Below are 72,089 nucleotides of genomic sequence, written 5' to 3' on the forward strand. Positions count from 1 at the left end.
AAATGCCAGTATGACAAAGTCCTAATGTACTGGCATCGTCAAATGTTAAATGCCAGTATGACTGCAGTACATTAGGACTTTGTTTTTATGCAACAGATCTGATGATGGTCATGAAAGACCGAAACCGGTAATGTGTTAACAAAAAGTTTGTGATCACAGACCTAAATTAAAGGAAACTTAATAAGTAAACTGTTTCTTCTGCAACGACACAGACCATTTTGGGCCTCTACGCGTCAGGATGGGCGACAAAAATGGTGAGGGAGAAGGCAGATTCATGCCCGAGCCTGCAGTTAGACACTGGTAGTGCCGGCAGGTGTTTACTCGAGCAGCCTTACTCAGCACCCCGGCCGGCCTCAGAGCCGCACTGTGCAGAATGGACTGAAGTCCCGATCACGCCTGTGGCATCCGTTGCTCTGGGAATCAGCCGGCAACTACCGCTGTGCAGTGGCGAAGAAAGAGCGCGGCCCGCCGTGGTCTTCCGCAGTTGTGCCAGACAGCCACCCCCGCACACACACACACACACACACACACACACACACACACACACACGCACACGTGGTCGCCATGTCGGGCGCTTTGCTGGGACAGCCGACGCCAGTTGTTCGATGCGGAGTAGCAGTGCCCAGTCAACCCCTGCGGGTCTACCGGACGATGGCCGAATACGTCCAGGCGGCTAGGAGGTCGCGAGGGCACGCCTCTGCAGCCCGGCAGCAGACGGCTTTCCGTCCCTCAGAGGACAGTGGCTGGCTGAGCACCGGCTCCCTGCATCGGTCGAGTTTCCCCACGCCCCATAACCTCCACGTCATAGTTATGGTACGCCTAGTGCCGGAACTCGATGAGTTAATCAGAGGACAGGCAACCAGTCGGTCTTCATCACCTAGTGTTAGCCGCGGTTTCTCTGAAACTCAAAAGCCCGTCTTTTTCTCTGGTTCAAGACGCAGATACAATAGCGGCACAACCGATTGCTTTAAGTCCCCAACCACCATTGTTTACGCGTTTATAGCTGTTCTTCTGATGCAGTCCTAGAGTGGGAGGGATGAGTAGATTGCCACTTACTTGTCCAGTCAGCTTTTCCTAGCTCGGTCTGCCCCTAGCACTGGTTGCTAGGCTCGGTTAAATTAGCAGTGTGTATGTTTCTGAAAGCACGCAAGGGCACTGAGTTACAGAATATTGTTTCCCTCCTGGTCGCACTGTGCTGCGGCATTAGCGGTTCTGTGCACTTTGGCCTTCACCCCGCCTGTCCAGAGCGTTTTGATGTAATTTCAACACTACTGCCCAGTAGATTGCTTGATTAGGACACCAACCGCACTGGCCTCTACTGCCTGGCTGCGGCTGGAAAAATCCTTGGAACATTTACAATGTGCCGGGTGATCAAAAAGTCAGTATAAATTTGAAAACTTAATAAACCACGGAATAATCTAGATAGAGAAGTAAAAATTGACACACATGCTTGGAATGACATGGGGTTTTATTAGAACCAAAAAAAAAAAAAAAAAACACCCCATATTGCTAGACGCGTGAAAGATCTCTTGCGCGCGTCGTTTGGTTGATGATCGTGTGCTCAGCCGCCACTTTCGTCATGCTTCGCCTCCCAGGTCCCCAGACCTCAGTCCGTGCGATTATTGGCTTTGGGGTTACCTGAAGTCGCAAGTGTATCGTGATCGACCGACATCTCTATGGATGCTGAAAGACAACATCCGACACCAATGCCTCACCACAACTGCGGACATGCTTTACAGTGCTGTTCACAACATTATTCCTCGACTACAGCTATTGTTGAGGAATGATGGTGGACATATTGAGCATTTCCTGTAAATAACATCATCTTTTCCTTGTCTTACTTTGCTATGCTAATTATTGCTATTCTGATCAGATGAAGCGCCATCTGTCGGACATTTTTTGAACGTTTGTATTTTTTTGGTTCTAATAAAACCCCATGTCATTCCAAGCATGTCTGTCAATTTGTACCTCTCTATCTACATTATTCCGTGATTTATTCAGTTTTCAAATTTATACTGTCTTTTTGATCACGCAGTACATGACGAACTACTTTGGGGCGCTGCATTTCTTTCAAGCGCTGTCGCCATACCTGTTAGTAGAAAAACTGGTAAGAGCTTTCATGGAAAAATGTTTGCTTTTGGCTATGGATCTATGGTCGTACCCAGACGTGCAGTTCTTAATCAGAAGCCACTCAAATGACAGGAACATCTTTCTTCAGGACTCCAAAAATATGAAAGTCCCATGGGTAGAGAAGGGGATTGTATGGGCGAAAAATACGAAGGAATAATTTCATTCATGTTTAATTGTATGTGGGAGCATTCGCTCACAGACAAAATCTATTTCAGTAATTGATCTCCTACAAGGAAAATGACGGAAAATGAAACAAGGAAAGTAACTACTGAACTATAGCTCTAAACTGTATACTAACTGAAAGTATTACATGCTGAAATCTTGACTCGAAGCCTAATTCCAAACTGTAACAGTGAACTCAATGAAAATACAATGCCATACAGGATGGCCACCAGAAAAGTGTCTGTGTGTCAACAGATTTCAGGAGGTCTGTTTTTGCTGAGGGGAGAGGATAGTTAATATCATTACCTGTCTTGCTATTTGCAGTCCTACGTGGTTGAAAGGAACGGAACACCTCTCTCACTCCCTGCGTTCTCTCTTACTCTATAATTACCAGGTTTCTGTAACACTGGTATACTTCATGCAAGGTGGAGCTGATTCATACATCCACTCATTCACGAGGGTTTACAGAATGGAAGGTGGATTAAAAGCTATCAAAACATAATAAATAAATACATTATTTTACCCGTCCTTCCATTCCTCATCGCAGTAACAGAGTGAGATTCAGTGTCCATAACGTAGGTCATAAATCAAAATAAGATTTGCATCACCCCGGTTTCCAGAACTCCTAAACAAAGACGTTGACTGTGGATACTGTATCACAGACGCAGTCCCTTTGGTTGTTCAGAGTTGTCACTAAACCCGCCCAAAGATGTAAACAACCATGCATGAGCAGAGCCTATTAGTCGGAGGGGGTCCGACAGCCGATCAGTTACAGTCATTCCGCCAGGAAGGCGGTACACGGCTCGTGTTGTCTGTAGTTAAACCATGCCGAGACGGTCAACACCGCGGTTCGATCGCGTCCGCATTTTTACTTAGTGCCAGGAAGGGTTCTCAACAAGGGAAGTGTCCAGGCGTCTCAGAGTGAACCAAAGCGATGTTGTTCTGACATGGGGGAGAGAAAGGAACTGCCGATGATATGCCTCACTGAGGCTGTCCAGGGGCGTCAACTGCAATGGACGACCGCTACCTACGGATTATGGCTCGAAGGAACCCTAACAGCAACCCCACCACGTTCAATAATACTTTACGAGCAGCTACAGGATGTCGTGTTACGACTCAAACTGTGCGCAGTAGGCTGCATAATGCCCAACTTCACTCCAGACGTCCATGGCAAGGCCAAGCTTGGCAACCACGATACCATACAACGCTGTACAGATGGGCCCAACAACATGCCGAATGGACCGCACAGGATTGGCATTACGTTCTCTTCACCGTTGAGTGACGCATATGCTTTCAATGAGACAATCGTAGGAGTTGTGTTAGAAGGCAACCCGCTCAGGCTGAACGCCTTAGACACATTGTCCAGCGAGTGCAGCAGGGTGGAGGTTCCGTGACTGCTGTACGATACGTGAATGCCATCCTCCGACCGATAGTGCAACCATATCGGCAGCATATTGGCGAGGCATTCGTCTTCATGGACGATAGTTCGCGACACCATCGTGCACATTTTGTGAATGGCTTCCTTCAGGATAACGACAGCGCTCCATTAGAGTGCCAATACTATCGAAGATGCCTGGGATGGATTGGAAAGGGCTGTGTATGGACGGCGTGACTCAGAACCCACTAGCCGTTGAAGAGTGTTACAATCTGAACCAACTTTGCCTTGATGAACTTCTGGACAGTATGGCACGGCGAATACAGGCATGCATCAATGCAAGAGGACGTGCTACTGGGCAATCGAGGTACCGGTGTGCGCAGCAGTCTGAACCACCATCTCCGAAGGTCTCGCTGTGTGGTCGTACAACATGCAATGTGTGGTTTTCATGAGCAATAAAAAGGGCGGAAATGATGTTTATGTTGATCTCTATTCCAATTTTCTGTACAGGTTCCGGAACTCTCGAACGGAGGTGACACAAAACCTTTTTGATGTGTGTATAACTTATTTGGAGATGCCACACAGAAGAATGTATGAAGTGGAACTGAGAGTGCTGTTCTATCACACCTGGCCTAAGGAGTAAGTCTGAGGTGGGATGTGTTTTCGTTTGAAAGGCACGCACACGTATATTTATTCTTTTTCTGTTTATATTCAGGTACGCGGAAAAGGCCTTAGGCTCATGGCACTCGAATGAGGTGTAACGCATTTATCTTGAGTATAATAAGTTGTGAAATTACATACAGTCAAACTTCATGTGTACACATAGAATTAGTGAAACACATAAGAATACACACTCTGTACAAATTAAAATGAACTACAAACTTCAATAAGTGTTACTCATGTGAATCAAGAAAAAAAAATTTAACGTGGAAACATATGCTTATAATACCTTCAACAGAAATTGTGACAAGATAACCACAAGATATTTATTGATAAAACCCCCAACAAACAAAGAACTTGTTTTGCCAAGAGAAACGATGTTATTGTGTCAGAAAAGGCAATGATAATAAGGACTACTTAAATTTATCTTGTAGTTAATTTTTAAGAAACACACATCCACAATTGTAAGTAGATGGACAAAGGGATAGTCTATGCTATCACAGGTCTGTGTGCTGTATCGAGTGGAATGATCGATTTTCCCGCCACCAGAGATGCTTAGCGAGTCAAATGCTATGCTGCGCCACAAGAGAGCAGATGGCATGGGCACTTGATGGACGCAAGCGCCATTGCGGCTGTGGTGGGGACAGGCTGGCGGTACGTCCTCAGAGCTTCGCCTGGGGCAGGTGGGGGCAGCGGCTGAGGTTTCCATAACGGTGCGCTGGGCTTGAAGCCGTCGGAACAGATAAGTTCCTGGATTGACAGAAAGAAGGCAGTTGTCGGCAGAACCAAGTCCAAGGGTTAAAGAAACGGGTGTGCAGGACGTTCACCAGACGGGGTGCGAAACGATGACCAGCATGTGGCAGCGCTGCAATGTGGACAACAACCTTGCGGGCTAGTTGCCATCTTCCCCGGATGGACATCTTGGTTTTTATTAGTCATCAATGACTGGTTTGATGCGGCCCGTCACGAACTCCTTTCCTGTGCAAACCTTTTCACCTCACTGTGCGAACCTTTTCATCTCAGAGTAGCACTTACAACCTACGTCCTCTATTATTTGCTAGATGTATTCCAATCTCTGTCTGGCTCTACAGCTGCCTCTAGAACCATGGAGGTTATTCCCTGGTGTCTTAACAGGTGAACTACCATTTTCTCCCTTCTTTATATCAGTGCTTTCCATATATTTCTTTCCTCGCCGATTGTGCAGAGAACCTCGTCATTCCTTACCTTATCAGTCCTCCTGATTTTCAGCTTCCTTCTAAAGCACCACGTCTCAAATGCTTCTACTCTCTGCTGCTCTGGCTCTTCCACAGTCCATGTCTCACTACCACACAATCCTGTGCTCCAAACGCACAGTCACAGACATTTCTCCCCCAAATTAGGACCTATGTTTGCCACTAGTAAACTTCTCTGGGACATGAATTCACTTTTTGTCAGTGCTAGTCTGCTTTTGATGTCCTCCTTGCTCCGTTCGTCATAGGTTATTACGCTGCGTAGGTAGCAAAAGCATAGGGAATCAAGTATCAGAATCAAAATTTAAAAGAGCTTTTGAAAACTTAAGATCAAATGAGGCAGAAAGGATAGATAACATTACATTGGAATTTCCAAAATAATTGGGGAAGTGGCAACAAAACGACTATTCACGTTGGTGTCGAATGTATGAGTCTGGCGATATACCATCAAACTTTCGGAAAAATACCATTCACGCAATTCTAAAGACTGCAAGAGCTGACAAGTTCGAGAGTTACCGCACAGTCAGCTTAACAGCTCGTGCACCCAAGATGCTGACAAGAATAATATACAGAAGAACAGAAAAGAAAATTAAGGCTGTGTTTGATAACGGTCAGTTTGGCTTTAGGAAAGGTAAAGGCACGGGGGAGGCAATTCTGACGTTGTGGTTGATAATGGAAGCAAGAATCAAGACACGTTCTTGGTCTTCGACTGTTATTATTCCCTCTTGGCTCTTGTACGTGTTGTACTCGTATATTACCCGTCTCCCGCTATAATTCACCCCTATTTTCCTCAGAATTTCGAACAACTTGCACCACTGTACATTTTCGAACGCTTTTTCCAAGTCGACAAATCATAAGAACATATTTTGATTTTTCTTTAGCCTTGCTTCCATTATCTACCACAACGTCAGAACTTACTGTCTGATGCATTTATCTTTCCTGAAGCCAAAGTTATCATGTAACAGGTCGTCAATTTTCTTTTCCATTCTTCAATATACTATTCTTGTCAGCAACTTGGATGTGGGAGCTGTTAAGATGATTGCGCGATAATTGTCACACTTCCCGGCTCTTGAAATCTTGGGAAGTGTGTAGATGATGTTTTTCCGGAAATCTGGTAGTACATCCCAGTCTCATACATTCTGCACAACATGAATAGTAGTTTTGTTGCTCTTTGCCAAACGATTTTAGAAATTTCGATGGAATGTTATCTATCTCTTCTTTCTTATTTGACTTTATGTCTTATAGAGCTCTTTTAAATTTTGATTCTAGTACTGGATCCTCTGCCTCTTCCCTATCGACTACTATTTCTTCTTTTGCCACCTCATCATGCAAGTCTTCCCCCTCGTAGAGGCCTTCCACGTACACGGAAAGCTGTCCGCTCTCTGCTCTGCATTCAACAGTGCAGGTCCCGTTGCATTGTTAATGTTACAGTCGTTGCTTTTAATTCTAGTGGAGGTAAACGCACGGCTTCGATGCTGCAAAAGGCATGCTACATGAGTGCTTTCGCCACTGGTGGTGGGATCCTTGTGGCATTGTGATTCAGTAGGTGCACCGTGTTAGTCTGTGGGTGCCGTCCCTCTGTCCGTTTGTATTTTTGCCTGTGGCAGTGGTCACGTCGATGTGAGGCAGAGCAGGTGTGGCGAGTGTGATTAGGTGTATTATTAAATTGGAACTATTTATCGCCATGAGGCTAAATTAGCTGGTTATTCCAGAGGTCTTAAATGTTTATTGTGACTGAGCTTGTGGCTCACTCTTCCTGCATTAAGGTTTCATTGTTATTACTTTTATATGAAAGAACTGTTACAAATGTTACCGTTTAAGAAGTTATTCAGACAAAAACGTGGGTAGCTTGATTGTGTTGTGAGCAGGTGGTAATAGTACATCAAGGTGTCGTTAGACTCTGGTTAAGGATAAGTATTCTTTGGCATAGTACGTTTTACAGTTATTGTTGATGGTTATGGTCTAGCGCCAGACATTCCGAACTGTGACGTTGTTGCCCAATGTCCGTTATAGAACAAGATTGCATTTGTTCTGGATTTGAATTTATTGTTGTTGTTATAAAGAGATTCATGATATTGGTTAATTCAGCCCTTTTTTCGGGCTACAAAGATATATCTTTTATTTTAAGTGGTTTTCTATTCTTTTATTTAAGCTTGGACGATTAGTAAAACAGTTCTTAAAATGAGCCCCACTTCTGCACACCTCTCGTCTGAACCCTACACCCCACTCTCCATAAATCCCTCATTACAACTGTTACACAAATGACGAATTCTTTAGTATAATTAACTCTATTAAGAGTTACTACTGAAAGAGAAGAACACAAAACATAAAAAACAGAAATAATCAGTTAATTCTGTCAGTTACGTAATCACTTTATGAAATGTGAAACACGCATGTGACAGGACAAAAGGGGAGTGTTCGTAGGCCATCGTGTAGGAGCACATCCTTCTAAAAGTTACGGGAAGATCAGGTGCTGGGGGAACAAAGTCATACTGAGTGTGCCCTTTTGAGTGCATGAAAAGGTTTTTTTGTCACCGACAGCGCCCACCTATAGTTCCAAACGACACCGGAGGACGTAGCACTTTAGTCTCCCTCGCTTGAGTGTTGTGGGTTACAATCAGCTTCACATGATTCACGTCCAGGGCTTATAGATTGCTGGCACGTATTCAAAAATGTTTGTTTATTTTCACAATATGCGATTTGCTGAGCGTGTTCCTTGTAAGACTCTTGAGAAAGATGGTTTGCATTGCTCGTGGTGATCGATCATCAGACGTCGCATACTGTTGCAAGCCTCATTTAACTTCAGCAGCCTGACACGTCACGTTTGTGTGATGTGAACCCCTGACCTATTGTCCTTTGTATGTCATAGCACGCTATTGGTTGCTCGTCGTCCTTCTTGTCACGGTAGTAATTCGCTGCTGCTGAAGAGAATTTGAAAGGGGGCATTAGGAAACGAGCGACTGAAACGGAGAAAAAGAATACATTAGAAGACGAACAGGTAGCTTTGAGAGATGACTAGTGAAGACAGCAGATGATCAAATATGTAAAAGGACTATCGCTAGCAAAAATACTTGAATATCACGGAAGATATTGAATTTAATTGATGAAAGGAAAGAGTATAGGTGTCTAAAAAATGAAATTGAAAGGAAAAACAAACATGCGAAGGAGGAATGGCTAGAGGAAAAATAAAAGTCTATAGAAGCATGTGTGACTGTGGGAAAGATAAATATCGCCTATAGGAAAATTAAAAAAGAGAAGCAGTTCTATGCATATTGAGACCTTAGATGGAGAAACAGAACCAATCAAAGGAAGGAAAGCTCAGATGGAAGGAATATGTGTACAAATGAAAAGAACTTGAAGGCTACATTATAGAAACTGAAGTGAATTAGATGCAAATGAGATAGAATATACGATACTGGAAGATCTCTGTCGAAGCAAGGCCCCTGGAGTAGACGAGATTCCCTCGAAACTACTGATATGCTTGGCAGACCCAGCTATGACAAAACTATTCCGCCTGGTGCGCCAGATGTGTGAGACTGGAGAAATACCCTCCGACTTCATGAAAAATTTAATAAACACAATTCCAAAGTAATCAGATGCTTACAGGACTGACAAAATACTGATCTGAATTATTTACAGAAGACTGGAAAAATGATACATATCCGACCTTGGGGGGGATTAGTTTGGTTTCCAGAGAACTGTAGGAACACACGAGGCAATACTGACCCTACGACTTATTTTAGAAGCTAGGTTAAAGAAAGGAAAATCTACATTTATAACCTTTGTAGATTTGGAGGAAGCTTTTGATGATGTTGACTGGAACACACTTTTACATTCTCAAGGTAAAAGATGTAAAATACATGGATCTTAAGGTTATATACATTTTTTAAAGAAACCGGACAGCAGTTATAAGATTCAAATGGTATGATAGGAGAGCAGTGATTGAGAAGGGAGTGAGGCAGGGTTGTAGCCTATTCCCAACGCTATTCAGTGAGTGTACTGAGCTAGCAGTATAGGAAATGAAAGGAAAATTTGAAGTACGAACTAAAGTTGATCAGAAGATATGAAAACTTTAAGGTTTGTCAATGACATCCTTATTCTGTCAGAAAGAGCAAAGGACTTGGAAGAACACCTGGACGGAGTGGACAGTGTCTTGAGAGAAGGATATAAGATGAACATCAACAAAAGCAACATGTGGATGAGGGAATATATTTGAATTAAATCATATGATGCTGAGGGACATAGATTAAGAAACGACACACTTAAAGTAATAGAAGTGTTTTGCCCTTTGGGCAGCAAAATAACTGATGATGGCCTAAGTAGAGAGTATATAATATGCAGACTGGCAACGGCAAGGAAAGCGCTTCTAACGGACAGATATTTGTTAACATCGAACATAAACTCAGATGTTAGAAAGTTCGTTTAAGGTATTTGGCTGGAATGTAGCCACGTATGGAAGTAAAACGGGGACGATAAATGATTTAGACAAAACAATTTAGATAAAAAGAGAATTGATGCTTTCGAAATGTGGCGCTACAGAAGACGGGTAGCTCATGTAGCTAACGAGTAGGTACTGAACAGGAAAAAATAAATTTGTGGCACAAGTTGACTAGTAGTACAATGTGTCCTCCGTCATGCACTGGACGGTGGTTTGAGTATTTTCACTAAAGTGACGAAAGTCATGGGGTAGCGATATGCACATATACAGATAGCGGTAGTATCGTGTATAAAAAGTATAAGAAGGCTCTGCCATGGCGGAGCTGTAACTTGTACTCAGGTGGTACTTGTGAAATGCTTTCCCACGTGGTTATGGTTGGACGACTGGAGTTAACACACTTCGAATGCAGAATAGTAGTTGGAGCTAGACGCATGGGAAATTCCATTTCGGAAACCCTTAGGGAATTAAACATTCTGAGGTCCAAAGTGTCAAGAGTGTGTCGAGAATACCAAATTCCAGGCGTTGCCTCTCACCAAGGACAGGGCAGTGACTAACGGCTTTCACTTAACGACCGAGAGCAGCGTCGTTTGCATAGAGTTGTCAGTGCTAACAGACGAACGCCAATGTAAGAAATAACCGCAAAAATCAATGTGGGACGTACGATAAACATACACATTAGGACAGTGTGGCGAAATGTAACGTTAACGGGCTGTGATAGCATGATATCGCATGCAGCACCTCTCTTGGGCTAGAGACAATATCTGTTGGAACTTAGACGACTGGAAAACAGTGGCCTGGTCAGATGTGTCCCGATTTCAATTGGTAAGAGCTGATGGTAGGGTTCGAGTGTGAGGCAGACTTCACGAAGCCATGGACCTAAGATGTCACCGTGGAAGCTGGTGGTGGGTGCATAATGGTGGGGGCTGTGTTCACGTGCAACTGAACCGATCACTGTCTCCAAGTAGCCGAACTCTGAGACCATTAACAGCAGTTCATGTACTTCTCGTTCCAAAACAACATTGGAGTTTTTATGTGTGAAAATGTGTCATGTTACTGTGCCTCAGCTGTCCGCAGTTGTTTTCTAGGACAGTCTGGACAATTGAAGCGGATGATTTGGCCAACCAGATCACCAGAGGTGAATCCCATCGAACATATATGGGACATAGTCGAGAGGCCAGTTCGTGCATACATTTTGCAAGGGCAATATTTTCGCAATTATGGACGGCTATAGAGGCAGCATGGTTCAGTATTTCTCCAGGGGACTTCCAATGACTTGTTGAGTCCATGCCACGTCTGGTTGCTGCACTACGCCGAGCAAAAGGAAGTCCGGCACGATATAATGAGGTATCCCATGACTTTCGTCGCCTCATTGTATGTAGATACAGATATTGGGTGCAATAGTCATTCGGAGATGAAGGGGCTTCCATAGGATAGAGTAGGTTTCAGACCTACACGTTCAGACTAGAAACCACAACAACAAATGTGTGATGGCAGAACCAAATCCATATTAGTATATTATGAAGCTGCGAGAAATAAGATCATATAGAATAAATAATCATTGGGGGAAGTGGCAACAAAACGACCATTCACGTTGGTGTGCAGAATATATGAGACTGGCGATATACCATCTGACTTTCGGAAAAGCATCATCCACACAATTCCGAAGACGGCAAGAGCTGACAAGTGCGAGAATTATCGCACAATCAGCTTAACAGCTCATGCATCGAAGCTGCTTACAAGAATAATATACAGAAGAATGGAAAAGAAAATTGACAATGCGCTAGGTGACGATCAGTTTGGCTTTAGGAAAAGTAAAGGGACGAGAGAGGCAATTCTGACGTTACGGCTAATAATGGAAGCAAGGCTAAAGAAAAATCAAGACACTTTCATAGGATTTGTCGACCTGGAAAAAGCGATCGACAATATAAAATGGTGCAAGCTGTTCGAGATTCTGAAAAAAGTAGGGGTAAGCTATAGGGAGAGACGGGTCATATACAATATGTACAACAACCAAGAGGGAATAATAAGAGTGGACGATCAAGAACGAAGTGCTCGTATTAAGAAGGGTGTAAGACAAGGCAGTAGCCTTTCACCCCTACTCTTCAGCCTGTACATCGAGGAAGCAATGATGGAAATAATAGAAAGGTTCAGGAGTGGAATTAAAATAGAAGGTGAAAGGATATCAATGATACGATTCGCTGTTGACATTTCTATCCTGAGTGAAAGTGAAGAAGAATTAAATGATCTGCTGAACGGAATGAACAGTCTAATGAGTACACAGTATGGTTTGAGAGTAAATCGGAGAAAGACGAAGGTAATGAGAGGTAGTAGAAATGAGAACAGTGAGAAACTTAACATCAGGATTGATGGTCACGAAGTCAATGAAGTTAAGGAATTCTGCTACCTAGGCAGTAAAATTACCAATGACGGACGGAGCAAGGAGGACATCAAAAGCAGACTCGCTATGGCAAAAAAGGCATTTCTGGCCAAGAGAAGTCTACTAATATCAAATATCGGCCTTTATTTGAGCAAGAAATTTCTGAGGATGTACGTCTGGAGTACAGCGTTGTATGGTAGTGAAACATGGACTGTGGGAAAACCGGAACAGAAGAGAATTGAAGCATTTGAGATGTGGTGCTACAGACGAATGTTGAAAATTAGGTGGACTGATAAGGTAAGGAATGAGGAGGTTCTACACAGAATCGGAGAGGAAAGGAATATGTGGAAAACACTGATAAGGAGAAGGGACAGGATGATAGGACATCTGCTAAGACATGAGGGAATGACTTCCATGGTACTAGAGGGAGCGGTAGAGGGCAAAAACTGTAGAGGAAGACAGAGATTGGAATACGTCAAGCAAATAATTGAGGACGTAGGTTGCAACCGCCGCAGCCGCAGTGGTCCACAACCCCACGACGACTATCGCAGTCTATCTCACCCCTCCGACGCCCCACAACGAACCGAGGGTTATTGTGCGGTTCGGCCCCCGGTGGGCCCCCCAAGGAACGTCTCACACCAGACGAGTGTAATCCCTATGTTGGTGTGGTAGAATAATGGTGGTGTACACGTACGTGGAGAACTTGTTTGCGCAGCAATCGCCGACAGTGTAACTGAGGCGGAATAAGGGGAACCAGCCCGCTTTCGCCGAGGCAGATGGAAAACCGCCTAAAAACCATCCGTAGACTGGCCGGTTCACCGGACCTCGACACAAATCCGCCGGGCGGATTCGTGCCGGGGACCAGGCGCTCCTTCCCACTCCGGAAAGCCGTGCGTTAGACCACACGGCCAACCGGGCGGGCTATAAATACCTCACTCACAAATTGGAAGTTAGTACGGTCGGTGGAGCAGTCTATTACTCTGAGATTTATTCCTCCTCACTACCATTATGACTAAACCGAAAGCTGGAATGTGATATGAGTTGTTCACTGTTATTAATGTATCGGTTAGTCACTTGAGAGCCTTGGTACCACACAGATTTTATTAAATCTGGTGCGAAGCGGGCCAACGTGCACCTAAAGTTTGTTACATGTAGGAAGTACCACAGACCACGGCCTTTATATTTCTCGAACATGTTTGGCTGTCAAAGATAGTCCTGCTCTCACACTCTCGATACTGAACACTGCAAGCAATCTTGGAAAGCAACAAATTAACCAGGTAATATTGTAATGAAAAAGGGTGTTGCAGTAAATAAGAACACGGACCTACCGTGATAAATAAAATATAATTCCGAGGCGCAGCGACCTCCAATATGGCCCATATTACAACTGCTATTACACTAATGTTTGGCACCGGTAGCTAATCGGAGAACACACTAATGACAGAGTATCAGGCTAACGCCTTCCCTTACGCGCCTTATGATGACACATCTCTCATTTATGTTCATAAATTGTCCTCACAATGAATCAGGTTCTATCCTTCAGAACAATGTAAATATGTTAGCCCTTTCTAGAACAATCTGTCTTCTCTTAACGTACACAGAATTTAGATACCGGTTTCATTTCAATTTAATCAATTAATTTTGCACTCATACATAGCACTTCTAATGATGCAACTGCAACACTCATTTGACTGAAAATTATTACAACACACAATAAATTTAGATTCATTTACCTGTACTCGATTCTATGGCCATCTTGTGTCCAGTAAAACCTTGAAGAATTAACACCAGCTCCGACACATGCAAGAAACGCCTTACCCATGACGATGGACTGCGTCTTGATTGCGATACGCGCTTCTACCATTGTTCTAAAGTTCTTCACAGTTCCAATGAGACTTTGTATCACACAATCAAAATCACTGCTTCGTGTGCACTTTTATTGGTGTATTACATTGCGGAATAACATGTCGTTACTCAACTGCTGGTCCCGACACCCGGAGCAGTGCTTGGAAGTCATTTGTGCTGTAAAAGTATTTACTGACCGAATAAAGTTAGCATTTCATCGAAGTGGTCAGAAGCGGATCTGTCCATCACGAAGGACCCAGAATGACTCTCCAGAGCGAAAGCGCCAGCGCCAGATCTAGAGCTCCCCTCCACTTTATTCGTATCTCCGCGCTGATGAGTAATCACGTCGTTTATAAAATTATAAACTACAGAAATGAAAGAAAATAGCATGCAAGAGAGGAGATCGTTTTCTTAAGCCCTGTCCTCAATTATGTACTTTAGATTACATTTAAAATATATCTTTCTTAACCTGAAGGGTTAACAACGAGTGGGACTATTTTCTCTCGACGCCGATATCTCGAAATATCGCCATCAAAGTTGTACAGGAGGGGGTTCCCCTCAGCATTCACAATCCCGCGCGCTTTGTGATACCGGAACGATACTACTGCGCTGAAATTGTTCTGGAAGGTACTAGAAACCTATCATTTTCCCACGCAGCTGGCGCTCCCATCTACATCCGTTGCGCGTTCCCGCTTGAGATGACTCAGAGCCTTCTATACCGATCGTTCGACGTGTGCCTGCCCACTGCCTTCTGCATACTCTCATAACGAAAATACTCACATCGCGTTATGGGTGGCGTGAATTACTTTGGTTTAAATTTGGGCGAACCCCTTACGTTATTATTATTCTTAAAATTACTATTGAAGGCTTTAAATAAAATTGCAAAATAGAGTGGGTATATTTACACTGCATAATAAAATTCTCATTTTTCTGAGAGTGGCTGGCCACACTCATAGGACCTTAGTTAATTGTTTGGCTAAGCTTTATGGAGCAGGTGAATCTCTTCCAAGGACAAACTGTCAGATGAAAGTGAATATTCGTTTTAAATATTTTACATTTCTTTTTCTTCAAAATCCGATAATTTTGATTTTACCCGCTTTTGACCAACTGCCAATCCGCACACATGTCTGTCACCTCATACAAATATTTGTTGAAGCGGTAGGTTCAGATATTCACTGGAACGATCACTAAGGCGTAGTTGAAGGTAAAGCAGATGCCAGTCTACAGTTCATTGGTAGGACAGTGGGGAACTGCTTATTGCCTACAAAAGAGTTTGCATTGAAGACACTTCTAGTGCCCCAGACACTGGGAGAAGGATAGCATGAACCTCACGAGAACTAGCTTAGAATATGTATCGAATTACTGGTTCATAATCTTCCCAGTCGTCTTTCAATGAAGAAACTAGGAATATTCTTCAGTCTGCTGCGTATATCTTACACACAGATAAATTTTATGAAGTAACAGTTATCACAGAGGTCTAAAATACCATTTTTCCCGCCTTCTGTCTTCGATCGCAACAGGAAGAAACTTTTGTGTTAGCAGAAGAGGCAACACCGTGTTACGAGTGGAGGCCGAAATGCACGCGTTTTAGCTCACGCAGGCTGGCGTGAGGAGGGAAGAACTATACTGACGTGAGGTCTGGAACATCACAAGGAATTAGAATTCAGAAAGCGGACATAATTAGTTTGATACTTAACTTTAATCCATTAATGATGAACGTCGCTCTTGACGGTACATGATTCACAATATTATCTGTTCAGAATACATTCTTGAAGATAGTTCTTATAGTAACTGGATATGGCGCCTTGCTATGTCGTAGCAAATGACGTAGCTGAGCGTATGTAGTCAGTGAACCATCGCTAGCAAAGTCGGCTGTACAACTGGGGCGAGTGCTAGGGAGTCTCTCTAGACTAGACCTGCCGTGTGGCGGCGCTCGGTCTGCAATCACTGATAGTGGCGACACGCGGGTCCGACGTATACTAACGGACCGCGGCCGATTTAAACGCTTCCACCTAGCAAGTGTGGTGTCTGGCGGTGATACCACAGAAACCTTAACGTATGCTACAATAAAAAGCACCCCCTGCCACTCACTGCAGTTATTTATCATTTGCTCATTTAAAGCTACCCACACTTCCCTGGCAGAAACATCAATGTATATCGCATTTTATTTAATGTGGGGTCGTTTGATTTGCTCTGTGCGGGGTGGGCGGGGGGGGAGGGGGGGCGGGGTGGGGGAGGGGGGGTCGTACCCCACAATAACCCTGGGTTCGGTGTGGGGCGGCGGAGGGCTGAAGTGGACTGCAGTAGTCGTCGTGGGGTTGCGGACCACTGCGGCGGGAACGGAGCCTCTCCGTCGTTTCCAGGTCCCCAGTTAACATACAATACAACTACGTAGATGTGCAAAGGCACTGCACTGGATAGACATGTATGTATCCAGGAGAACAATACGTGATAGGAGAGGTCTTCCATGGTATAAAGTCTCGGTAAAGAAACTGAGACTAATCCATTATAGGTATAAAACAAAGCACAGTGCTATTGACAGAGAGATACTGAGTAAAATGCGTTTGGCAGTCAAGTAAGCAATGCGTGAAGCATTAAGATACTACCGTAACAGAATATTGTCGGAAGATTTATCACAAAACTCAAAGAAATTCTGGTCGTATGTAGAGGCCGTTAGTGCCACCAAAGTTAGTGTCCACTCACACATGGACAAGGCGAGAACTACAACTAGCAAAGAAAAAAAATTCAGAAATGTTTAACTCTGTTTTCAAATGTTCTTTTAAAAAAGAAAACTCTGGAGTACTGCCTCAATTTAATTCTCGTACCACAGAAAACATGAGTGCAATAGATAGCGTCAGTAGCGTTGAAAAACAGCTGAAATCGTTAAAACTGAACAAAGCCCCACGGCTCGATGGAATTCCTATCAGATTCTACACAAATTTCCGGCTGAGTTAGCTCCTCTGTTAACTACAATCTTCCGTAGTTCTACCGAACAAAAACCAGTCACCAGTAGCTGAAGAAAGTACAGATCACGCCTGTCTAGAAGAAGGGTAGCAGAAGTAATTCATAAAACTACCGACCAGTATCCTTGACATCCATTTGTTGCAGAATCTTAGAACTTATTCTGAGCTCAAACATAATTAGATACCTGGAACGAAGTACCTCCTCCATGCCAACCAGCACGGATTTCGAAAACACTGATCATGTGAAACCCAACTCGCATTCTTCTCATGTGACATCCTGAGAGCCCTGTATCAAGGCAGTCAGGTATGGGGAATGTTTCTCGATTTCCGAAAAGCAGTTGACACAGCACCAAATTTACGCTTATTATCAAAAGTACAGTCGTATGGGGTAACTGACGAAATTTGTGATTGGATAGGGAATTTGTTGCTAGGGAGGAATCAGCATGTTACCTTGAATGGAGAGTCGTCGCCCCATGTAAAAATAAGTTTGTGTGTGCCTCAGGCACGTGTGTTGGGGCCCTTGCTGCTCATGCTGTACATGGATGACCTTGCGGACAGTATTAATAGTAACCTGAGACTTTTTGCAGATGACGCAGCTATCTATAACGAAGTGGTGTCTGATAAAAACTGCATAAATTTTATGTGAGACCTTGACAATAGTTCGAAGTGTTGCAGAAACTGGCAACTTGCTTTAAACGTTCAAAAATGTAAAATATTGCGCCTCGCAAAGCAAGAAAACGTAATATTCTATATATATATATATATATATATATATATATATATATATATCAGGGAATCGCATGTGGAATTTTTAAACTGGTACAATGTCTGGGCGGAACTCTTAGTAGGGACTGGAATTGGAACGATCAAGCCGGCCGCTGGTGACCGAGCGGTTCTAGGTGCTCCAGCCTGGAACCGCGCGACCGCTACGGTCACTGGTTCGAATCCTGCCTCGGGCATGGATGTGACTGATGTCCTTAGGTTGGTTAGGTTTAAGTAGTTCTAAGTTCTAGGGGACTGATGACCTGAGATGTTAAGTCCCATAGTGCTCAGAGCCATTTGAACCGTTTTGGAAGGATTATATAGGCTGAGTCGTGGGTAAAGCAGGTGGTAGACTTCGGGTAGAATACTGGGGAGGTGCGATCAGTCTACAAAGGAGAGTGCTTACAAATCATTCGTACGACCCATTCTAGAATACTGCTCAGGAGATATTGAACGTGTACAAAGAAGGGCAGCACGTAAACTATCCCGAGAAAGTATACTAACGAAGTTTAAAGAACTGGCTTTAAATTATGACTGTAGGAATATATAACTCTCTCCTATAGGAGTCGTGACTACATGATTAGATTAATAACAGCAAGCAAATTCATACGATCATTCTTTCCGCGTTGCGTACGTTGTACGTGGATGGAGTGGGGAAAATCCCTGATAACTGGTACACTGGGACGCACCCTCAGCCGTACACTTGACAGTGGTTCTCAGCGTGTGGATGTAGATGTAGAATAGCGGGAGAGGTGCATGAAACCGGTCTTAGGAGTGATGGCCAGTATTCCGTCGATACTTGGAACAACATAGATATATTAAAAATTGAAATGCGAAGTGGGTATGTTCGACAATATTACTATTAATTATTACTGTTATTGTTATTTTAGAACATCAATACTGCGTATTTCAGTTGTCAATATGACAGTAGAGCGCCTCGACTTACACCAAGGAATGCTTCGGTGACTTAGTCCTAGTTGCGAAAAAGTGAAGGTCAGCTTTGCCCCTTTGACTGCAACTCAACTTGTTGGCGATCTGTAACTGGAATGTTCCTTCAACCGACAACTTCCTTTGAATGTGGTCTTTTTACTGATAGCGATTTTAAGAATTCCCACGCGTCTTCCACTGATACAACGTTAATGCAACTGGCACACGACTTAGTGCCTTAGGAACCTGGCAGGACTAGCTCCGTACTGGAGATGGTGTTGCAGTAAGACAGCTGTGCCTGAAGCGGCTTCATTGCTAATGTTACATGCAAACAACTGGGCTGATAATATAAATTGTATATTTTAGTTGATAGAAAATGATCTGACTTCTTAGAACATAGCCCGAGAGAAACTGCTTACGAGAGAAGAAACTCCTCATCCCCCCCCCCCTTCACGCCACAGATTTAGCAGTAAGGTGGCCTAGTGCATAGCCCGTGAGAAACTGCACACAAATCAAGGAGGAAAACAGGCAGAAGGTGTACTGAACTGTGAAAAAAGAAGCAAAACAGAAAGAGTGAACGGTCCAAGCTCAAAATGCGCATAACTGAGCACATTCACTTTGCTGGTTACGGTGGTGGAATTCGAAGTGGGAGATACGTGTTCAAGTGTCGCCGGTACCCGTAAACTTTGTTTTGCACTAAACTGTGAACTGCCCGTCATGTTATTGACGTGTCTGTTCGCTGTATTCAGATTTAGGTCCGTGTCTTGGTGTAACGTCCGTTTGCCACAGCAGGGTGTAAGAAAGGGACTTCCAGACGTACTTACCCCCTATCTGTTCTACACAAGTGCCACATATTATAACTCTTGCGCGGCTGTACTCCAGACGAATACCTTCAGAGAATCCTTCATAACAATTAAGTAAATATTTGATGTTAACAAATTTCTTTTCTTCAACAACGCATTTCTTATCATTGCCAGTCTGCTTTTTATATCCTGTCTACTTCATCCCTCATCATTTACTTTAGTGCCGAAACAGCAAAACTCATATACTACTTTTAATTCCTCATTTGCAAATGTTACTCCGTCAGGCGACTGCGTCCCATTATTCTTGTTTAGCTTTCGTTGATGTTCATCTTATAGCCTCGTTTCAACTATCCATTTCGTTCAGCTGCTTTGTATGCCTCTAACCACAATTAACTTTTCGTCTCTTTTAACTGCCTAAGTACTTTCTTTTGTCTCACGTCCTTTCAATCTTTTAACCATCATCAGAATAGTCGGCATATGAACTTGCACTACTTTGATGGTTATTAGCTTTGTATTGATTTTGGCCACGATAATGTGTTTACTATTATGTCCATAGTAACTTACCCGTATTCCTATTTTCTTATTAATTTTTAGACCTTCTTCTTCATTACCGCTATTTCAGTTTATATTGACTGCCATGTACTCACAATACCATAAGTTCTGTTCTTCGTGGAACCGCACTAAATTCCGCTTTAACTAGCTGTAATCTATTCAGTTTCCTTTTCAAATTCTCTAACTTACCAACACGATTAAATATTTTACCATTCCACGCCCCTACCTGTTGAAGGCAAGTTTGGTTTTCCCTGATGACAACACGCCCCTGAGGAGTCCCCGCCCAGAGATCCCTAAGGGGTACTGTCCTGCCTCTGCAGTATTTTACCAGGTGGGTGTCGTCATAATTAAACTACACGACAAAGCTCCATATACTCGTGAAATATAAAGGTTATAGTTTGCCTGGGTTTCAGCAGTTCGCATTACCAGCACAGGAAGACCGTTTTCTCTTATGTTACAACGCCAGATCAGACAGGCCTTCGATATGGTTGTACCTGCTGCACGAATATATGTATCGTTCAGGCACACATGCTACCCCGCAGCGGCTAGGTCCATGGCTCAAATTTTCTCTCTGTTCGTTCAATGTGTCGTAAAGTATGGCTTTGTGTTCCCGCACTAAAGCTAAGTTTCGAATATTTATCTTTTGCACAGACTTCATGATTGTTTAGAAGCCCAATCACAATCTGGAGAACGTGATGATCCAGATACGTTACAATTGTGCACGACTGATCTTGTAATACAAGGATGGAACTTGCGTTCCATTTTGGAGTTTCTGAATTTTGAATCCCTTTGTTGTATATATATACACACCAACTTATTTGTTGTTTTCATTTCTGTAAAGGTCGATATGCCATGTCGTGTGCTCTATAGAAGGAGTAAAGACACGTCAGTGAGGGGACTAAAGTAAATAATTTTGTGAGAAAAAAAAATTGGGCACAACACGCACCTCCTCACCCTTCGCAGTCCAACGACGCCCTAGCTGCAAAACTATCCTCGTTGCTGTACATCTTGAGCTTGCACCTTTCACTGTTTCTATTTTCCTCTTTTTTATCAGCTCATTACACACCATCTTCCTGTATTCAAGCTTGATCTGTGTCCAGTTTTTGACGGGCTGTCCACTGGGCCATCTTACGACTAAATCTGACCGGGGGGGGGGGGGGGGGGGTGGCAGCAGTCAGGCCCCGTCAAAACATCAAGCGAACGCACGGTTTGGCAGATAGCTTAAATACATAAAAAAGTTAAAAATGGTGGCTCTTTCCGTACGTAGTGAAAGAGGAATAACTGGAAGGAAGAAGACATACAATAATTGTTTTGCAAAACTTTAATTAATTTTTTTTTGGCTCATTCGTAATTGGATCGAGACCATACAATGAATTACAGTAATGAATATTAAATAGAGATCAATTAAGTTTACGTATAGGTAATATATGTTTCATACAAGCTCTCGGCGCTTGAGCATGGCTTTTTTGTTATATGTCCGTTCATGTATTTTTAACAGTGTTTCTTCTTCCTGTGTTTTCACTAAAATCGGACTTCGTTCACCCGAAGACGACGGTGGATCGAGCTGGACGACTTTTTGCTTAAAAGTACGGAACCTTTTGCCATGCCAGGTCACCAAACAATCTTACAATGACTAAAGAAACAAAATAAAACATACATAGGTTAGTAATAACTATATTCTGAAATAAGAAAACAATTTAAAATTACTAAACTTTTATTTTGACTTGAATATGCAATTACGAGTGCCATTTGGTTTGCAACTCGTGAATAAAATAATGAAATACCGTAGTATTAATGTCGGTGCGCCGCGCGGACTGGCCGAATGGTTTGAGGAGCCATGTCACGGATTGCGCAGCCCCTCCTGCCGGAAGTTCGAGTCCTCCCTCGGGCATGGATGTGTTTGTTGTTCTTAGCATAAGCTAGTTTAAGAAGTGTGTAAGTCTAGGGACTGATGATCTCAGTAGTTTGGTCCACTTAGGAGTTCACACACATGAACATCTGAATAGCGGTGCGCCTAAATACGTCTGATCTGGACAAGACCCAGAAAACAAAAGATGCCTCTTCCTCTTTCCCCAATAATGTGACGATCAAAAATCTTCTAATGTTTCCAGCGGCTGCATACATTTATACAGCCGTGAACTACAGGGTGTTACAAAAAGGTACGGCCAAACTTTCAGGAAACATTCCTCACACACAAATAAGGAAAAGATGTTATGTGGACATGTGTCCGGAAACGCTTAATGTCCATGTTAGAGCTCATTTTAGTTTCGTCAGTATGTACTGTACTTCCTTGATTCCCGCCAGTTGGCCCAATTGAAGGAAGGTAATACTGACTTCGGTGCTTGTGTTGACATGCGACTCATTGCTCTACAGTACTAGCATCAAGCACATCAATACGTTGCATCAACAGGTTAGTAGTGTTCATCACGAACGTGGTTTTGCAGTCAATGCAATGTTTACAAATGCGGAGTTAGCAGATGCCCATTTGATGTATGGATTAGCACGGGGCAATAGCCGTGGCGCTGCACGTTTGTGTCTAGACAGATTTCCAGAACGAAGGTGTCCCGACAGGAAGACGTTCGAAGCAATTGATCGGCGTCTTAGGGAGCACGGAACATTCCAGCCTATGACTCGCGAGTAGGGAAGACCTAGAACGACGAGGACACGTGCAATGGACGAGGCAATTCTTCGTGCAGTTGACGATAACCCTAATGTCAGAGCCAGAGAAGTTGCTGCTGTACAAGGTAACGTTGACCGCGTCACTGTATGGAGAGTGCTACGGGAAAACCAGTTGCTTCAGTACCATGTACAGCGTGTGCAGGCACTATCAGCAGCTGATTGGCCTCCACGGGTACACTTCTGCGAACGGTTCATCCAACAATGTGTCAATCCTCATTTCAGTGCAAATGTTCTCTTTACGGATGAGGCTTCATTCCACCGTGATCAAATTGTAAATTTTCTCAATCAACATGTATGGCCTGACGAGAATCCGCACGCAATTATGCAGTCATGTCATCAACACAGATTTTCTGTGATCGTTTGGGCAGGCATTGTTGGTGATGTCTCGATTGGGCCCCATGTTCTTCCACCTACGCTCGATGGAGCACGTTATCATGATTTCATACGGGATACTCTACCTGTGCTGCTAGAACATGTTCCTTTGCAAGTAAGACACAACGTGTGATTCATGCACGATGGAGCTGCTGCACCTTTTAGTCGAAGTATTCGTACGCTTCTCAACAACAGATTCGGTGACCGATGGATCTGTAGAGGCGGACCAATTCCGTGGCCTCCACGCTCTCCTGACCTCAACCCTATTGACTTTCATTTATGGGGGCATTTGAAAGCTCTTGTCTATGCAGCCCCGGTACCAAATGTAGAGACTCTTCGTGCTCGTATTGTGGACGGCTGTGACAGAATACGCCATTCTCCAGGGCTGCATCAGCGCATCAGGGATTCCATGCGACGGAGGGTGGATGCATGTATCATCGCTAACGGAGGACATTTTGAACATTTCCTGTAACAAAGTGTTTGAAGTCGCGCTGGTACGTTCTGTTGCTGTGTGTTTCCATTCCATGATTAATGTGATTTGAAGAGAAGTAATAAAATGAGCTTCACAATAAAGGATGGCAGCCAAAAACAGTTGCAGGATAGAATTTTTTTATTAAAATTCTTGACCAAGGTTTCGGTACATATAAATATACCTTCATCAGAAGTACATTTCCTGAATAGAAAGACACATTCATTAGAAAAGCCATATCAACGAAAGTGAGAAACAGAAGCTTAAATAACGGTGAAATTGCTAAAGTAATACAGGCACACAATCTTTAGTACTTACTAAAATTACATCATGCACTGGAGAATAATGAAACAATTATGCCAAAAGGCGTCGTCAGTAATTAAAATATCATCTCCATTTGTACGACATGTGTAATGGGTACAGGATCAAAGCGAACAGTTTAACAATGTTACTTCGCCTATGAACTGTTGAGACACGAGTGTGAAGGCACTAAGGTAGATTGTTTCGCCGAGAGAGGGCACTTGCATGTGCCAGACTCGCGCATATTACAATCCATAAATACATACATAAGCGCATCAAAATTATTAAAGGTTGTGTTAATTCAAACTTTGTCTTAATAAATAAAGCGTATCACGCCAATTAAAGACATTTATGTAAACTATAAATATAGAACCAAATTTATCTGTGTCCTAGTGTCAAACGGATAAAGCTTGCGCTTGGAACATCTAACGAGAGAGGGCACTACTGTAATGTGCGAGAGTCTCGCGTAATGTAGGCAGTGAAATACATACTAGCGAAACAACCAAAATGTTATAATAAAACGAAACCATCTGTCTGTATGAATAAAACATAGTAGTCATTTAACCACACATACACATTGAAATTCATAATTAACAAACATCACAATATGTAGATCCCAACAAGATAGGAAAAGCGCATTTCACCGGCATCAACAAGCAAGAAAATAACTCCTAGTCAGCCAGACTATATTACATTAAGGCAATGAGGGGTTTGAAACTGTCTAAAAAATTTTTGTTTCGAAGCTGCACCTGTTCATTAAGAACAAAACCATCTTTTAGAGACAGATGCTTGAAAATCTCTAATTCTTCGAGCAAGTCTAGTTTGTCACCTTTATCAGCTTCATGAAGCAGCTCTACGTCGTCCAGTTCTCTTGGCGTGTGCTGTAAGAGCCGTAGATGTTCAGCAAACGTGGAATTATATACGTTTTCCCCATTTTTACCTAACTTGTGCTCTTTATACCTAACTTTAATGGGTCTACCTGTCTGCCCTATGTAATAGTTTGGGCAGTCGTTACAAGTAATTTTGTATACACCGGACTTAGTGCTGAGTTCTTCTCGTGCTCCAATATTATGAATTACTCTACGTTTGAGGCTATTATTTACGGAAAAAGCAACTCTATAACCGTATTGTTTCTGTAAAAGTCTTTTAATCTTATATGAAACGTTCCCTAAAAATGGAATAGAAATAAAGTTATTACTCTCATAGTTCTTTGCCCTGTTATCTCCTAAAGTAGAAAATTTTACAGCTGTTTTTTTCTTAGCAATTTGGTCAATTAATTTAGGGTCGTATCCATTGTTAGTGGCTATTGATTTTAATAAAAATATTTCATTTTCAAAACAATTCTGTGCTAAAGGTGTGCTCACAGCGCGATGAACTGCAGAATGAAAAAAGGCGATCTTGTGAGTTTGAGGATGACAGGAATCTGCTGGAATAATATTATCAGAAAAAGTTTCTTTACGGAAAATGTCGAAGCTAATGGTGTTACCCGATAACTTAAGTTTCAAATCAAGAAAATTGAGTTCTCTCTCGTTATTTTGTATCTCTTTTGTAAATTTCATTTTCTCGTGGAAACTGTTGAAAACATGAAACAGTTGTTGTAGATCTTGGTCACAACCTTGAAATAGTATGAGTATATCATCAACATAACGAGCATAAAAAGAAATCTTATTGGCTAACGTAGGGTTGTTTTTGAAGAAATTTTCTTCTAGTGCATTCATAAAGATGTCAGCAAAGATGCCAGCTAACGGGCAACCCATGGCTAAGCCGAATGGTTGCTCATACATTTTACCATTAAACTGAAAGTAATTGTAATCTAGTACAACCTGCAGTAGTGACATAAGTTCCGACAACTGTAGCTCACTTAAAGTTTTATGTTGTCGAATGTTACCTTCAATAATCTTAAGAGTGATATCCACTGGAACATTGGTGTATAAACTTACGACGTCAAAAGAAACCAAACGAGACGAAGAAGTGATCTCTATTGATTTTAGCTTGTTTATTACCTCAGCACTATTTTTAACAGAGTAATTGTTTTCAAAAACAAAGGCTTCTTTAATTTTAGTGTGTAAAAATCTCGCTAATTTGTGATGTGGGCTCTTTATTCCATTAACAATGGGACGAACTGGGTGTTGACTTTTGTGTACCTTAAACTGACTTCTAAGCGTAGGTGCTCTAGGGTTCATGTTAATTAAGGTTTTCTTTTGAAACTCTTTCATAAGATGTTTACTTCTCCTTAACGTATCTCTAATTTGCTTTTGTAACGTAGGGGTATGATCTTGTTCAATTTCAAATATACCATTTTCTTCGAAAAAAGCCAAAGTTTTAGCAATGTATTCACTTTTATAGGCTACAACAAGCGAATTTCCTTTGTCTGATTTAGTGATCAGAGCCTCATTATTTTTTAATTTACGGTTAATACTAGTAATAATGTTACCACTTCTCTGTTTTAAATCACTGTTTTTTACCGACTTGACCTCTCTTTCTATAATTGCGCTACATTCATGAGCTATCCTATTTTGTTGGGATTTTTCAGTTTTTACGGAGTCAAGACCAACTTTAAGGTCAACAATAAAATTATCTATCACTTTAGGATCGTTAATATCAGGCATGAAATTGTATTTAAAACCTCTCGCTAGCATGGCGCTTTCTTGAGGGGTAAAGCTTATAGAAGTTTTGTTTAGTACTCTGTCGAAAAATTGGTGTTCGCAATTGACAGTTCTTTTTGCATGAACAACATTAGATTTTGGGGTAACATTTTCCAGTTTATGAAGTTTAAAATCATGTCTACACTGAATTTCAACCTTACGATTGTGTAACCACTCATTAACACTATGCCAAACACTGTCTATGTGAAAGTTAAAATAATCTTTAAAAGTTCTAGTAATATAGAGATAGAAAGAGTAAGCTTCTTCATTTAGTTTATCTTTCTTCTTATAAAGGTCACTGATTCTGTCACTCATAATTTGTTTCACCAGTTTAGCTTTAGTAGATGGAAACTTCTTACACTGTTTCACGTTGATAAAAGCCTTCACATAATTCGGTGTCAAATGGCGTCTCTCACACTGTTTAGTGAAGTCAATAGCCATACCTGTTTTCAGGATTTTAAATGAGATGTCCATGTATTTTGAAACAGCCTTTGAAACCTGGGCAGGTACATATTTCAAGATTTTAAACATGGCTGCAAATTACTGACGACGCCTTTTGGCATAATTGTTTCATTATTCTCCAGTGCATAATGTAATTTTAGTAAGTACTAAAGATTGTGTGCCTGTATTACTTTAGCAATTTCACCGTTATTTAAGCTTCTGTTTCTCACTTTCGTTGATATGGCTTTTCTAATGAATGTGTCTTTCTATTCAGGAAATGTACTTCTGATGAAGGTATATTTATATGTACCGAAACCTTGGTCAAGAATTTTAATAAAAAAATTCTAGCCTGCAACTGTTTTTGGCTGCCATCCTTTATTGTGAAGAATTTTAACAGTTGCTGCTGCAGCCATGTTTAAAATCTTGAAATAAAATGAGCTCTAACGTGGAAAGTAAGCGTTTCCGGACACATGTCCACATAACATATTTCCTTTCTTTGTGTGTGAGGAATGTTTCCTGGAAGTTTGGCCGTACCTTTTTTTAACACCCTGTATATCTATGGCTGAGATTTTCTTTTATTTCATGACTTATTGCTTATAATTACGCATTCTGCTAAGAAAAGCTCAGCATGGAAATGTGCCTTTAAAAAACCCACTTTGAAAACTTCAAGCAACGAGTCCGGGGATATCCTGTCAGCTCCTAGACGCCAGTCCCACTGTAAATAATACAAAAAATTACGCTATTTAAAGGTGCTGGCGAGACTTTTGTACGTAACTCCGCGTGACGCGCCCCGCCTCGTTCCGGCCAACGAGCGGAGTCTGTGTGCCGTGCTGTGTTGTGCCGCGGTGTGGTGTGGTGTGGGTGGCTGACCAGCCGCCTCCAGGAGTTCGTTGCGCTGTCCTTGGAGTGCCCCCGTGGCGCGCACCGAGTGTCCTTCCTGTTATCAGCCGGCACCCGGCTCCCTCCCGACCTTGTCATGCGTAACGAGGCCACAAATAAAACACCGCACCAGCCGTTAGCTGCCACGATTCTCCGTTAATCCAGATCTAAGCTCACAGTCGAGCTGCTGACTCTGACACTGTTCACCACAAGATTCTACTAAGTAAGCTAGAACCATTGGGAGTAAGAGGCTTAGCTAATAACTGATTTCTGTTATACTTAGGAAATAGGGCACAAAGATAATATCTTGTCGTTAAACACTTAACAGAATACATTAAAATAAGAATTCCTCAGGGTCACATATGAGGACCAATACTGTTGGTGATATGCATGAATGAGTTTCAAAATAGTATTAATCATGGTGAAAAATTGTCTTTAGTGACGAGTGCAGTATTAAAGTCACTGCAAAAACGAGAGAACTCCTTACGGAGAATCTAAACGAAACCCTGAAGAAGGCTTATAACTGGTCAGTTGCAACAAAGTGGCGTTTAACATACAGAAAACAAATTCGATGAATTTCAGTTTGAAGAGGAAAAATGACACTGTTAAATTAAGTGTAAAAGATAAATCTGTAAACTGTGAAATAAACACATAATATCTAGGAACGAATATCGGTTCTTAGTTCAAGTGGTGTGAACACACAAAGATACTGGAAAACTGAATGTCATCACCATGTTACGTCCTTAGAGTCCTGTCATCAGTGTCTAACAGCCACTGTCTTTCATTTACATACTATTCATATGTACTCTCGGTTCTTAGCTATGGAATTCTTTCCTGAGGAACAAATGCACAAAATATGAACCACGTTTTCAAACGAAAGAAACGTGCCATGAGAATAACAACCAAAAGTAATAGTCTAGCTCACGGTAAAGATTTGTTTAAAACAATTATTATTTTAACCACACCATGTAAGTATATTTCTCGATCAGTTGTGCAAATCAAAAATAACATTGATAATTACTTCACATACAACTCTGTCCATGAACATGGAATAAGAGCTAGACTGAACAAACATTTGCTGCTAAAGAACAAACATGTAATTCAGGATTCCCTACCAAGGAATAAAACTGTACAGTAAATTGCCTAAAGACATTAAACAGATAGCTAAAACGAACTGATGTAAGGAGGCAGTTGAAAATACGTTATAAGCAATGCATTCTACACAGTGGAGAATTAATTAGAGAATGCAGAGTAGAAGTTTGGTAAAGAATGTAACAGAAATACATAGTAATAATCATTAGAAAACATCTGTCATCTCACATAACACTTTCAACACGTTCTTCCCTTTATTGTCTTTTATTTATTTATTTATTTTTTCTTGTCTTTAAAATCTTACCTTCAACACCATGCACTGTATAATACTAACACTTTATCCTCCTCCTGATTTCAACATCTCACTCATTGTAAATGGATGGTGACTCAGTTTCTCAGGCAAGCAAGTGGGAAGATGCGGTACATGAAATAGAAACGAAAAGTCTTTACTACGGTCCTGGCGTTAGCTGATAGTGTGTGTAGCGTTTCGTTATCAAATAAAGTGTATAAAGTGAGTAGTGTGTCTAACGCGTGCAATGACTGGAAGTGAGTAGTGAATGAACAGTATAGCACTAACCTTCTAAATTATTAAATATATCTTTCCAAACTACTGTACACAAGGGATAAACAATAAGATAGCTGGAATGAGATTTTCACTCTGCAGCGGTGTGTGCGCTGATATGAAACTTCCTGGCAGATTAAAACTGTGTGCCCGACCGAGACTCGAACTCGGGACCTTTGCCTTTCGCGGGCAAGTGCTCTACCATCTCAGCTACCGAAGCACGAGTGAAAATCTCATTCTGGAAACATCCCCCAGGCTGTGGCTAAGCCATGTCTCCGCGATATCCTTTCTTTCAGGAGTGCTAGTTCTGCAAGGTTCGGAGGAGATCTTCTGTAAAGTTTGGAAGGTAGGAGACGAGATACTGGCAGATGTAAAGCTGTGAGTACCGGGCGTGAGTCGTGCTTCGGTAGCTCAGTTGGTAGAGCACTTGCCCGCGAAAGGCAAAGGTCTCGAGTTCGAGTCTCGGTCGGGCACACAGTTTTAATCTGCCAGGAAGTTTCAATCAGCGCACACTCCGCTGCAGAGTGAAAATCTCATTCTGGAAACATCCCCCAGGCTGTGGCTAAGCCATGTCTCCGCAATATCCTTTCTTTCAGGAGTGCTAGTTCTGCAAGGTTCGCAGGAGAGCTTCTGTAAAGTTTGGAAGGTAGGAGACGAGATACTGGCAGAAGTAAAGCTGTGAGACCGGGCGTGAGTCGTGCTTCGGTAGCTCAGATGGTAGAGCACTTGACCGCGAAAGGCAAAGGTCCCGAGTTCGAGTCTCGGTCGGGCACACAGTTTTAATCTGCCAGGAAGTTTCAATAGAAGAGCTCTGTTTCAAAAAGACTGGCCATATATATTATTCGGAAGGGTAGAGCCTCCAGTCCTCATCCTGATTTAGGTTCAACTGGTTCAAATGGCTCTGAGCACTATAGGACTTAACATCTGAGGTCATCAGTCACTTAGAACGACTGAAACATAACTAACCTAAGGACATCACTCACATCCATGCCCGAGGCAGGATTCGAACTTGCGACCGTAGCTGTCGCGCGGTTCCAGACTGAAACGCCCAGAACCACTCGGCCACAGCGCCCGGCCCTGATTTAGGTTTTCTCTAAATTACTTCAGGTAAATTCCAGGAGGGTTTCAAGTTGTCAAATTAGACCTCTACGCTAAGTACGCAAATTTCCGTATTCAGAGTGGTTCTGTAATTATGTTACAGACTTTCGGCGATGGTGGAGAAGTTAATGTATCAACACGAAGTACGGGACTGTGGTCTGGAAACAACCGAGTTGAAAATTATAATGGAAAATCGTGCTGGTACCTCTGGCAGCGGAATACATGTACTGGCACTAGTCAGACTAAGGCTGTAGAGTAGGCAACTTCCAGAGATGGCAGTACCGTCCAAAACAAGAAAAACAGTCTAGTAAACATGAGCTCCAAGATGTATACCTTAAGAACTATGAGCACTTGTTCATGTTGGATACTGTGAAACGCATGTCTTCTAGCGCAAGCTCTTTGGTTTACACATTTCTAGAGGAGGTAGTATGAACACAAGCAAAAAACGAAGTCCAATAAATATAGGCTCTGAAATGCATACCTTAAGAGCTATGAGCACTTGTTCATCTCCGGTACTATGAAACACTTCTACCGAACAAGTGCCCGTAGCTTAAGGGGTGCATTTCAGAATCCATGTTTGTCAGACATTTTTATGTTGTGTTAGTCCATACTACCACCACTGAAATTTGTCACCCTACAGTTAGCAACTACAGTACCGGTACATGTCAGAGCTATCAGAATGATTTTCGCTTGTAACTTTTGACTCGGTCGTCTCTAGACCAGGGTCCTTTACCTCAAATAGATACATCGCTGAAAGTTTGGAACATCATCACGAAATCACCCTGTATGTGAAATGCGCTTTTTTTTTGTTTTTAAATTGCACTGTCATGACTTGTCCAATATCCGCATAAAAGTGATCAACGGAGATATATATATACAAGGTGAGTCACCTAACGTTACCGCTGGATGTATTTCGCAAACCACATCAAATACTGACGAATCGATTCCACAGACCGCACGTGAGGAGAGGGGCTAGTGTAATTGGTTAATACAAACCATAAAATATGCACGGAAGTATGTTTTTTAACACAAACCTACGTTTTTTTAAATGGAACCCCGTTTGTTTTGTTAGCACATCTGAACATATAAACAAATACGTAACCAGTGCCGTTTGTTGCATTGTATAATGTTAATTAAATCCGGAGATATTGTAACCTAAAGTTGACGCTTGAGTACCACTCCTCCGCTGTTCGATCATGTATATCGGAGAGCACCGAATTACGTAGGGATCCAAAGGGAACGGTGATGGACCTTAGGTACAGAAGAGACTGGAACAGCACATTACGTCCACATGCTAACACCTTTTTATTGGTCTTTTTCAATGACGCACATGTACATTACCATGAGGGGTGAGGTACACGTACACACGTGGTTTCCGTTTTCAATTACGGAGTGGAATAGAGTGTGTCCCGACATATCAGGCCAATAGATGTTCAATGTGGTGGCCATCATTTGCTGCACACAATTGCAATCTCTGGCGTAATGAATGTCGTACACGCCGCAGTACATCTGGTGTAATGTCGCCTCAGGCTGCCACAATACGTTGTTTCATATTCTCTGGGGTTGTAGGCACATCACGGTACACATTCTCCTTTAACGTACCCCACAGAAAGAAGTCCAAAGGTGTAAGATCAGGGGAACGGGCTGGCCAATTTATGCGTCCTCCACGTCCTATGAAACTCCCGCCGAACGTGTACCTCACCCCTCATGGTAATGTACATGTGCGTCAGTGAAAAAGACCAATAAAAAGGTGTTAGCATGTGGACGTAATGTGCTGTTCCAGTCTCTTCTGTACCTAAGGTCCATCACCGTTCCCTTTGGATCCCTACGTAATTCGGTGCTCTCCGATACACACGATCGAACAGCGGAGGAGTGGTACTGAAGCGTCAACTTTAGGTTACTATATATCCGGATGTAATTAACATTTTATAATGCAACAAACAGCACTGATTACGTATTTGTTTATACGTTCAGATGTGCTAACAAAACTAACGGGGTTCCATTTAAAAAAACGTAGGTTTGTGTTAAAAAACATACTTCCGTGCATTTTTTTATGGTTTATATTAACCAATTACACTAGCCCCTCTCCTCACGTTCGGTCTGTGGAATCGATTCGTCAGTATTTGATGCGGTTTACGAAATATATCCAGCGGTAATGTTAGGTGACTCACCCTATATATATATATATATATATATATATCTCCGCCTTCGGCCGCAGAGCTGACACCAACCACGCAGCCGTATCCCCCTGGCCATCATCGCTCGCACTCCGGCACGCTTGTACCAGCAGACTTTGCCAACCTTACAGCCACACATTCTCCGTATGCAGTCACAAAGAAACTTGAAGCACCTTAACCCCTCTCTCTCATGTTTTTCAGTCATCTGACTGGACTTACTCGGCGCCTCCAACTATTTTTACTTCGTACTAATCTTTTCATCCCTACGTTGTTAAATAGCCAACATTCTCTACAATCTTTTGTGTGTATCTTAATTTCTAGCCTTGTCTGCCTGTAATATCGTCTTGTGGACAGCTCCTTACAGTGCCAGGTCAGCTGTTCGAAGTACAGAGCTTGAACAAAAATATGAAACCTTCGTGAGAAATGAATGCCTGAACACAAATTCAGATGGCAACTAAGCCCTTAGGTTGCTTTTGTATTTAACCACGAGTGGCACCTGTGCAACGTCCTCGATTAGTTACAAGTGTCAACCGTGGCCACAACAGCGTGCTATGCAGATGTGTTTCATGTCGGAGCTCACTCCATTGGAACGTGGGCGAAGTGTTGGTGCTCGTGTGCTCGGTGGATCCGTGACCAAGGTAGCCGACGTGTTTGGTGTTTCAAGAACCACCATACCGAAGATTTATACCGCATACGGGAAAAACGAAAAACCATCATCCCCTAAGTCAAACGCGGACGAAAGTGTTTGTTGACAGATCGTGGTATACGGTTATTGAACAAGACTGTGACGTAAAGTAAGAAGTGGAAAGCTGCAACAGTCACTGTAGAACTGAATGTCGCATTCGCGAACCCTGTCACTGCCAGAACAACCCGAAGGGAGCTCCGTTAGCAGGGAACTGCACGGCGAGCTGGAGTTCAAAAACCAGTCACGAGTGGTGAAAATGCTCGGAAAAGGAAAACGTAGTGGCGAACCAATAAAACATAAAACTTGAGCTAATGGAGTAATCCAAGGAAGCCACTTGGTCGGATGAGTCTTGTCTCACAGTGTTTCCAACTTCTGGCCGAGTTTACGTCACAAGAGTGAAACATGTCGGCAGTTCGGAGATGATTTGGGCAGCCACGTCGTGGTGTTCCATGAGCCCCACGGTTACGTCGCAGGGTCGCATTATTGACGAGGATAACGTGACAATTTTGGCTGATCATATCGATCCCATGGTACAATGTTTCTACCGCAGTGGTCATGGTGTTATTATTCTCGTGTCCGAAACATACATAAAAGACAGTTTATACAATTGCCGACAGATCAACACAGTTTATATAATCCTTCACCAAAATTCGGCCACTTCCGGTGCATTTTCCGTTGCCTGGTGAAGGTCATCTTCTGTGCACGTGGCTGGACAGAGCCGACACTGAAGCGTGTGTTGGACAGTCTGTTCTTCCTCACAGTCACACAGGGTTTTCTTTTCTTCATTTTATCCACGTTATGCCAGATTAGGCCAGCATCTGGTCAATTCTTATCATGAGGAGGAGGTTAATATTCTGAAAATCTTTTCCAGCGAGTTTCAGCAGTCCACAGTTGCAGCCTAGCTTCTTCATCGGTGGTTGTTACTTTCCTCGGTGTTCTGAGAAAACTTTTCCTTGACATTAGTGGTTGTGGGCAGGGTGGTCATCCATGCATGGGATGCGTTTTTCCTGCTCCAGTTTCGTTCTTTGCATGTTTGCTGATATTCCTCTTCGAATAGATGGTGATGTAATTCCTGCAAGGTGGTTAAGCTATTCGGCTGGCGTTGACTTCAAGCAGCCTGCTACAATGTTGCGTGCGTCGTTTAGGGCAATAGCCACTTGTCTGGCATTCTACACCTACATCTACATATATACTCCGCTAGCCACCAAGCTGTGTGTGGCGGAGGGCACAATTCGCGCCAAAGTTGTGGTGTCACCGTCAGACACTACACTTGCTAGGTGGTAGCCTTTAAATCGGCCGCGGTCCATTAGTATACGTCGGACCCGCATGTCGCCACTGTCAGTGATAGCAGACCGAGCGCCACCACACGGCAGGTCTAGAGAGACGTCCTGGCACTCGCCCGAGTTGTACAGCCGACTTAGCCAGAGATGGATCACTGACAATTACGCTCTCATTTGCCGAGACGATAGTTAGCATAGCCTTCAGCTACGTCATTTGCTACGACCTAGCAAGGCGCCATTCATCCTTTGCTATGTATCTAATGAAGCATGTACAGTAATGAGAGATGTTCACCAATTGTGGATTAAAGTTAAGTATTCTACCAGCTACCTCCTGTTTTGCTAGTCTTATTTCTCTGACCTGTTCCAAACCTCACGACAGTTTGCGTGAGCTTTAACAGCGTGCATTTCGGCCTCCTCAAGTAACACGGTGTTGGCTCTTATGCCAACACCTCATTGGCGACGAGTATTTAGGGTTTGTCTTGCGTTTGCTCTACTTTACTTGTGTCATGGCTTCGCCACAATCTCCAGATGTACTGTCAGAATTTTATCGCTCGCAGAATCAGCAGACACAGGCCTTATTGGATGCCCTTGGACAGCTCGTCCAGGGTCAACGTGCGATGCAAAACGATGCGGCCGCCGCCGCTTCACCGCTACCACAGCCACAACACGCAGTTGCACCACCTTTTCGTCCGTTTGAAGCGGCACTGGAAAGCTGGACGGAGTGGTCACGCCAATTTGGATTCCATCTCGCCGCCTACAGAATTCAAGGTAACGAACGGCAGCCTCACTTATTGGCGTGCGTAGGCGTCCAGACGTACCGAGTGATAGTGAAATTATTTCCCCGACGCGACGTAGCAACTCTGTCCTACGAAGAAATTTTGTCAGCATTAGATGCATATTTCAAGGAATCAGTCAATGTAATTGCAAAAAGGTATACGTTCTTTCGTACAAAACGTATGGCCGGTCAAACTAATCGGGAGTGGGTTGCAACTTTGCAAGGCCTTACTAGGGATTGTGCATTTGAGTGTGAATGTGGACTCCCTTATTCAGATACTATGGTGCATGATGCAATTGCACAGAACGTTTCTGATGTTCGTATACAGGAGCAAATTTTGAAACTAGTCAATCCCTCCCTTCAACAAGTGATGGACATATTGGATAGGCAAGACACACTTGACTTTGCTCAGGAATCATGTGCAACTTCGCCAGCTGTGTGTCACATTAACCGGCCCACCAGGCGCGCTGCACGGAACGGTAAACAGCCCTTGCGCCCGTCCGCGCAGCCGCATGTGCCGCGCCAGCACGCGAATGCAGTGCTAAAATGATGTCCGCAGTGTGCAACTAGACATTCGCGTGAGAATTGCCCGTCACGCCAAGCTATTTGCTTTTTCTGTCATAAAAAAGGACATGTTCAAAGTGTTTGCCAGAAAAAGCTCTGATCGGACATTCACAACCATTCCAGGCACTTTGCTTCACGCTGGAATCGAACCAAGAATACTTAGGCTCGTGAACCTTCGCCCATGGACATTCATGTAGTTAATTCCACTCCGCCCAGTGCCACTCTCTCTAACAGTGACTGTGTTTGTCCCACAAAAAGTGTGTGTCGACATCGACGGAAATCACGTCAAGTCGCAAGTGATTCTGTATCAGAGCCAGTTCACGTTGCACGAGACAGTCGCTCTTGTCGTCAGCAGGACAATAAACTTTTTGTAGATTTGGACATTAATGGCACGGTCATACCATTCCAGCTTGATACCGGAGCTGCAGTTTCATTGATCAATAAAGACACATACAAACAGCTGGCACACCTCCGGTGCATGCCACAAATGTTGAGTTAAATAGTTATTCCGGTCAGGATATCCCTGTGTTAGGACAGTGCAGCCTTCTTGCAACATACAAGGGACAAACAAAACTTCTGTCATTTTACATTCTTCGTTCTTCTTCTGCAGTGAACTTGTTTGGTTTAGATTTATTTCAGTTGTTTAACTTGTCTATAGTCAATCAGGTCCTATCAGTGAACCAGACTGTGCCTTCAGCCAGTGTTTCTCGTCTATGTGAAGAATTTGCAGACATTTTTGCACCAGGCCTGGGTTGCGGTAAGAACTATAAATCACATTTGGAACTGAAAGTCAACGCGCAACCGAAATTTTTCCGAGCGCGCAATGTTCCCCACGCATTGCGTGATGAGGTCGCAAGAACATTACACGATTTGGAATCAGAAGGTGTGATTGAACGTGTGCAGGTTTCTCTCTGGGCATCACCCTTAGTAATTTTGCCAAAACCTTCCGGTAAATTGAGACTTTGTGTGGACTTCAAAGCTACAGTGAATCCACAACTAGTGATTGCTACTTTTCCTTTACCCCACCCGGAAGATCTTTTTGACAAACTGTGCCCGGGTAAATATTTTTCGAAGTTGGGCCTAGCAGATGCGTACTTGCAAATACCAGTGGACGACGAATCCCAGTGCGTCTTGGTGGTTAACACGCATCTTGGTTTGTATCGATTCAAAAGACTGCCATTCGGGTGTGCATCCGCCCCTGCATTGTTTCAGCAATATCTGCAAACTGTTTGTGCCTCAGTCCCTACTGCAGCAAACTATCTGGACGATATTGTAATCTCCGGAAAGACAGAAGAAGAACATTTAGCCAATCTCCGAACATTATTTCAGGTCTTGCGACAAAATGGTCTTCGCTTGCGGAAGGACAAATGTGTGTTTTTTGCTCGTGACTTACCATATTTAGGACATGTAATCAATGCCCAAGTCATACATCCCAGTCCAGAGCACCTCCGTGCCATTCAAGACTTGCCTTACTCGCAGAATTTGAAGCGGCTACAGTGTGTGCTGGGAAAAATTAATTATTACAATAAATATGTTCCACATGCCTCTTCTATTTCAGCTCCGTTGCATCGCTTACACCGTAAAGGTGTTCCGTTTGTCTGGACGACGGAATGCGAACTCGCCTTTCGCCAGTTGAAATCGGCGTTGCTTTCAAATACTTGCCTTACGCCAATCGATCCCCAGAAACCCCTTTTGTTGATGGTAGATGCATCGGATTTCGGGATCGGTGCTGTGCTTGCGCACAAGGATGGATCGCATGATCGCCCTATTGCCTTTGCGTCCAAATTGCTCTCGTCTGCGCAACGAAATTATTCACAGATAGAGAAAAAAGCTTTGGCTCTAGTATTTGGTGTTACAAAGTTTCATGATTTCTTGTATGGTCGTCCCTTTACCATCATCACAGACCACAAACCTTTGACATCGCTTTTTCATCCGAACAAGCCTGTACCTCCACGTACAGCGCAGAAATTCATTCGCTGGTCTATTTTCCTCTCGCAGTACCGCTACGACATCTTGTATCGGTCCACGGCTAAGCACGAAAACGCCGATGCGTTGTCCCGTTTGCCTGTTGCTGAGGATAGAGCATTCGATTCCTCCGAACTTGCTTGCATGTTCATTGATGCGGAAACCGATGTCGTGGTCGAATCGTTTCCGATTGATTTTCGTCGTATAGCTACGGCCACAGCTGCTGACCCTGTCCTTGCTACCGTCTTGCGTTTTGTTGCTACACCAATGGCCCTTGTCAAAGTCACGGATCGAGGATCCGTTGGTTCGCCGATTTTTTGCTCACAAGGAGAGACTTTTTGTTCGACGTGGTGTTTCGTTGTTGCGTTCTGATAATGATCAGTCAAGAGTCGTTGTCCCACGTTCGTTACAGTCCTCTGTCTTACGGCTTCTCCACCAAGGACATTGGGGTATAGTGCGAACGAAACAACTTGCTCGTCAGCACTGTACTTGGTTCGGAATCGATGCTGCGATTACGAAAATGTGCTCTTCTTGCATGGCGTGTGCCGAACAACAATCCGCACCTCCGCGGAAATTCTTTGCATGGCCGAAAGCCACTTCCCCTTGGCAACGCTTACACATCGATTTTGCTGGTCCGTTCTGGAATGCTCGATGGTTGGTTGTGGTGGATTGATTCAGTAATTTTCCTTTTGTTGTCCGGATGTCTTCCACGACGTCATCTGCCACCATCCAAGCGTTATCCGCTATCTTTTGTATTGAAGGTCTTCCACAGACTATTGTTTCCGACAATGGCCCACAATTCATGTCCGCAGAATTTCAGTCATTCTGCAAGGCCAATGGTATTCAACATCTGACATCCGCGCCGTTTTCGCCTCAGTCAAACAGTGCCGCTGAACGATTGGTCCGGACTTTCAAGTCACAGATGTTGAAGTTGAAAGAGTCTCATTCTCGGGAGGACGCGTTGTTGCTCTTTTTGTCTTCGTCTCGCTCTCAGCCCCGAGATAGCCGCTCGCCGGCTGAGTTGCTCCACGGTCGTCCTCATCGAACCTTGATGTCTTTGCTGCATCCGCCGTATCAGGTTCCTGTGCAGCGGCAGCCACCTGCTTTTGCTCCAGGCGCCGTTGTATTCTATCGCAACTATCGAGGTTCCCGGCGTTGGCTCACAGAGCGCATTCTTCGCTGCCTCGGCCGCGCGATGTATTTGGTTTTGGGGGCCTCTGGTGAGGTGCGTCGGCATCTCAATCAGCTGCGCCTCTATCGTCGCACGGGTTCTGCCGCTCCCCGTCTGCTTTCAGCGACGGTGCCGTCCGGTCAGCGCCCCGGGGACCCATCTACTGGCTCGCCTCATCCCCAGGTGTTACCGACGCTGCCTTCCATTTTGCCCCATGGCGACGCGCCGCCACCGCCGCCTGTTCTCCCGCCGGCGCCGCCAGCAGTGGACGCGTCGCTGCAGCCGCCGGCCGCCGGCCGCCTCCCTGGGTCACGCGCCGCCGATCGCTTCCCGTGACCCGTTGTCCTCCGACATGGACCTCTTGCCCGCTCCGGACCAGATGTCGTCTTCGCCCGTCGGGTACCCGACGCGATGGAGGTCGAATCTTCGGCCCCTCCTGTCTCTTTAAGGGCGCATACACCGCATGTTGGCGTGCACCCTGGACTAGGTTTTCAGGCGTTTCCTAGCTCCCCTCGGACCGAATGGCCGGGTGCGGGTGGCACAGCCTCGCCTGTTGTTAGGCTCCCCACCTCGTCGCATACGTCACCATGGGGTCCTCCCCACGGCGGGCAGAAGCCTTCTAACACAACCGTACGCCGATTTGCGGGGGAGGAATGTGGTGTCACCGCTAGACACCACACTTGCTAGGTGGTAGCCTTTAAATCGGCCGCGGTCCATTAGTATACGTCGGACCCGCGTGTCGTCACTGTCAGTGATAGCAGACCGAGCGCCACCACACGGCAGGTCTAGAGAGACGTCCTGGCACTCGCCCGAGTTGTACAGCCGACTTAGCCAGAGATGGATCACTGACAATTACGCTCTCATTTGCCGAGACGATAGTTAGCATAGCCTTCAGCTACGTCATTTGCTACGACCTAGCAAGGCGCCATTTATCCTTTGCTATGTATCTAATGAAGCATGTACAGTAACGAGAGATGTTCACCAATTGTGGATTAAAGTTAAGTATTCTACCAGTTACCTCCTGTTTTGCTAGTCTTATTTCTCTGACCTGTTCCAGACCTCACGATAGTTTGCGTGAGCTTTAACAGCGTGCATTTCGGCCTCCTCAAGTAACACGGTGTTGGCTCTTATGCCAACACCTCAAAAGTCATATTCCCCACGCCTCCGTTCCACTCGCAGGTCGCGTGAGGGAAAAACAACTGTCTGAACGCCTCAGTACGAGCTCTTATTTCCCTTATCTTTGAATGATGATGATTACGCGATTTGAAAGTTGGTGGTAATAATATATGCTGTACATCCTCGGCGAAGATTGGATTTCGGAATTTAGTGAGCGGCTCCTTCTGTTTAGCGCGTCGTCTATCTGAAAGTGTGTCCCACTTCAAGCTTTCTATGAGATTTGTAACGCTCTCGCGTTGGCTAAATGTACCAGTCACGAATCTTGCCGCTCTTCTTTGGACCTTGTCAATCTTTTCAATCAGACACAACTGGTAAGGGTCCCATACAGACGAACAATAAAACTGGACGAACCAACAAATTGTAAGCTATTGCCTTTGTTGAAGGACTGCATCGCTTCAGGATTCTACCAATAAACCGCAATCTAGAGTTCGCCTTAACCGTTACTTGTGTAATCTTATCATTCCATTTGAGATCATTTCGAATAGTCACACCCAGATACTTGACTGATGTTACCGCTTCCAAAGACTTATCATTTATTTTGTACTCGTACATTAATGGGGATTTTCGCCTTGCTATACGCAGTGGGTTACACTTACTAATACTGAGAGATAACTGACAGACATTACACCACGCATTTATTTTCTGCAAATCCTCACTGATTTGTTCACTACTTTCGTGTGATACTACTTTTCCGTAGACTACAGCATCATCGGCAAACAGTCTAAGGCCGCTGTCAATACCATCAACCAGATCGTTTATGTAAATCGTAAAAAGCAGAGGACCTATTACGCTGCCCTGGGGCACACCTGAAGTTACTCTTGTTTCTGTTGAAGTTACACCGTTCAGGACGGTATACTGCTCCTTGTCTGTTAGAAAACTTTCTAGCCAACCGCATGTGTCATTGGATAGACCGTAAGCGCGCACTTTTTGGAGCAAGCGACAGTGCGGGACTGAGTCGAACGCCTTTCGAAAGTCGAGAAATATGGCATCAACCTGGGAGCCGGTATCTAGAGCCTGTTGTGCATCATGCTCAAAGAGGGCCAGCTGTGTCTCGCATGATCGCTGTTTCCTGAAACCGTGCTGGTTTCTGCAGATGAGCTTTTCAGAGTCTAGAAAGGTAATTATGTCTGAATACAAAATATGTTCCATAATTCTACATCAAATTGATGTCAGTGAAATTGGCCGGTTATTGTATACATCCGGTTTTCTCCCCTTTTCATAGATTGCTATGACCTGGGCCTTCTTCCAGTCCTGTGGAACTTTCCGCAGTTCCAATTATCTCTGATAGATGACGGATAAGAATGGTGCTATATTTGTAGCATAGTCAACAGCATTTGTTCAGTTATACCAAACAGGACGGCCGTACTCTGCAGCGGAGTGATGCTGTATCACAAGAGGACTGGGCCGCTGTTCACACAGCCCGCAGCGTCCAATTTGGTTTGAGAGCACGAGGATGAATTTCGCATCGCCCCTGGCCACTGCAGTCAGCAGATCTGAATACTTGTTGATCCTTTGTGGTCTGTTATCCGCAGTGGTCAATATTTTGCAGGAAAACTGGTATAATATTCCGTTGATAACCACGCAGGACCTGTGTTTATCCGTGTTTTGAATTTCAGTTGTGGTTTGGGTGGTTCCATATTTTTGTCCACCCCCTGTATATAAACCGAATCCCTGAAGACGTAACACCCGTTTTATTTCCTCAACGGTTCGAGATAACTAAACGAATACCTGGCGGGGGGTGTGATTTTGCTGTCACACTATGGTGACGAAAGTCACGGCACAGGGATATGCACGTGTACCTATGGCGGTAGTATTACGTACAACAGGTATGAAGGGGCAACGCATTGGCGGACCTATCATTTGTACTCAGGTGGTTCGCGTGGAAAGATTTCCGACGTGATTATGGCCGCATGACGGGAATCACAAGACTTTCAACGCAGAATGCTGACTGAAGTATGATGCACGGGACACTGCATTTCGGAAATCGTTAGGGATTTCAACATTACCAGTTCCTCAGTGTGAATAGTGTGCCGATAAAACCAGATTTCAGACATTATCTCTCACCACGGACAACGCTGTGGTCGACGGCCTTCACTTAACGACCGACACCAGCGGCGTTTGCATAGAGTTGTCAGTGCTAACAGACAAGCAACTCTGTGTGGAATAACTGCACAATCAATGTGGGACGGACGAAGAACGTCTCCGTTGGGACAGTACGGCGAAACGTGGCGTTATTGCGGTACAGCAGCAGACGACCGACGCGAATCCCTTTGTTGACAGCACCTCTCCTCGACTCTTGAGCATATCGGTTGGATCATGGACGACTGTGAAACTGTGGCCTGGTCAGATGGGTCCCGATTTCAGTTGGTTCAGCTCATGCTAGGGTTCGAGTGTGGCGCACACCCCACGAAGCCACGGACCCATATTGCCAACACGTCACTGTCACTATGCATAATGGTGTGGGCTGTGTTTACAAGGAATGGACTGCGTCCTCTGGTCCAGCTGAACCGATCATTGACATGGAGACCATCTACAGCCATACGTGGAATAGTTCCTAAACAACGGTGCCATTTTTTAGACGCCAATGTGCAATGTCACCAGGCCACAGTTGTCTTGAAGAACATTCTTGACAACTCGAGCGAATGATTTGGCTACCCAGAACGCTCGACATGATGCCATCAGACATTTATGGGGCATAATTGAGAGCCTGCAACGGCAACACTTTCGCCATTATGGACGGCTACAGGTATAGTTAGTTAGTTGGTTAGTTCCATTGATCAATAGCGCGGTACAGTAGCCATTATGATGTGGAACGTGCCAAGTGCACAAGAAATGCACATATGAAACAAGATTTTATATATATATATATATATATATATATATATATATAATACAGAGTTAAAGATTAATATTTCTATTATTTACCCCACTCCCTTAAATGGCACAAAATGCATATACAATATTTATAGATTTATTTATTCCTATTCAAGAATTCATGTATGGTATGGGAGGAGTTGTCAAGGAGATATGATTTCAATTTATTTTTGAAGCCATTACTGCTGTCTGTCAGACATTTTATTTCATCTCGTAATTTGTTGAAAAATTTTATAGCAGCATATTTTACCCCTTTCTATGCCAAAGATAGGTTGAGTAAAGGATAGTGCAAGTCTTTCTTTCTTCTGGTTTTATAATCATGAATATCACTGTTGTTTTTAAACTGGCCCATGTTGTTGAGAACAAATTTCATTAGTGAGTAAATGTACTGTGAGGCTGTTGTAAGAATCCCCAATCTTTTAGAAAGATGCCTAGAAGATGTGCGACTATCAACCCCACACATTGGTTTAACAACTTTTTTTGGAGCAATGAATACTTTTTGTCGATGGCTCAACATTTCTGCACGGGCTTCCAGCGACTTCTTGAGTCCATGCAACGCCGAGCTGTATGACTTTTGTCATATTGTTGACACTTCCGTCAACCGACGTAAGTACGTTTTCTTAATGCATTCGAAAGTTCTTCCGAGACAAGTGCAACGGTAGCGTTCGTGTTAACACTTTTCCAAAAGTGTCCCCGAAATGTGATCAAAATGAAAGGCAAGGCGATTGTAATCGGGTACTACGATTAAACTCCCTCAAGTCGGGTTCTGATACCAGGCTCCGTCGTTATACCTAGATAAAAAGTATTTTTCTATTGAACCTGCTTTATATGAAAAAGACACAAGGACAGCTAAGACTGTTATAAAAGGAAAAATATTTTAACCAGAATGAAAAATCCTCCGGTCATAAACAGAAAAAAGGCGAACGTGTCCCTGGCAAAGTTAGGGTAGTAAAAGAAGTGAACTAGCTTTTCAACTTACAACAATATTATTAATATTATCATATGGAAAAACCATGTTCAACATTAAAACGTCCTGTCAACTCTACTCATGTGTAATCGTCTCCTCGAAACGTAGTCTCCTGTTGTAATGTTCGAATCAGTACCTTCTCTCAGAATTCCTATAAAAGTTACTCTCAAAGTAGATTCCAAATCTTACATTCCCCAAGTTAACGTTGCCCCTTTCACAGCAATTTTTAAAATTAATTTGACCGTGTATTGTGCGTCTAATGGTGACAAGTATCAGGCCATTATTTGTTATCCTGAAAAGACTCCAGTACAGAGCAACAATGCAGGTAATCAGGGATCGAACGCGTAACCTTTCGTTACAGGCCTTTTATGTGGTCAAGACTATTTATGAACGGTCTGCAGCTTAATTAAGCACGAAGTTACGTTTATTCAATTATTCTAATGTGCAACTGAGATCAGCTATTTTGCGTGGACCCTACTGTAATTATAAAAGCAGAACGAGTTTGTCACGTACAGCACAACAGCTGACTTTCATTCTTACTTTGTCATCTCCAGGGAAATTATACTACTGTATCCCAGACACATTAAGACTTCCTCAAATTCTCTGTGTAGTTAATATTTTTCAAGTACAGACAAAGAAAAATCGGCCATGAGGGGTTTCTGTAATTGAGTTTTGAAGAACAAGTTTTCGAGTTGACTGTATTTCTTGTAAATATTTACCTTATTCAGAAATAAATTGTTTTAAAAAATGTTATACAAAAATCTTTTAAAACTCACCCTATTGCAATTTATACTTAAATGTGGTTTACAGCAGTTTTGTTCAAGGTATTAACTTTCACACATAAGCAATAAAACGATCGAACCTGATAAGACAGATTGTGTTGTGGGTTGGCAGGAGAGCCAACACCGGCTACTAGAGGAAGCCGAAAGGCACGCGTTTTAGCTCACGCAGGCTGGCGTGAGGTCTGGAACAGGACAAGGAAATTAGACTTTAGCAAAAAACGTACGTAGCTGCTGGAATACTTAACTTTAATCCATTAATGGTGAACATCGCTCTTGACGGTACATTATTCATAATCTCACTAGTAACTGGTAATGGCGCCTTGCTAGGTCGTAGCAAATGACGTAACTGAAGGCTATGCTAGCTATCGTCTCGGCAAATGAGAGCGTATTTTGTCAGTGAACCATCGCTAGCAAAGTCGGTTGTACCACTGGGGCGAGTGCTAGGAAGTCTCTCTAGACCTGCCGTGTGGCGGCGCTCGGTCTGCAATCACTGATAGTGGCGACACGCGGGTCCGACGTATACTAACGGACCGCGGCCGATTTAAAGGCTACCACCTAGCAAGTGTGGTGTCTGGCTGTGACACCACAGATTGTATAGTTTATTTTATTTTTTTTTTTTTTTAAGTTACATATGAATCACGGACAATTGTGTTACAGACTTACCTGGCAGCTTCAGGGACATTTACATCAAAACATTTTGACATATTCGAGCGTTTTTACTTGTCAGTATTAGTACTACGGTCATATTATAAAATGCATCGTGGTATGTAAAATAATGTGCTACATGATGTCGTGACGTATAACATGATACACACCATTGTGTCCTCCAGCATGTTGTTTGTCGTGTCGTACAATATAACAAAACTTGTATGGGACACTTCATGTTTTAGATGCACACCCCACTCTCGGATAATTCCTATTGTAGATGCAGCCCGCTCACTAGAAGCTCGTAAATTTGTGTCTATTTGTTCTTACTCCCTCAACATACATGTAACAGGGGTTGGATTTGGAGGAAGAATGGTCCCCTTGGGTAAAAAATTAACCCCACCCCCCTCCCCCCGCAATCCAGAATTTAAAAAAAAAATGTTCTAGTGTCCCCACAGAAACAAATCCACCACCTCAGAAATTTTTTTCCTCAACAAAAATGTTTACACTATTACATGTATGTTTTTCAGCCATATGATATATATTGTCCACTACGACTGTAGAATCTTCTGTAATATGGGCACAGGATCATAGATTTAGGCCTATAAATTGAAAGATGCAATGATACCGACACCTTGAAGCTAAGAGAGTTCACTGCACTGGGGAAGTAGGGTTAACCTGTAGAAAAGCGCGAATACGTCAAGATGTTTTGATTAACATGTCTATGACGCTGCCACATAAGTAGAACAACTGGTCGCATTCTTTTACATCCGTAATACTGCCCTGAACATGTTCGCCTTTTTTGTGCTATGATAGGAACATTTGTCATTCTGATTCCCAACTTTTACTCTGTCCCAGTTTTGACGTTAGACCACCATAGCTTGGCAACTGATGTAGATTTCTGTTGTTCTTTCCAACTATGTCACTTATATTGTGGCAGCGGATAAAACTATTGCAACACAACAGAACGACCAATAGTTACGTATATTTGTTTACCTTCTTTCAAAATTTGAACTGACTCGCACTAGTCTGAAACATCGAAATGGCGTGCGTAAAAAAAAAAAAAAAAAACAGTAAGAACGCGTTTTATATCGTAAAAACGCATTCCTTATTTATGTGATTCACTTTAAACCGTTTCCGTGCATCCAGTTTACGTATAAACTAAATTTACTTGTTATAGCTAAACTATCGTATTTCGACAACCAAGAAAGAGTACTGGTCAAAAAAAAAATTTCGTATTGACTTTATCCATTTATCTACTTTCGTGTAAAATTTGAAACGATTCGAACAAGTTTAAAGCACAGAAGTGGCACAGCTGAAGAAAATCTCAGGGAAATTTGTTTTTTGTTAGTTTTTGCACGTAAAATCCGAATGGTGCACATACAAATAATGGCATTAACTAAGCAATAATCTGAGGCCAAGTAAAATCTTTTTCAAAAGGAATTAGACGTTTCGCACAATCTGCTTGGGTGCCAGCCCCGATTCGTCGTTCAAACCTAGCTTAATATACCGCAACATAGCTACAGTAAGTGAGATGTTCGAATGGATATACAAACGGCCGCTGGTCCGGGTAAACCGAAACTTTTTAGGAACCGACCAGCAGGACACCCACTCGCCCTTGCGCTTACCATGATTCCGCGTGCGATCTTGTCAGTCATATTTGTTACACTATTTCCATGCTGTAGGGTCCCTAACGATTTCTAGCGTCTCAGGTTGGACTTTGCAAAACTATTTCACATCTGTATATGTAGTCCTGCATAAGTGAAGAGATTTTCTGAAAACAAATAAACAACTGAAATATTTGGTACGGCGATAGAACCTGCTATGGTAGCCCCATCCAGCGATATTTACAATAATCTAATACTACTCCCATGTGTTTCACATACAGCGCATTTCTAGGGTTTTTTGTGAAAAGATGCAGCGGCAGTAACAACAGGCATTAAACGGCGATATCCGTTTTTATATAAATACGTGGGGTCTGTCCTTGCGGACATATCTGAAAGAACAAACATCACTCGGAACCCGCAGCTGTGACACATCACAAGTAAATTGATGGTGGAGGGGGGGAGGGGGGGAGAAAGGAAAGGGAAGGGAAGCGATTACTGATGTCAGCTGCATTGGGCATTGGGACATTACGCGCAATCAGCGGCGACGAGTGAAAACGTGGACCTGATAACGCTGTGCCCTGGATGGCGCAGTGGTTACCACACCTGCCTAGCAAGCAGGAGATCCTGAGTTCGAACCACGGTCTGGCACACATTTCCACCCGTCGCCGCTGATTCCGCATATGTCCCGATGCAGTTTACAGCAGTAGCCCCTTTCCTCTCCTTTCTGCCCCCTCCCTCTTCAATTTACGTCCGCCACGGTAACTGAGTGGTCAGCGTGGCAGACTGTCAATCTTAAGGGCCCGGGTTCGACTCCCGGCTGGGTCGGAAATTTTCTCCGCCCAGGGACTGGGTGTTGTGTTGTCCTAATTATCATCGTTTTATCCCCATCGACGCGCAAGTCGCCGAAGTGGCGTCAAATCGAAAGACCTGCACCCGGCGAACGGTCTACCCGACGGGAGGCCCTAGCCACACGACATTTCCATTTTTTCTTCAATTTACATATAATATTCGTCTTTGCTACCGAGAGAGGTGGCGCAGTGTTTATCACACTAGACTCGCACTCGGGAGGACGATGGTTCAAATCTGCTGCAGGCTAACGCTGGAATGGTTCCTTTAAAAGGGCACGGCCGATTTCCTTCCCTATCCTTGAAACAATCCGAGCTTGTGCTCCGTCTCTAATGACTTCGATGTCGACGGGACATTAACCTCTACCCTTCCTTCTTTCCTTCCTGACATAAACACAGTCCACTTGGCAGTCTCCTGTTCCACATACTCGCATGTGGGAGCCACATCGCAACGCCTTCTTCCTCCGCCTCAGTGGTCTAAAACACGATCGTTTGTTACCACTCCAAGCGACGTCACATATTTCTTTTTGCTATCAATCACTTCTGGGAAGTAGTTCGATCATGGATTTAGTTTCACATTTTGTCTCAAGGGCCATTCTCTTACTTAACTGCAGCAGCAGTTCTTTGCAGCCGGCCACGGTGGCCGAGCGGTTCTAGGCACTTCAGTCAGGAACCGCGCGACCGCTACGGTCGCAGGTTCGAATCCTGCCTCGGGCTTGGATGTGTGTGATGTCCTTAGGTTAGTTAGGTTTAAGTAGTTCTAAGTTCTAGGGGACTGATGACCTCAGATGTTAAGTCCCATAGTGCTCAGAGCCATTTTTTTAGTTCTTTGCAAAAGCAGACAGGCCTGTTAGGCTTTTGATTAAAAGAGGAGGGTTTAGAATTTAGCGGTTCCAGTCGGTCGGTTTCCGTGACGTACGCACACCAAAACAGCATCAGAACAGTGTCATTCGGTGACGAGCTGTCAGAACATGTTGGGCTTCCTTAGAAGTCGTTCATTTCTCGCCGCTGACATTTCGAAGCCTGACATTCAACCGAGACCTTCCAACAGATGTACAGAGAGTTTTAGTCACATGCTGTGGAAGTATAAAGTCAATATACATTTCGTTTGTTAGCTTGCGAGATGAATGAACAGAACTCAGTAGCGATTCGAGTCCTTATGTCGACTTTAAGGTCGATGGTCTGATACTCTGGCAACCTTACTGTAGCTTTTAGGTAGTATGTCATACCTTCTTAGAAACTAGTTTAAGGAAATTCTAGAAAAAAAACTAATTTACATATAGAATGTTCAAATAAATGGTTCAAATAGCTCTGAGCACTATGGGACTTAACATCTGGGGTCGTCAGTCCCCTAGAACTTAGAACTACTTAAACCTAACTAACCTAAGGACATCACACACATCCATGCCCGAGGCAGGATTTGAACCTGCGACCGTAGCGGTCGCGCGGTTCCAGACTGAAGCGCCTAGAACCGCTCGGCCACATCGGCCGGCGTACATATAGAATGTGTTCGTGACGTCAGCCACCAGCTAAAGTTATGATAACATTGGACGACGGCAGGAGCGATTACTCACAGAATTGAATGTCAAATCTAGTGACAGGAAACGAGTCACCCAGGTTCCCAAAGCAGCGGAGCGTAAAGACAGGAACAAGAGGAGGAAAAGCCGAAACCCTCACCTGCCACAGTCAATAAGAATGCAACTAACACACAAACTTTTCTGGAGACTAGAAATCTACTCTGTAGAAATCAGTATGTGTTTCGAAAAAGACGATCGTGTGAAACCCAGCTTGCGCAATTCGTCCACGAGACTCAGAGGGCCATAGACACGGGTTCCCATTTAGATGCCGCGTTTCTTGACTTCTGCAAGGCGTTTGATACAGTTCCCTGCAGTCGTTTAACGAACAAAGTAAGAGCATATGGGCTATCAGACCAATTGTGTGATTGGATTGAAGAGTTCCTAGATAACAGAACGCAGCATGTCATTCTCAATGGAGAGAAGTCTTCTGAAGTAAGAGTGATTTCAGGTGTGCCACAGGGGAGTGTCGTAGGACCGTTGCTATTCACAATATATATAAATGACCTTGTGGATAAAATCGGAAGTTCATTGAGGCTGTTTGTGGATGATGCTGTAGTATATCGAGATGTTGCAACAATGTAAAATTGTACTGAAATGCACGAGGATCCGCAACGAATCGACGCATGATGCAGGGAATGGCAATTGAATCTCAATTTAGACAAGTGTAATGTGCTGCGAATACATAGAAAGATCATTTATCAGTTAGCTACAATATAGCAGGTAAGCAACTGAAAACAGTTAATTCCATAAATTATCTGGGAGAAGACATTAGGAGTGATCTAAAATGAAATAACCATATAAAATTAGTCGTCGGTAAAGCAGATGCGAGACTGAGGAAATGCAGTCCGAAAACAAAGGAAGTAGGTTACAGTACACTTGTTCACCCAGTGCTTGAATACGGCTCGCAGACCAGACTGGGATGATAGAAGAGATAGAGAAGATCCAACGGAGAGCAGCGCGCTTCGTTACAGGATCATTTAGTAATCGCGAAAGCGTTACGGAGATGATAGATAAACTCCAGTGGAAGACTCTGCAAGAGAGACACTCACTAGCTCGGTACGGGCTTTTGTTGAACTTTCGAGAACATACCTTCACCGAGGAGTCAAGCAGCATATTGCTCCCTCCTACGTATATCTCGCTAAGAGAACATGAGGATAAAATCAGAGAGATTAAATCCCACACAGAGGCATACCGACAATCTTTCTTTCCACGAACGAGACTGGAATAGAAGGGAGAACCGATAAGAGGTACACAAGGTACTCTCCTTCACACACCGTCCAGTGGCTTGCGGAATATAGATGTAGATGTAGAAAAGCCGGCCGAAGTGACCGTGCGGTTCTAGGCGCTGCAGCCTGGAACCGCGAGACCGCTACGGTCGCAGATTCGAGTCCTGCCTCGGGCATGGATGTGTGTGATGTCCTTAGGTTAGTTAGGTTTAACTAGTTCTAAGTTCTAGGGGGCTAATGACCTCAGAAGTTGAGTCCCATAGTGCTCAGAACCAGTTTTAGATGTAGAAAAATAGGAACACAAATTCTGGCCTATGCTTTATCTTCCTTCGCAAAACAAGGTCAACAAAATTCACTGATCTTCATAGAAAACAGAACACCTTACACGACTGGAGATTGGACGTTCATATCCACAGAACATGTGCATTAGTATGTTCTGCAGTCACCTCGGTTCAGCACGTGTCCTGTTGTCTAGTAGGCACAGGGTCCGCCATGGGCCCTGGTAACTTGTTCCACGCGTGACGGCGTCGACGCGTATAGTGCACGTGTGGCGCCCTGTGGTACGGCCATCCATGCTGCACTCATCTGGGTTCGAAGTTCATCTACGGTGGTCGGCATTGGGTCACAGTGCTAAAGCCGTCGCTTCACCATTGTTGTTGTTGTTGTTGATGTTGTGGTCTTCAGTCCAGAGACTGGTTTGATGTAGCTCTCCATGCTACTATATCCTGTGCAAGCTTCTTCATCTCACAGTACCTACTGCAAACTAGTTTAGTGTATTCGTTTCACCATATCCCACACATTTTCGATTGGTGACGAGTCCGGTGATCTGGTGGGCCAAGGCTAAAGGCTGACATCCTGTGACACCAGGAATGCGCGTGTTCGTGCAGCAACATGTCGTGTTGCGTTGTCTTGCTGAAAAATGGCGACTGGTGTGTCGTGCAGAAATATATGGCTACGCGTCGCAGCATGTCATTCACGTAGGTCACACTGGTTACACAGCCGTGGACACGCACCAACTGTCATCTGTGGCTGTACCCAGTAGCAAGCCACACCATAAGGCCTCAAATTCGGCCTGCGTGTCTTGTGCGAATGCAGTCAACGTGATGCCGCTCCCCCTGTCTGTGGCGCATCGAAACGCGGCCATCGTTTTCAAACGAACAGCACCTGTATTCATCCGGAAATACTATCTGATGCCATTTCTGTCCCCAGTGACGTAGTTCCACACACCATTGCCGTCTAACAAGTTTCAGCCCATTCGTCAAGGGTATGCTGACACGGGAACCTCCCCATCGCACCCCCCTCAGATTAAGTTATAAGTTGGCACAGTGGACAGGCCTTGATAAACTGAACACAGATCAACTGAGAAAACAGGAAGAAGTTGTGTGGAACTGTGAACAAATAAGCAAAATATACAAACTGAGTAGTCCATGGGCTACATATGCAACATCATGGACAATGAGAGCACAGGAGCCTCGTGGTCCCGTGGTAGCCTGAGCAGCTGCAGAACGATAGGTCCTTGGTTCAAGTCTTCCCTCGAGTGAAAATTTTACCTTCTTTATTTTTCCATAGTTATTATTTGTCCGTTCGTTCATTGACATCTCTGTTCACTGTAATAAGTTTAGTGTCTGTGTTTTGCGACCGCATCGCAAAACCTTGCGATTAGTAGACGAAAGGACGTGCCTCTCCAATGGGAACCGATAACATTTGATCGCAAGGTCATACGTCAACCGATTCCTCCACAGGAAAACACGTCTGATATATTCTATACGACACTGGTGACGGCATATGCGTCACCTTACAGGAATATGTTGTCGATCCACCTAACTTGTACACTTAGCGAATGGGTACAAAGATTCTTCTACCCTGCCCGATTTAGGTTTTCTTGTGGATGTGATAATCACTCCCAAAAAAGTGATGAAAACATAAGAGTTTGTCACATAAACTGAAAATAAAAAATTAAACTTTTCACTCGATGGAAGATTTGAACCAAGGACCTATGGTTCCTCAGCTGCTCACGTTACCACGAGATCACGGCGCTCCTGCGTTCCCAGTGTCCTTGATGTTGCCTATCTTCCCATGAGCTACTCAGTTTGTATATTTTGCTTATTTATTCACAGTTCCGAATAACTTCTTCCTGTTTCCTCAATTGATCTGTGTTCAGTTTTTCAAGGCCTATCCACTGTGCCAACTTATAAGTTAATCTGAGGGGGGTGCGATGGGGAGGTTCCCTTGTGAGAAGTGGACGACGCGCACATAACCCGTGCCGTAATAAACGCCGACGAACTGTCACCCCTGGTAGTGTACCACGTGTTACAGTGTTCCACTGTTGCGCTAGAGCCAGGATGACGCAGATCTGTCCTGGATGAGATGCCGATCGTCTCGGCAGGTGGTCAGCGTGGTGCGACCTGACCCATCTCGTCGTGTTCTACAGCCTTCCGTGAACCATTTTGCACACAACCATTGCACTGACGAAACACTTGATGTATTGGTGTTACACGAGCAGAAATTTCCGGGATGGATGCGTCTCATTCTGTCAGGCCAGTAATGCACCCTGTTTCAAACTCACTGATTTGACGTTACGGTTCGCGCATACGCCTTCGAGGCGTCCTGCACGTCTGCTCAAGTCACACTCATGCATTCATTACCTTCAAGTTACAGCGACAGCGAGAGCCGCAAACACATTTTAAAGGCAGGTTGGCCTTGAACCCGTGGGCGAGCATGGTTGAAATGCTAATCATTTCTGTAGAACATCTACATCTACATATATACTCCACTAGCCACCAAGTAGTGTATGGCGGAGGGCACAATTCGCGACCAAACTCATATTTCCCCCCGTTTGTTCCACTCGCGGATCGCGCGAGGGATAAACGACTGTCTGAACGCCTCAGTACGAGCTCTAATTTCCCTTGTCATTGAATGGTGATCATTGTGCGATTTGAAACTTGTTGGTTATAATATACATGGTGGTCCACTAATCGTGACCGGGCCAAATATCTCACGAAATAAGAGTCAAACGAAAAAACTACAAAGAACAAAACTCGTCTAGCTTGAAGGGGAAACCAGATGGAGCTATGGTTGGCCCGCTAGATAGCGATGCCATAGGTCAAACGGATATCAACTGCGTTTTTTAAAAATAGGAACCCACATTTTTATTATATATTCGTGTAGTACATAAAGAAACATGAATGTTTTAGTTGGACCACTCTTTTCGCTTTGTGATAGATGGCGCTGTAATAGTCCCAAACATGGTATCACGTAACATTCCGCCAGTGCGGACGGTATCTGCTTCGTGATACATTACCCGTGTTAAAATGGACCGTTTAGAAATTGCGGAAAAGGTCGTTATCGTGTTGATGTATGGCTATTGTGATGAAACTGCTCGACGGGAGTGTGCTATGTATGTTGCTCGGTATCCTGGACGACATCATCCAAGTGTCCGGACCGTTCGCCGGATAGTTACGTTATTTAAGGAAACAGGAAGTGTTTAGACACATGTGAAACCTCAACGACGACCTGCAACAAATGATGATACCCAAGTAGGTGCTTTAGCTGCTGTCTCGGCTAATCCGCACATCAGTAGCAGACAAACTGCGCGACAATCGGGAATCTCAAGAACTTCGGTGTTGAGAATGCTACATCAACATCGACTGCACCCGTACCAAATTTCTATGCAACAGGAATTGCATGGCGACGACTTTGAACGTCGTGTACAGTTCTGCTACTGGGCACAAGAGAAATTACGGGACGGTGACAGATTTTTTTGCACGCGTTCTATTTAGCGACGACCAACAGCGATAACGTAAACCGGCATAATATGCACTATTGGGCAACGGAAAATCCACGATGGGTGCGACAAGTGGAACATCAGCGACCTTGGCAGGTTAATGTATAGTGCGGCATTATGGGAGGAAGGATAATTGGCCCCCATTTTATCGATGGCAATGTAAATGGTTCAATGTATGTTGATTTCCTACGTAATGTTCTACCGATGTTACTACAAGATGTTTCACTGCATGACAGAATGACAATGTACTTCCAACCTGATGGATGTCCGGCACATAGCTCGCGTGCGGTTCAAGCGGTATTGAATAGCATATTGCATGACAGGTGGATTGGTCATCGAAGCACCATACCATGGCCCGCACGTTCACCGGATCTGACGTCCCCGGATTTCTTTCTGTGGGGATAGTTGAACCATATTTGCTATCGTGATCCACCGACAACGCCTGACAACATGCGTCACCGCATTGTCAATGCATGTGCCAACATTACGGAAGGCGAACTGTTGAGAGGAATGTCGTTACACGTATTGCCAAATGCATTGAGGTTGATGGACATCATTTGGAGCATTTATTGCATTAATGTGATATTTACAGGTAATCACGCTGTAATAGCATGCGTTCTCAAAAATGATAAGTTCACAAAGGTACATGTATCACATTGCAACAACCGAATAAAATGTTCAAACCTACCTACGTTCTGTTACCAGCTGTTGGTCTAAAATTGTGAACCATATGTTTGAGACTATTACAGTGCCCTCTATCACAAAGCGAAAAAAGTGGTCCAACCAAAACATTCTTATTTCTTTACGTACTACACGAATATGTAATAAAAAATGGGGGTTCCTATTAAAAAAAACGCAATTGATATCCGTTTGACCTATGGCAGCGCCATCTAGTGGGGCAACCATAGCACCATCTGGTTTCGCTCTTCAAGCTAGACGAGTTTCGTTCTTTGAAATTTTTTCGTTTGGCACTTATTTCGTGAGATATTTGGCCCGGTCACTATCAATGGACCACCCTGTATACTCTACATCCTCGGCGAAGATCGCATTTCGGAATTTAGTGAGCAGCCCCTTCCGCTTAGCGCGCTGTCCATCTGCAAGCGTGACCCACTTCAAACTTTCTATGAGATTTGTAACGCTCTCGCGATGGCTAAATGTACCAGTCACGAATCTTGTAATGTCCTGTAAATATGAACGTCCTGTATCTAGTCGTTCAAGATGTATTATGTAGTACATACAACAGTAAAAGTCGTCTGGACGTAAGAATTTTATGTGCCACAACCAACAACTGTGAAGACAATGACACGTAAATACAGAAGACATACCCACAGGACGACGTATTAAATAAATGATGTATTACAGTAAATAAGTACTAAATGTTGAAAAATCCAAAAGCTGTCACAAAGTTTTGTAGTTGGTAATTCATGTATTTGAACAATTGTAATAAACATTTTTGGAACAGTGATTAAAATTTTTTAAAATTTACAAGAACATAGGTGACCGGTTTCGGTCATATCACACGGCCATCATCAGACCCATGGCACCATTCGAAGATGGTAGGTGGAGCACTCTTCTCAGCCGCTATGATGTCAACTGGTCTATGGTCATGTATTTGACATTTTTCAGTCTGAATCTCACCGTCAGGTGCACCTCTTTGGTCGTCCGCTCAGCTCTCGTAAACGTCTTAGTACTGTGTCCAACAATGATGGATGTGGCACGAAATCTGTGCAAGATCTGACTGCTGCGTGATAGACGCGAGTAACATACGAGAAGTGACACTGAATAGCCATCGAGTGATATTGATGCTCATCACACAACGAATGCTCACAGTGAATGCGAAAACTTCTCACAATACCCAACATTTCGGGGAAGGGTGAGTAAATAAGGTGGCATTTGATACTGACCCTCGTGTGGAAAACAGCTGTAGTGAGAAAAGTAACACTTTTTCAAAGTATTTAGCGTTGTTTCGAACATTTTAAGAGGTGTTAATTGTAAACATACCAACCATCATCACAAGTAGGACACTACTGAAGACCAATGTTTGATTGGTTAACGGTTAGAGATTTCGTAGACTTTACTATGGACAGAAAAACAGCAAAATGGTATTATATTGCACGAAGCGAGGCACAAAAGCAAGAATTAAAGTCAAGCTGATGCAACGAGCAGAACAGCGTCATGTCGACAGAGAGGTTCCAATGTGGCCGAGCGGAATCACGCAGTGGTAAGGCAGTGGGGCAGTGGGTCCGTGCTCGCAAGAACGGTAGTTAAAAACCCCTCCCGATCATCAGGATTTAGCTACACAGTTAAATTCAGTCAAAGATCTCATAAATGGTGCCCTTAGCCGATAGCTCGGCCAAAGCGAGTTCGGAGTCAACAGTTTCATTAGGTTCCTACTAGCGGCGCCTCAGATTACAGAGACGCAGATTTAAACCAGCAAATCGGCAGCCAAAGACGAGAAAAGAGGTGGGATAAGGAGAGGGGAGAGAGGGAGGGAGGGGGAGAGAGAGAGAGAGAGAGAGAGAGAGAGAGAGAGAGCAGCATCATGAAGCCCGAGTAGTAGGGAGAAGGGCGTGACTGAATAGCAAGCGGAAAGAGGAAGAAGCGTAGCTGAGTGAAGACAGGAGCGTTTCCTTTGCCGTTTGACAAAGAAAAGTAGTTTATCAATTTTTTAGAAAAACATTGAAAAGTCAAAATGAAATGGTTCTGGTTCTTTTTTAAAACACAACTTAGTATTGAATTGTGTGGCGGAGGTCAGCTTGTTCAGGAGACAGGGAACAGCAATAGAGAAGGAGTCTGCCGATGTTTTTGTTTTATGTTTGGCTATAGCTGGGATACTACGAGGGCGTGCTAAAAAGTAATATCCCCGAATTTTTTATGTGAAAACCTCATAAAGCTTTTCAAATAGAACAAGCCTTATAATCATTCTACATTCTTATTTTTCATTTCCATATATTCATTTCTCAGCTCATTCACCCTGACGACGAATAAATTTCTCCCAAGGACGGATCAGTTTCTTGACATCGTCATCACAGAACGTCTCACTTTGTTGTCGGAGCCAAAATCTCACCGCTGCTTGCACCGCCTCATCACTGTCAAAGTGAAGTCCTTGAAGGTGTTGTATAACCCTTTGAGTACCAGTGGTTTCTGCTTGAAAGAACCGTTCTATTAATTATTTTTAAAGTAGCAGAGCCTTTAGCATGAAACCACAGAAGCTGTTGCATCTAGTGGCGCACAGCGGTATTTCTACGAATGTGATTGCATTTGCACTTACAGCGTTCAAAGCAGCAGTCGGTGTGCAGACGGTCCTACATGATTGTAGGAGATTGTGACACGCCGTTCTTTTTTATAGTGGCCATTCCGAGGAAATCGTTATTACTGAAAGTAAGTATATCTAAAATTATTGTAACGATAATTTGAGATTGTACTACTGCTTTTGTCAGTGGTTTCGAAATGAAACCATTAGGGACGTATATAGTTTTGCACAAAAATTTTAAATTTTATGCCTCTTTTGCTTGTTATTTAGGACTATAATTTGTTTTATGCAATATTATTTCACTAAAGTTTCGAGATGTGAGATTGTGTCTCTCAAAGTGCGAATTTGCTTTCAAAAATATTATATGAAGTGATGGGTGGATGAAGACTGCATTTCCTAGTAGATCGAAACTGAAACCACTTCCTTAAGACAACAGTTTCTTTACTTTTGCCAGTTTCTTCTAGAATGTTTACTTTCTCCCGAACCGAGCGAGGTGGCGCAGTGGTTAGCACACTGGACTCGCATTCGGGAGGACGACGGTTCAATCCCGTCTCCGGCCATCCTGATTTAGGTTTTCCGTGATTTCCCTAAATCGTTTCAGGCAAATGCCGGGATGGTTCCTTTGAAAGGGCACGGCCGATTTCCTTCCCAATCCTTCCCTAACCTGAGCTTGCGGTCCGTCTCTAATGACCTCGTTGTCGACGGGACGTTAAACACTAACCACCACCACTTTCTCCCGATTTCTTCTTGCCTTCGTTGCTCGCTATTGTAATAAAGATTAATTATCTGAGAAAATTTAAAACTGTATTTTTTTCATATTGATGGGACTGAAAGGGTGAAACTATGGAGATGTATTAAAATCGGATGTGGCCAAGTCGGGACTTTATGGAGAATGATCGGTGACAGTAAAATCAAGGAATAGGAATGTTTTAGTTGTCACAGTGCTTGTGTGTGGTTTGGCACTGTCATGCTGAAGTCCATATCTGGATTAACTCTTCGAATTTGTGTTTTCAGTTTTCTGAGGGCCTCGCGGTACCTTGCAGCGTTTATAGTGGTGGTTTAAGGTACGAATTCCAAATGCACCACACTCCCATCTATCACACAGTACCGCAATGATGGCCTGTGCACGCTCTCATGATACGCCACGCTTACCTGCGTCTGTGTTATCCGACGAACTTCTCTGATGAGTGCATCAACCCGAGTCCAATAAGTCCGAGCACGAATAAGCCAATGTCGGACATTTCTGATATCGATACAATTCAAATGGAGACATGTTTTCTGCTGTCAGAATGTCGATTACAGCTCGCTGTTTCTCACGCACCGACACACTTAACGTTACACACTTAGCGTTACACACTGCACATTACACGCTGAAGTGCAGAGGCCTCTAACGGCAGACGGTCGCAACTAGGGTCAGCGAAGCGAGAAAGTCGACCGAGTAATATGCGTGACATGTAATTCCCCAACCGATGTTGGAAATAGATTAATAAATTCGGAGGCATTACTTTTCATCCCGCTGTCTTAGATAAGTGGCAATTTTTATCGCGACTTCGATGAGATGACAATGGACGGCGACCGCACGCCTTTTCATAGGACTGCACTACGAAGGTGTTAGTCACTTGTTAGAAACTTAATTTGCACGTCGATTTGTTTGGCCACATCTCGCATCTTTTCAAATGTGGTAATGAACGGAGTCGGCCAATGGGAACAAAAGGTGCGTCTGGTTGGTTTCTGTATGCTGTTTGAACGACAAAGGTTCCGGCACTTCTCCTCTTTTTTTCTGCCTTGACAACACGCTACTAACAAACATTGGTTCAGACGTTTGTCTTGTGTGTGGAACATGGAAGCTCAGTTTGATGTAAATGATGACATCCAAGTAGCCGCGCCCAGTGCAGTGCTTTCAGACTAGGGTTTGACAATTTCGTCCCTATTTCGCACTGACATGCGTACGGAAATTCCACGCGGTAAATGTGCGTCTTTCTTCACCCTTGTATTTGCTCTACAACACGTGGTGATTCAAATATTTTTCAGGGACTTATAGGCAGCTCTTTCAACTTTAAAACGATGTTTCACGTACGAGGAGTGTTAATTTTGTGGCATGGCTCTATGGTACTGCATTGAAGTGATACAAAGATAGTCCATTTCGAGTGTGTATTCATACCCATCGTGGTTGATTGTAACCTTTCGGTCAATTATATGGGACTTCAATTGATTTATTGATGTAAATTCATTATCTGATGACACTTTTCCTGATTTAACAATTCTACTTCGTGTAATGGCATTTGTGTTGGAATTTCAAAAATTGATCCCATGGGACAACGTATCTATTGAATGGACACAGCACTTTACTTAAGGGTCATACTGTACAAACGTGTTCCCTTACAGTTTAAATTTTGTAAGTGATTTTCGGCAGGTCAAGTAAATACGATGCCGTTCGAGTACTCCTAGATCATCCGACGGTGGAGATGACACAGTTAGAAGTGGTAACTTTCGTAAATAAGAATTACACTCTCAGTTCATTAGGCGACCATAGCTGAGTGTCAGTAGGGTACATTACTGGAGCTAATGGACCTACACTGTGCATTTTATCACAGTTCGTGTAGCGTCGACTTTGCAGTATTCGCTACATATTCAATGTTCGAACGGTATTACTACCAATAACTTTATCCCGTTCTTGCATGTTGCAGAAGCTTTGTCACCACCTTATTACTAGTCAAACGCTAGGATCACGTTGTCCATAAATTATTTTTTCTGTTTGAGTGCATATATCAGCGCAAGAACAGTGGCTGTATTCATAAATGAACAATTGTGATTAATACAAAACGGAGAGGTAACTTCCAGCAGATGTGGTATTGGGTTACGCGGACACTGCGGACCAGATGACGACAACAGAGTGCGGTAGTCATGTAACTTGTCTGGCTGCAAACTACCACTGTCGTGCTTGATTACGTCACGTTAGAGGAGATTCGGTAGAACGAGTGATTTCACGACTACACGTTTCACGTTCTAAGGGAATATGTTTTAGAACTTCCGGAGGGCAAATCAACTTTGCAGGGAAGTGTTTTTACAGGTCTTTTTAAACCTTCCGAAGACAGTTCGATCTGCAACTTGCTGTAGCCGATTAATAAATTATACGAAGTTCCCTTTAAGTTGTGCGGCCAGCTGCTCATGTCACGATAGATCGAGCTCAATTTCCGACGCAAGCAGTTGTCTCCTGTTCAAAGGAAACCGCGGCATTAACTTTAATAAATTTAAGGATACCGGCGAAAACTTAAATCTTGATAGCCAGACGCATACCTGAACTCCGAACCTCCGAAAAGTAAGCCAGATGTCATAAACAATGGGCCACCTCGGTCGGGCGTCTGCACAATTCAGTAAGACAAAAAAACTGGTGTAAAGCGGCACGCACAAGGCGCGCCACCAAAGTGGATGCCATGCAGATGAGGTCATTATGTTTTCAGATGTGAGAAATTCGTCTGTGACACCAAGTGTGCTGCTTCAGGTTCTAGATTAGGACTGACTATGAATGAAGGTAGGATGTAATACGACAGTAGAACACCTGCATAAGGCAGTTACACGAAATCACAAAGTCAATAGGCTACTGAAATTTTATGAGCGTGATCGTGCATGCGATGATGACAATTTCGGGGAGTCCCGCTTAACTTCGACGCTCACACGACAGAAAACTGTTCGCTGCACTAGAGGCACACATGTAGTAAGGCGTCTCCTACTGCGCTCTAAAATATGCGAGTTGCGACCACACCTGATTTCTAAATAAGAGGTATGAAGACTCGAAGGGCGTGCAGCATTTTAAGTTAAATAAATTGTACCTGACGGAACAATGAAAGTGTTTAAACCGCTGTTTTTATAACATTGTTTGGCGTGTTGCTTGGCAAGCATAATATCAAAGTACCTCTTCTTGAAAGGACGTTGGCAAAGGAACATACATCTAATGTCGACTGACTCCCCGTGCTATCAAAACTTCGCCCACGACAAATCATCTCGATTAGCATGTTGACTGTTTTCCGTTGTTGCTTTGTAGGAGAACTTCATATCTACAAATGAAAACATATTTTGGATGTCCACCGCACTAACATATTTAGTGAACCCAGACTGTATGATTTTCCGAAACCGCATCAACAATGTGCACCCATCCGTCGTAACGTCCTATTTTAACTTCCTAGCCGGCCGGAGTGCCCGAGCTGTTCTAGGCGCTACAGTCTGGAACCGCGCGACGGTGCAGGTTCGAATGCTACCTCGGGCATTGATGTGTGTGATGTCCTTAGGTTAGTTAGGTTTAAGTAGTTCTAAGTTCTTAGGGACTGATGACCTCAGCAGTTAAATCCCATAGTGCTCAGAGTCATCTGAACCATTAACTTCCTATTCGTTTTCTAACACGCCTTCAGTGTTCTGTTCGCTCCAGACGCACTCAGCATCGAGCGAGATTGCACAAAACTGGAATAATGTTTACGGATTGATTAAAAATTTAATTCTTTTCTTATATTTGTGTACTGTATACCAAGCACGAAGAAGCGCGTCAGATGGTACTTCATCACGACAGTTTTCTTGGCCGAGTTGGAAAGAAGGCGTCTGAGTTGCTGAGTTGCTTGATTTGTAAACAAGAATTTTGTAGCTGTGGGATGACAACAGAGTACCCATATCATGGCTGCAATGTATCAGATCTAATTCTTGTTAGGTACAATTAAGAGGCGCTTTCGAATAGATAGTTTTTGGAAGTACTGTTTTGCAGGAAATCGACGTGGCAAAGGCTGCAGGTAAAGTGAACGAAACTTTATTCAAGGTCACAGATGTAAGCGACAATTACTACAAAATTATACACTTTTTATTTACTGAAGAAAAAAGACCAGAGCACCAAAAAATAACTAACGTAGAGTAACGAAATTTCGGGAATACATTTGTCTAGGTAACATACACTACTCGCCATTAAAATTGCTACACCAAGAAGAAATGCAGATGATAAACGAGTATTCATTGCACAAATATATTATACTAGAACCGACATGTGATTACATTTTCACGCAATTTGGGTGCACAGATCCTGAGAAATCAGTACTCAGAACAACCACCTCTGGCCGTAATAACTGCCTTGATACGCCTGGGCATTAAGTCAAACAGAGCTTGGATGGCGTGTACAGGTACAGCTGCCCATGCAGCTTCAACACGATAGCACAGTTCATCACGAGTAGTGACTGGCGTATTGTGACGAGCCAGTGGCTCGGCCACCATTGACCAGACGTTTTCAATTGGTGAGAGATCTGGAGAATGTGCTGGCCAGGGCAGCAGTCGAACATTTTTTTATATCCAGAAAAGCCCGCACAGGACCTGCAACATGCGTTTGTGCATTATCCTGCTGAAATGTAGGGTTTCTCAGGGATCGAATTAAGGGTAGAGCCACGGGTCGTAACGCATCTGAAATGTAATGTCCACTGTTGAAAGTGCCGTCAATGCGAACAAGAGGTCACCGAGACGTGTAACCAATGGCACCCCATACCATCACGCCGGGTGATCCGCCAGTATGGCGATGACGAATACACGCTTCCAATGTGCGTTCACGGCGATGTCGCTAAACACGGATGCCACCATCATGTTGCTGTAAACGGAACCTGGCTTCATCCGGAAAAATTACGTTTTGCTATTCGTGCAACCAGGTTCGTCGTTGAGTACACCATCGCAGGTGCTCCTATCTGTGATGTAGCGTCTTGGGTAACAGCAGCCACGGTCTCCGAGCTGATAGTCCATGCTGCTGCAAACGTCGTCGAATTGTTCGTGCAGATGCTTGTTGTCTTGCAAACGTTCCCGTCTGTTGACTCAGAGATCGAGACGTGGCTGCACGATCCGTTACAGCCATGCGGATAAGATGCCTGTCATCTCGACTGTTAGTGATACGAGGCCGTTGGGACCCAGCACGGCGTTCCGTATTATCCTCCTGAACCCATCGATTCCATATTCTACTAACAGTCATTGGATGTCGGCCAACGCGAGCAGCAATGTCGCGATACGACAAACTGCAATCGCGATAGGCTACAATCCGACCTTTATCAAAGTCGGAAACGTGATGGTACGCATTTCTCCTCCTTATACGAGGCATCACAACAACGCTTCACCAGGCAACGCCGGTCAACTGCTGTTTATGTATCAGAAATCGGTTCCTCATGTCAGCAGGTTGTAGGTGTCGCCACCGGCGCCAACCTTGTGTGAATGCTGTGAAAAGCTAATCATTTGCATATCACAGCATCTTCTTCCTGTCGGTTAAATTTCGCGTCTGTAGGACGTCATCATCGTGGTGTAGCAATTTTAATGGCCAGTAGTGTATCTAACCGATTAAGATTACAATATCACAAATTAAATTAAGCGCCAAGATAAGCCATTGCGAATGCGAAATGCAGGTACATTAACAACAGGTGTAACTGCCAGACTGTTGAATGCAAGGATGTAAAGGCGCATGCATCGTGTGGTGCAGGTGTCGGATGTCAATTTGTAGGATAGAGTTCCATGCCTGTTGCACCTGGTCGGTCTATACGGCGACGGTTAATGCTGTTCGCTCATGACGCTGAAGTTGTCAATCGATAACGTCCCATATGTGCTCGATTGGATGCAGATGTGGTGATCGAACAGGCCGAGGTAACATTTCGGCACTGTGTAGAGCATGTTGGCTTACACAGCGGTATGCGAGAGAGCGTTATCCTGTTGGAAAACACCCAGTGGAATGCTGTTAATGAGTGGCAGCACAACAGGTCAAATCACCGGACTGACGCACAGATTTGCAGGCAGGGTGCGTGGTACAGCCACTAGAGTCCTCCTGCCGTCATACGAAGTAGCACCACAGACCACAAGTCGAGGTGTCGGTCCACTCTGTCCAGCACGCAGTCGGGTTGGCTGCAGGCCCTCGACGTGTCTCCCTCCTCTCAACACACAGCCGTCACTGGCCGTTCTTTCATCAGAAAACACCACACACCTCCACCCTGTCCTCCATCACGGAAGCTACAAATTGCGGTCGTTTGAGGCCAGTGGAATGCAAGCTGCATGCCGTTTGGCTCGGAGCTGTCGTCGAAGTGACTGATTTGTAACAGTTCGTCGTGCCACTGCCGTGCCAACCGGTGCTCAAATTCCTACCGCAGGCGGCGTGCGATGCGCCACACCCATTCGCAGAACGCGACGGTCTTCCCCGTTGGTAGCGCCACGTGCCCGGAGCCCGGTCTTCTTGCCTAAGTACCCTCCCGTGACCACCGCTCCAACCAATCATGTGCAGTGGCCACACTGTTAAGTCGTTCTGCACTACGAGGTGCATTCAAGTTCTAAGGCCTCCGATTTTTTTTTCTCCGGACTGGAAAGAGATAGAAACATGCGCATTGTTTTAAAATGAGGCCACGTTCATTGTCAATACGTCCCAGAGATGGCAGCACCGCACGGCAGATGGAATTTTACCGCCAGCGGCTAGAATGAGAACTGTTTTAAATACTTAAAATGGCGACGTTTTCCTTACTTGAACAGCGTGCAATCATTTGTTTTCTGAATTTGCGTGGTGTGAAACCAATTGAAATTCATCGACAGTTGAAGGAGACATGTGGTGATGGAGTTATGGATGTGTCGAAAGTGCGTTCGTGGGTGCGACAGTTTAATGAAGGCAGGACATCGTGTGACAACAAACCGAAACAACCTCGGGCTCGCACAAGCCGGTCTGACGACATGATCGAGAAAGCGGAGAGAATTGTTTTGGGGGATCGCCGAATGACTGTTGAACAGATCGCCTCCAGAGTTGGCATTTCTGTGGGTTCTGTGCACGCAATCCTGCATGACGACCTGAAAATTCGTAAAGTGTCATCCAGGTGCGTGCCACGAGTGTTGACGGACGACCACATGGCTGCCCGTGTGGCATGTTGCCAAGCAATGTTGACGTGCAACGACAGCATGAATGGGACTTTCTTTTCTTCGGTTGTGACAGTGGATGAGACGTGGATGCCATTTTTCAATCCAGAAACAAAGCGCCAGTCAGCTCAATAGAAGCACACATATTCACCGCCACCAAAAAAATTTCGGGTAACCGCCAGTGCTGAAAAAATGATGGTGTCCATGTTCTGGGACAGCGAGGGCGTAATCCTTACCCATTGCGTTCCAAAGGGCACTACGGTAACAGGTGCATCCTACGAAAATGTTTTGAAGAACAAATTCCTTCCTGCACTGCAACAAAAACGTCCGGGAAGGGCTGCGCGTGTGCTGTTTCACCAAGACAACGCACCCCCACATCGAGCTAACGTTACGCAACAGTTTCTTCGTGATAACAACTTTGAAGTGATTCCTCATACTCCCTACCCACCTGACCTGGCTCCTAGTGACTTTTGGCTTTTTCCAACAATGAAAGACACTCTCCGTGGCCGCACATTCACCAGCCGTGCTGCTATTGCCTCAGCGATTTTCCAGTGGTCAAAACAGACTCCTAAAGAAGCCTTTGCCGCTGCCATGGAATCATGGCGTCAGCGTTGTGAAAAATGTGTATGTCTGCAGGGCGATTACTTTGAGAAGTAACGCCAGTTTCATCGATTTCGGGCGAGTAGTTAATTAGAAAAAAAATCGGAGGACTTAGAACTTGAATGCACCTCGTATCGCGGAAGGAACATCCAGCTTCTCCTAGCCCTATTACACGACTTCGTTCAAACTCAGTGAGACGTTCATGCGGTGCCTTTGTTGCCTTAAACCCATTCTTGAGTAACATCAGCTCACCACGTCCGATTTCTAAGGTAACTAATGCTCACGACGGTTACAGCTTGCACTTAAAGGCAACATGATTTGCATCTTCACAGTGGCGCTACCAGTATCACTCTTATGCGACTGGCGCAAAATTTCGATGCAGAAACATGCCTACCAACTTTCGTTTATGTTGCATAACGCCTTCTAGCGATTTTTTCTCCGCCAGTTTATATGCGCCGCGCTAGACGTCTGTCTAGCGTGATGACTAGGTACTGAGCGGACGATGCTCAGTTCAGGGCTGTTCTTCTGATGATGCCAGGTCGCAGAGCTGGTGGCACCTCTCTCTTTGTTGGTAGCTAGACCCCATTTTCTGGAGCAGTGCCGAGTTTATATATCGCCATCTGAAGTCTCCGTTGCAATATCGGTAGTAAAAACACTCTTGATGCGCGAGATTGTCTCATCAGCGCATAATTCTCTAGCTTCATCCGTAGTGTTCGGAGGTGTGCGATTGCACGAAGTATATAAAGATTGGCCCAATCGCCGACTTGGCGGTACACCAGCGGCTATGGATCGACTTTATGAGACTCCGTCGGCAGCACATACATTGAGAGTACGTCGATTCAAGTAACTGCACAGATGTCTCCTGTGTGGTAAAGGGACTCCATGTGTTAGCATCTTATACTATAGACTCTCATGCCACACGGAGTCGAATGCTCTGGTGACACTGAGGAGCAGGGCTCCTAACAAGTGTTGGTCGATGTCTTACACTGTATCCTACACCAAATGGAGTACTTGTTAAGTTCTACAACGCCCTTTCCCGAATCTGATCTGGACATCTTGTGTTGAGTTTCCACGTGTTCGGGGAGGCGTCGCAGGAAGAGATGCTCGAACACGTCAGATACTTCAGAGAATAGGCTTTTCAGTCAGTAACTTTGGGGGAGAGCAGGTATCTTTCCCAGGATTGGCTATCACCATTGTGTGCTACTATCTTCTGGTCTTATGTCAAATCAGTAAGTCGATCGAAACAGCATATCCAGACACTCTGGGATGATGATGGCATTGAAACAGAGGATAACATGCGTAAAGCTGAAATACTAAACACCTTTCTCCAGAGCTGTTTCACAGAGGAAGACAGCACTGCAGTTCCTTCTATAAATCACCACACGAACGAAAAAATGGCTGACATCGAAATAAGTTTCCAAGGAATAGAAAAGCAACTGAAATCACTCAACAGAGGAAAGTCCACTGGACCTGACGGGATACCAGTTCGATTCTACACAGAGTACGCGAAAGAACTTGCCCCCTTCTAACAGCCGTGTACCGCAAGTCTCTAGAGGAACGGAAGGTTCCAAATCATTGGAAAAGAGCACAGGTAGTCCCAGTCTTGAAGAAGGGTCGTCCAGCGGATGCACAAAACTATAGACCTATATCTCTGACATCGATCTGCTGTAGAATTTTAGAACATGTTTTTTGCTCGCGTATCATGTCATTTCTGGAACCCAGAATCTGCTCTATAGGAATCAACATGGATTCCGGAAACAGCGATCGTGTGAGACCCAACTCGCTTTATTTGTTCATGAGACCCAGAAAATATTAGATACAGGCTCCCAGGGAGATGCCATTTTCCTTGACTTCTGGAAGGCGTTCGATACAGTTCCGCACTGTCGCCTGATAAACAAAGTAAGAGCCTACGGAGTGACAAGTTGTGTGGCTGGATTGAAGAGTTTTTAGCAAACAGAACACAGCATGTTGTTCTCAATGGAGAGACGTTAAAGAAACCTCTGGCGTGCCACAGGGGAGTGTTATGGGACCATTGCTTTTCAAAATATATATAAATGACCTAGTAGATAGTGTCGGAAGTTCCGTGCGGCTTTTCGCGGATGATGCTGTAGTATACAGAGAAGTTGTAGCATTAGAAAATTGCAGCGAAATGCAGGAAGATCTGCAGCGGATAGGCACTTGGTGCAGGGAGTTTCAACTGATCCCTGACATAGACAAATGTAATGTACTGCGAATACATAGAAAGAAGGATCCTTTATTGTATGATTATATGATAGCGGAACAAACACTGGTAGCAGTTACTTCTGTAAAATATCTGGGAGTATGCGTGCGGAACGATTTGAAGTGGAATGATCATATGAAATTAATTGTTGGTAAGGCGGGTGCCAGGTTGAGATTCATTGGGAGAGTCCTTAGAAAATGTAGTCCATCAACAAAGGAGGTGGCTTACAAAACACTCGTTCGACCTATACTTGAGTATTGCTCACCAGTGTGGGATCTGTAGCAGGTCTGGTTGACAGAGGAGATAGAGAAGATCCAAAGAAGAGCGGCGCGTTTCGTCACAGGGTTATTTGGGAAGCGTGATAGCGTTACGGAGATGTTTAGCAAACTCAAGTGGCAGACTCTGCAAGAGAGACGCTCTGCATCGCGGTGTAGCTGGCTGTCCAGGTTTAGACAGGGTGCGTTTCTGGATGAGGTATCGAATATATTGCGTCCGAGGAGAACACGAATGTAAAATTAGAGAGATTCGAGCGCGGACGGAGGCTTTCCGGCAGTCGTTCTTCCCACGAATCGTGCGCGGCTGGAACAGGAAAGGGAGGTAATGACAGTGGCACGTAAAGTGCCCTCCTGCACACACCGTTGGGTGGCTTGCGGAGTATAAATGTAGATGTAGATGGAGACTATCGCCACTTGCTCTCATACTGCAGGGTAGCTGGCAGTCCTCGCTACTCCATTGGAAAGGATCGCCAAGTGGAGAACCTGTCGATGGCAGACAGAGAAGCAACTGCTGGAGACGGCGTCCGCTGCTGCAGGCTCTCTTGGTGCCCAGCGGTGAGGCTGAACACAGGGCGCTGTAGCGTGATACTGTAACACTCGTTGCTAAGTTACAACATTAGGCAGGCTACTGTCCATAGTGGGCTAACATACGGCCCAGAGACCACGACATGAATGCAGTAAGCAGACTGAAATGGATGGAGGTTGCAGTGGCTAGAGGGGAAGAGCCTTCCACAGGTAGGCAACCTTCGAGAGCTGCGTCAAACGAGTAGCGAGAAAGTGGACCGACTTCTGTAGAGTCCCCATTTTCATTAGGGTGCACGAGGGTTGGAAAAGACAGGTAGCCAACCACGGCCGGCCAGCAGGCAGCAGCCACGCTCGCCAGTAGTCTGGGAATTCGCGCTGCGAGGTTAGACCCTCTCGCTGACAAGTGCTTCAGTCTAGCTGGGGGGAGGGGGGAGGGAGGGGATGTGACTTACAACGGTTCTCCACAGTTCTGAGAGACAAGATTTCCACGCCAAAAACGGCACCAGGTAATCAGCGAGCAGCTATGAATTAATGTAATTGAGACTGAATAATAATAACATACAAAGCAATGCAATGGTAACAGTTACTGCAGATAGAAACAATGCTTAGTGCGATATGGAATTAGGAAATTTGTGACCTAAACGATGACGAAACAGTACCAAAAGCAAGCAGCGTAGGAAGACAAGCGTTCTGAGATTAGAACTCGCTTCTTGGTGGAGTACTATTGTAGTGAAACGCTTTTCCTGTCCTCAAATATGTTGCAGCCACACGCAGTGGAGAATGGCAAAACAGAGACACGCCGACGACCGAGGCGTTGCGAAATAGGCGCAGCACAGATAGCCTTGCTGGGACAGCAGCAGTCTACCAACCGGCTGACGCAAGGACGCGCACAGACTGAGCGCCGAGCAAAGCCTGGAGAGTGCTGAGTAAGGGGAAGTGAGGCCGGCACGCTAAGTTACGCTGCAATGTACTGTAGGAGAAATAACAAAAAGCTACCACCGAGGGTAAAAAACGCCCTCCTGCCGGATGTAAATAGTGGAGCGCAGGCAGCAACAGACAGAAGCCATTAGAAGCAGTTCGGATCTGAGGACGGACGTGGTACTGGGGCGCCGAGCGGCGACGAGTTCATCTCAACCACGGGACATCCTGGCTTCAGCCGAGCACTGGTGGCCTGAGGCCCCCAAGTGCGATCAGCGGCGCGCGTTGTCAGGGAATCTGAACAGCAGCAGCCAGGCGGAGGGATCCGCAGGGCTGGGCAGCGACGACCAGGGAGAAATTGTAAAGAAACTTCAATAAATAATTGTAAAACTCCACGCCGTCTCAGTCTTTGGCGCAGCCACTGTGTCTGCTGCTAACAAGTGGTGCAGAAGTCGTAACAAATACTATGGTGACAAGTGCATTGGTTTGTTGCCTATCGCGGAACTTCTCTGAACAGATAGAGAGGTAGTATGTATATCATGGTAACTTTTTAACGAAGATAGAACTTTTTTCTGTTACTGATCATTTTTCGTTTTCAACCTTCATTGTAACATTCGTTTTACTTATGTATGTAGTTAGCTCCACCAGTTACTAAGCAAACAAAGCCCTGTGCCTTGAATACGTGTACTGCACTGAAGCAGCGATGATTTAATGCGAGGATGCAAAGATAGCAACGTGTGGGCTGCCTGTGGCCCACAGGTGATGTGAGGGCGGCCTGCTCGTCGCCATTCACCCATCTAATTTCTAATTTCATTCCCTCCGAAGAAGGAGGGAGCGTGCCCTTGTATAACTCAGTTCTTTTGAGCCATGTTTATCTGGAATTGGGGCAGGATAACCAAAATTCGAAATAATAGCGTTTTTCTCGACGCATCATTTTTTATCTTGTGGCCCTTTCGTAGTCACTGTAGGGGGTTTATGGTCCACGCTACCAGCAAGTCCCTACACACCTGACTTAGTGTGTTGAGAGCACAACCAAAAAGCCAAGAGCGGAGTCACAGAGAGGCACCTGCAGAGTGCCAGCAGGAGTGTCATGGAGGCGAACTTGTTGAATACTAGCAGCAGTGTGATGGAGAGGCACTTCCAGAAGCCTGCAGCAGTGTTCCGATGAGGCACGTGCAGAATGCCCTGGAGAGACACTTGCAGAATGCCAGCAACTGTGTCGTGGAGAGACCCTTTCAGAAAAAAACAAACTCCACTGTCGAGCACACACATATATTGTCATGGAGAGGCTCTGGCAGGATGCCAGGAGCAGTGTCATGGAGAGACTTAATTTTGCCCATCTCAAATATGATACGTGCCTCTGTGTGTTTACAATGCAATGTATGTATCATAGAAATGACGCTAGATTATTTTACAGGTAGTTTTTTCTTGGATTAATGATAAATATCCATTTTAGCAATTAACATGAGTGATTATCTTAACTAGTGCAGCAGTGACTGCCCAGCGTTGGCCAAATAATAAATAAATTATTTTAAACGTTACAAAGATTA

Source organism: Schistocerca piceifrons, chromosome 1, assembly GCF_021461385.2.
Source record: "Schistocerca piceifrons isolate TAMUIC-IGC-003096 chromosome 1, iqSchPice1.1, whole genome shotgun sequence".
NCBI lineage: Eukaryota > Metazoa > Arthropoda > Insecta > Orthoptera > Acrididae > Schistocerca > Schistocerca piceifrons.